This window comes from Tachysurus fulvidraco, chromosome 2 (genome assembly GCF_022655615.1).
Source record: "Tachysurus fulvidraco isolate hzauxx_2018 chromosome 2, HZAU_PFXX_2.0, whole genome shotgun sequence".
In the NCBI taxonomy this organism is placed as follows: Eukaryota; Metazoa; Chordata; class Actinopteri; order Siluriformes; family Bagridae; genus Tachysurus; species Tachysurus fulvidraco.
Window position 1 is genome coordinate 29,960,680 of NC_062519.1, and position 50,736 is coordinate 30,011,415.

General features: G+C 34.7%; 3 protein-coding genes across 4 annotated transcripts; all 3 read left to right on the forward strand.

Annotated features, from left to right (window-relative positions):
- The first annotated feature begins 7,927 nt into the window (after positions 1–7,927).
- Positions 7,928–22,646, forward strand: adgrl4 (adhesion G protein-coupled receptor L4). The gene is made up of 16 exons (XM_027160211.2): positions 7,928–8,144; positions 8,259–8,390; positions 10,846–10,995; positions 12,234–12,383; positions 12,682–12,752; positions 14,909–15,076; positions 15,263–15,446; positions 16,122–16,232; positions 16,348–16,547; positions 16,837–17,016; positions 18,426–18,629; positions 19,403–19,623; positions 19,817–19,883; positions 20,231–20,322; positions 20,429–20,597; positions 20,709–22,646. Exons 1-16 carry the CDS (start codon positions 8,099–8,101, stop codon positions 20,769–20,771), a joined length of 2,208 nt encoding a protein of 735 aa, XP_027016012.2. The 5' UTR covers positions 7,928–8,098; the 3' UTR covers positions 20,772–22,646.
- Positions 22,647–23,151: 505 nt separating this feature from the next.
- Positions 23,152–34,026, forward strand: vtg3 (vitellogenin 3, phosvitinless). Of its 2 annotated transcripts, none has more exons than XM_027160207.2 (27): positions 23,152–23,288; positions 23,498–23,518; positions 25,309–25,460; positions 25,753–26,004; positions 26,092–26,253; positions 26,355–26,503; positions 26,709–26,859; positions 26,935–27,092; positions 27,458–27,623; positions 27,721–27,846; positions 27,936–28,154; positions 28,691–28,908; positions 29,004–29,101; positions 29,705–29,829; positions 29,928–30,026; positions 30,128–30,247; positions 30,386–30,575; positions 30,672–30,759; positions 30,846–31,031; positions 31,142–31,274; positions 31,360–31,528; positions 31,623–31,732; positions 31,819–31,863; positions 32,010–32,219; positions 32,768–32,907; positions 33,077–33,215; positions 33,482–34,026. In XM_027160207.2, the coding sequence occupies exons 1-27, from the start codon at positions 23,249–23,251 to the stop codon at positions 33,557–33,559; spliced, it is 3,744 nt and encodes a 1,247-aa protein (XP_027016008.1). In that variant the 5' UTR covers positions 23,152–23,248; the 3' UTR covers positions 33,560–34,026. The 2 variants fall into 2 exon arrangements, with proteins under 2 accessions (XP_027016008.1, XP_047666175.1); XM_047810219.1 differs by having other exon boundaries at positions 31,142–31,253.
- Positions 34,027–40,756: 6,730 nt separating this feature from the next.
- Positions 40,757–48,923, forward strand: mpv17l2 (MPV17 mitochondrial inner membrane protein like 2). Its single transcript, XM_027160201.2, has 5 exons — positions 40,757–41,125; positions 43,236–43,397; positions 44,758–44,834; positions 44,956–45,084; positions 46,305–48,923. Exons 1-5 carry the CDS (start codon positions 40,939–40,941, stop codon positions 46,386–46,388), a joined length of 639 nt encoding a protein of 212 aa, XP_027016002.1. The 5' UTR covers positions 40,757–40,938; the 3' UTR covers positions 46,389–48,923.
- The last annotated feature ends 1,813 nt before the right edge of the window (positions 48,924–50,736 follow it).

Below are 50,736 nucleotides of genomic sequence, written 5' to 3' on the forward strand. Positions count from 1 at the left end.
AAATGAGGCATTTTATGAGAGAGGACACATCATATTAAATGTTTTTAGCCAGGCAGAAAAAAACAGTACTAAAATAAGAAATTGTTTTCTATTGTACAAATTGATTTAATTTTCAGCATTGGCATCTGCAAAACTGGTGACCTGACCTATAAAAGGGCAGCGGAAAATGGAATTACAGAAGCACCTCCAAATTCAAAGATTAGGAATTGTGCATGTAGGTGGATCTGATACTGACGACTAATGGGTTCACCTTTAGGGGCACAAAAACAAATTACGGTAAAGGTCAAATGATGCCATGTTGGTGGTTTTTTATAACCAAGATAAGGGCCTTGCTTTGCAAACCTGACCATCCTGCAAGCAATCTGTCTATCTAATAGGTTGGAAAAACTGGAATTTTGCTAGGATGCTTATGGTGCAAGTGGAAAAAAAGGCAAAATATGGCAGTGTTATGCATTCTTCACAATTTGTGACTGTCAGTGCAAGTGATAATATGGTAAGTAGTGGCATTGTTTAGAATATAATACATTACCAAGAGGTGTGATTATTCAATCAAATAAAATTCTTTCATTTCCTTCGCTACACAGTGACATTTTTGTAAATGACATAAAATTAGATTTCATTCATACATTTCATTAGTCCCATTATTAGACATAGTACCAGAAATGTGTTTTCTGCATTTGTTTGCCATATAAGTTTATGATGCTCTTTTGGAGACAGAAACAGATTTTCATTGTAACTTTGAACAAATGTTTTAAACTCATGGCATCTTAAGTATGTAACCTAGTGAGCCAGCATTAATGTATTCAATGTTAGAGATTTAAGCACTTATGTATATCGCTCTGGATAAGGGCGTCTGCCAAATGCTGTAAATGTAAATGTAAATTTAAAAACAAACAAACAAACAAACAAAAAGTACAAGAAGAAGAAGAAAAAAGAAAATAGTCTGAAATCCAAGAAGATAAAATTTCTGATATCAGGAATTTAGAAGTTAGAGTAATGATCAACTCAGAGATGTACTATCACTTTAACCAGCATGTACTGTATATGGAAATGTTATCTCATCTGTCCTGATATTTTTACAGTAAAATAGTAAAAACAGGCCATCGTTAGAAATATGAATATGGGAGTGAGTAACAATCAGCATGGGGGTAAGTCCTAAAAATAGCTATATTAAAATAGCTAATTGCCTCATTGGTAAATCGTTGATGAGAAAAATTCCAGTCTGATTCTAGTACCACTATCTCTATGATAATCAGCAGAGTTAGCTAAAGGACTAAAGGACTTTTAGTTACACAAACTCACTTTGGGTCTTATTCTGAGTTGGCAATATCTAAAGTTCAAAAGCTTTATCAATATTTACTTTGGGCTTCACTGCTTTCCGAGATCGGGTGATCCAGGAGCTCATGTATATTTCCTAGCACTTGGAGCACAGAACATAGTTGTTGTTTTTTTTTTTTATTGTGCTGTCAAATGTAATAGCCTGTAACCTAAAGGCAAGAGACCTTTAATAAGTAACAAATAAAAAGAATAGTACTATAATAATGGTATATACTGTACATGAAAATCTGGGAAAATTCGCATACAAATAAAAATTTGTGTGTGTTTCTAACCTTCTTATTTGGTAGTTTTTAAAATAGCACTTGATCCACTGCAAGCTTTTATGTTGCATGATAAACTAGAAGTACAGCGTAGGCAGGAATTATTGTCTTATGTCCGTTGGTGGTGCTATTCTTCTTGGTTAAACAGAAGTAATCTAATTTGTAGTGTGTAATGCTTCACCTTTACATCACAGTCATGGAAAAAATTTAAAACATTTTTTTCAAAAATAAATAAATAGATAGATAGATAGATAGATAGATAGATAGATAGATAGATAGATAGATAGATAGATAGATAGATAGATAGATAGATAGATAGATAGATAGATAGATAGATAGATAGATAGATAAATAAATAAAAGTTATTCTGTTTATAAGTTATAAAAGTTTATTATTATAAATAAATTATTCACACTCATGGAAATATGACCTAACTTAATGATCATTTAAACCATGCTAACACTTTGCATATGCACAGCAGCATAATAAAAAATAATATAAATAGTCATGCATATCAGTGATAGACATAATTATCTGAATACATTTTTATTTGAGGTGTACAGTTAGAGTGCAAGGTGAGATTAAGATGAACAAAGCTCATCTTAAAAGCTATGTACTGTATAATGGTTATAAATAATTAAGCGAAAAACAAAAAACATTGCCAAGCAATAAAAAAAAGCTAATTAGACACACATGCAATATTTTATGAAATAAATAAAACTCAAACGCAACATAAAAGACAACAGATTGAGCTCTTGTTTGTTATCTGGACTAAGCAATCAGATCCGAATCACTTCTTCTATGTTACATCTATGTTTATTGATTCAGCAGACGCATTTTTTTCCAAAATGGCTTGGATGTGAGAAATAAGACCGTACATAGAGACATTAAAGGAAATGACAAGCGCTCAAAGCTGAAGATGCAAGAACAGACAGAAAAACAAAAAAGAAATTCCCTCACAAAGAAACACAGAGGTACATAAACAAACACTGCATCTTAAGAAATTCCTCGTATTCAGGAGTGCTACAAACACTAGTCATGAAGTAATCACTCACACTAATGATACAAATCAAAGATATATATAAAGTACACAACTGGGTCAGTAATTAACAGGTTACAGCAATGAAGAGAAGATATATGGATCAATACTATTATACCGTCGACTCATATGGAAAAAGGCGACTTCTCAGTTATGCATTCTTAATGAGCAAAGAATCATTTTTATCAGTGTTTCTGCTTGTTGTTAAAGTGGTTAATGTAAAGTTTTAATATGCTTATGATCAGCTCTTTCTCAAAATAGAAAAATAACAAAAGGGAAAAAGTTCACTATTGCTTTTAATGACAAAATTCTGGCAAATTTGGTCAGCAAATAAAATGATTTTTAATAAAAACTAAATAATTGGTGATTTTTCAAAAAACAGTAGGGGATGCATTCATCCATTCAGCATACGTCTTTGGAGCAAGGAAGGAAACTAGAATACCAGGAGGATATCCGTGAAGCACAGATTAACAGGCATACTCTGTGCCCACAGTGTGAAAGTGGGAACCAAACCCCTGTGGATGTTAGACAACCATACCAACCACTAAGCCAATGTACCTCCACTTGTTCCTGGGAAGGGCCACAGTAGATCAGGAGTGCTTAGCATATCCAGACCACCTTAGTAAATGTTTTAGGAGGTTGGAGGAAACCAAAGATTCAATTCAATTCAATTCAGGTTTATTTGTATGGCGCTTTTTACAATAGACATTGTCTCAAAGCAGCTTTACAGAACATAAACATAGAGCAGAAGGTAGACATAATTAATGATAAAGGAAATAACGAATAATAAAAGAAATAAGAATTAACAGAATAAAAATTCTAGGTTATTATTAGATGTATATAGTTCACAATGTGTATGTATTTATTCCCTATGAGCAAGTCTGAGGTGACTCAGGCAGCAGTGGCAAGGAAAAACTCCCTTAAATTGGTAAAGGAAGAAACCTTGAGAGGAACCGGACTCAAGGGGGAACCCATCCTCATATGGGTGACACTGGGGGTGTGATTGTAATATACAGTCATTTAAATGTTGTATTGGTGTAAGGTTCAAGGACTTCGGATCTCCTTAGTATCACAGAGTCTAACTGGAGATGTCTCAGGATTCTTAGAGTCGGCCTCGGCTCAGTGGACGTCCAAAGGCTTCGTCCCACAGAGGACGTTGGGACGTTTGGAGATTCAGAGGAAACCCAAATCAAAAATAAGCTCAGGATGGGATATGTATATAAAAGTCAACAGTGTTATCCACTACACCACTGTACTGCTCACATTTTCATCTTGTTTTATATAAAGTGGCTGTTATATTTGTATGTAATAGATGAAGAAGTGCAGGCTGAAGAAAGCAAGCAAATGTCCTTCATTAACTGTGCAAGCACAGTACTCTACACTTCTGCAAGAGGTAAGAAAAGTAAACAACCGAAATGATTGTTGTGATAAAAAAGATTTTTATTCTATGATATTTTTATTCTATGAGAGTGTTGTGTACATGTGTTGCACGTGTATTGCAAATTATCAGTGTCTTTTAGCAATACCATGTGAGGGGAGGAAATCTCCAAACACCACTGCTATTCCCAGTCAATCTTTACACATTGTAATGAAATTCACTTTAGATTCAGTAAGAAAATATAACATCTTAAGGGCTTTAATATATCCTGACACTGCTCACATCTCTCCTGAGAATGTTGACTCTTAGAGGAAGAGGGTGTAATTACTGCGGGCATGCAGTGTGATACACTTTCAGGAAGTCTGGTGTTCAAGTGTTCCCGTCTTATTGTTCTAAGGCCTGAGGAAGCTTGCCCCTCCCAGGCTTTCATTTTGCTCCCAGAAGCCACGCAGGAATAAGCTGTGTGTTAAGAAGCTTCACAGCAGTGTATGTCATATTTATTTGTCTACCAGGCATTTACCCAACACAACAGCTCTATTACACTTTCAATATATTTCTCCCCCTTGAGTCAATTTACCTCTGTTTTCATCTCATATATTTAAAAACAATTTATTCCCTGACTATACCAAACTGTCAAACTCCCCTTCAGACTTAAAATAATAAAATAATTTTACAGAGTTGAGATTTGCAGCATATATAACTAAACTGAATGGGTCTTTTGGGATGTGCCTTTACACATTGTGTTACATCTATAATGTCTTTATATTACCTTTGTTTGAACTTTGAGATCTTCATCATATCACTTTCACTGCATCATATTCTCAGAGCGATTTTGCTTTCAAGTATAAAAATACACCACACATTGTAAAGAATTTATGCTCACGTGTTAAAATCAGAGGTCTTAAAACACATAATGTGGCATTTTCAGAAAACAGAAAAGAGTTATATTAAATTTTTGAATTATATACACTCAACAACTACTTAATTATTGTACACCGTCTCATTATTATACTTTTCAGTCATGTGACAGTTCAATCAAAAAAGTATTTATATACAGATTCAAGAGCTTTGGTTCATGTTTTCATCAAACCAGAATGGGGAAAATGTGATCTCGGTTATTTTTGACAGTGGCATGGATGCTGGTGCCAGATGGACTGAGTTTAGTGTTTCAGAACAGTCTAACACATAATGCAGCAAAAAAATAAATACCCATAAGCAGCATATCTACAGGCATAAACTCTATGTTAATGTGAGAGATCAAAGGAGAATGGCCACACTGATTGGAGCTGACAGGAAGGCTGCAGTAACTCTTTACATCCACGGTGAGCAGAAAAGTGTCTCAAAGCATCAGTCACATTTACACTTGAGGCAGATTGACTACAACATTAGATGCCATCTTTTTCAGATTCTACTCATGTCAGCTAAAACAGTTAAAGTTAAAGGTATTACATGTTTTAATATTAATGAAATTTCTAATTCTTTTTTTAAAACATAAGATAACATGGCTTCACGGTAAGAAAGAAGGCCATCTTTATAAAACTATTCAAACCAAGCACTAGATAAACAATGTTTTTTTCCACATTGTTGAGGAGAATTGCATCATGGTCTATGTATCAAGCCTCTTACCGGAGGTTGGCCTTCTTCTGCTCTGTGTCTTTTATATCTGTCAGAAACATGGACCATGTATTCCCTCGTATCCTTAGAAATACAGCCCTATCATTTATTGCTCTAACATTTACACTGTGTTGATTGACACATCCAGTAATTCAAATCTTTTGCATGGAACCAGCCTGGTCCATTTTTACAAACAATCAAGCTTCAACACCATGTAGGTTATGAGTAAAAAAAATAAAAATTAAATAAATCCCCAGCATTGTGAATGAACAAGGCAATTCAGATCACAATAGTTCAGTTTATTATTTTATGGAGGTAGTAACTATAGTAGTTATAGTAGTTATAGATTAGAGTGGAAACAGAGGTTAAAATGAGCCACAGATCACCCCTTTTATGAGATGTCTTATCAAACTACTGCTCATGCATCATATCACAGCTGAATTCACTTGAAGGACAGCACTAACTGCTCCCTTCTGTACACATTAACCAACAAGCACATGTATATCTGGTGTCACTCGGCTTCACAGTGTGCAGTGGCAGGTCAGTGGTTAAGATGTTGACCTAATGTTCAGAAGGTTGTGAGTACAAATCCCAGCCCGGCCAAGCTGCCACTTTGAGCAAGGTTCTTAACCCTCAGCTGGATAAATGTAAGTTGCTCTGGATTAAGGACATCTGCCAAATGCTGTAAATGTAACAGTAAAGTGAGGCGGGTTCTCAGTTTCACTCAGACAGCATATGCTTTTCTGGAGTTGTGGATGTCTATGGCAAGTAAGATTCTTACTTGCAATCTCACAATAATATACCTTTTTTAATAGTAGTATATTAAACTCTTTTAAATGACAGCACTGGTGTATTCTTAAGTCTGTAATATAGATATATTTTTTAGCTGATAATACAATAGGACCAGCTGCAAGAAAATCACTAAAATGTGGAGAACAGGGGTATTAAGTTCAGGTTAGTTAATGTGTGGCTAAAGCAAATTCTCTGTAAATGTTAGTTATCTTGATGTAATAATATCCACAGAAATGCTAAGTTTATTTTCTTGCCTTTGTTTTTGCTACCTGATACCTACTTTCTATTTTTCTAAACCCTACATTCAGCAACCTCTATTATTTTACCAGTCTCAGTCATGGCCTCTGTTTTTTTCACCTGTGTCACTCCTGTGCTCTTTGGCTTTAGTTACAGCCTCAACTTGTTCCTTGGCTTGTCCCAGTCTTAGCCTCAATTCCTGCACTAACTGCAGTTTCTTTTCCTTCACCTGTGGTTGTCCTATTCTCTTTTTCACCTGTAGTCTTTGCCTGTTTTATGTCACAGGTCCTAAATGTATCCTTTCATTTTTCATCTGTCCAAGTTGTAGCCTGAATTTCTGCAGTTTTCCTGGGCCTTGCCTCACTTCCTTCACCTGCCCTGGTCCTAGGCTTACTTACTTCCCTCGTCCAGGTTCTATCCTTTATGACTTCACCTGTTCAAGTAATAGCTTCTCTTTGTCCAGGTTGAAGCCATTCTTCCTTCACCTGCCCCAGTCAATGCCCTTTTTTTCTTTATCTGCATCAGTTACATCCTGTATTACAATATCAGCTTTAATCGTCTTTATCAGCTCTTGACCTGCTCTGTCCCTTTAGCATTTGTCAGTGTGCAACTCAAGCACCTGATTCTTCCTTAGAGTCAATTACAGACATTCAGCTATCTGAATGCATATCCTACAAAAATTTCCAAGTGTTTATCTCAGGCACTCTGCCAACCTTATGGTCAATTTTAGCTGCTGATCATGTGCTAGACTCTGCACTATGCTCTTTTGCTCTTCCTGCTCTGGCCCAGGTTCAGTTCCTGCCCATTATTAATGTCCTGCCCCGGATCTCACTATGTCCCATTCTCATTAGGCTTCAATCTCAGCAGTGCATATTACACAAAATAACACAGGAGTATTAGAAAGAATTCTGGACCTGCCTCTTGTTTGTTTGATGTATTTTTTACATTGTTTGTGTTATATTTTGATTTTGGTCTTTTTCCACTTCCTGTCTTCCTGCTGCACCAGCTCCACCCTGACCATTACCCCCAACTCTCTTTTGTTATTTTCCTTGATAGGTTTGTTTCTATATCGATCTCCTTCATTTGGTTTCTTGCAAGTCTTGCATGAATAAAAGCTGGAATTCAAATTAACTTTATTGTAGTCTACCTAGTTCCCAGTTTTTCTAGTTTCCTCAGTCTAGGTCCAAGTACATTTGTCTCTGGGTTTAAACTTGAAATTAATTAACCCAATTCTTTTTAAATCCCCAATAAATTTTTAATTCAATTCCAGGCTTGTACTGAATTACAGCAGTGTCCCTTTACCATGTCTGCGGGAGCTGATTAAGGACTGAGACAGGAAGGGCCAGGATTGGAGAAACAGGAAACTGATGAAAGGAAATGATGCATGTCACACAGTCACACTGTGCCTTTGGTAAAACGTGATCCAGGCTCAAGGAACAAATGGAGTTTATCCTCAACAGATCGATGAAACTCTTACTTTTAGCAGGTAGGACATCTTTTATAAAAATTATTCTAAGTAAATTAATGTTCAACTCTCATGACATATATCTACAATCAATTGCCAATCAATTCTGTTTGTTTGGGTTTTTTCCCTAAAAAGCCTGGGTTTCAAGTGTGCTGGGTCCATGCAAAGCTTCAGAAATTTGCAAATCATGTCACCAGAACGCAACTTGTGACAGCAAACAGTGTTTGTGCAGGCAAGGTTTTTTTGGAAATGGAATGAAGTGCGTAGGTGAGTGATTTCTTTTGTTTCATGTATGACTGCAGTATATTTTACCCTGTCCGTGGGATAAATTGGAAAAAAGTACATTTCAAGATGTGAATAAATGATTTTAAACTGATATGAAAATATAATTTAAAAAAATTATTTAAAAAAAATATAGCTGAGCAAAATGCTGGTCTAAGCTGGTTTAAACTGGTAGAATAATGGAGCTTGCTGTCATTCATTGAAGTTTTTGTTCCTGGAATTCAATGTTTTGAAGCTGTGAATAATAAATAAATTGGTTTGCGAGCGTCAGGATTACCGCACAGAACATTGCTTTGTAATCTTTGATTTGTTTTTATTATTTTAATATACTATGTTTATTATTAATGTGTAATTGGATGTTTGTTTCATTTTTACTTAGCAGCTTTTCGACAGTGGGTAAAAAATTTTTGTCAAAAATTTGCTGATGCAAATTTAATATAAAATAATGAACCATTATTCCAAGAGAGCATAAAACGACAGCTATATCTGTAAAACTGAGGACATCAGCCATATGTCTGTTTTTTTATAAAAACATAACTAGGAAATCACAATTTTTAGCAAGATTTTAGCTAAATCAGTGACCACTTTGAGCAGATTCACTGATTTCACCACTCCAATCATTAAACGGGCTCCTTACCCAACATTATCTTCGCAAGCGGCCAAATAGAGTTTTAAAAAATCATTGCTTTGGTTAAAATTACTTATGATTTCTAAGCATTAGTCAAAGAATGTTTGCCACTATTTCCTCCAGCTTGCTCATTAGAGATAAATTTGCTTAAGCAAATGAGAAAGAAATATCTGGAGTATAACTAAACTCAAAAGTGAACTCATTTTCATCTGGGTGACACTAGATTCTAAACTATTTAACCCATTATATTCTATAGCTGTGTACTATATACACGTACAATTTTGTAAACAGTATATATAACATGAAGTCTTTTTTATTGAAGTTGTCAACTGATGAAGGAGGCCTGAGAGCAAAACCTCTGTATCAACTGTAGTCCTAAACCATCATAGCAAAAGATGTGGGGAGGGGAGAGAGTGAGAGATAGGGGAGAGAGAGAGAGAGAGACAGAGAGAGAGAGAAAGAGAGAGAGAGAGAGAGAGAGAGAGAGAGAGAGAGAGAGAGAGAGAGAGAGAGAGAGAGAGAGAGAGAGAAAGAGAGAGAGTAAGAGTGGGAGGCAGAGAGAGAAGGAAAACAGACTATTATGTACTGTATGCTTAGTGTCACGTAATGGTTAAGGACAATGTACATTGTGTACGAAGTGAAAGAAGGTCTAGCTACAGTATGACATGTAACTAAAAGGGATCTCCAGAAAATAACAGAGACATGAGGGCACCCTGACACATAAATCAAGCAGCCACTACACCATCAACAACCTGAGTGAAAGTGCAAGCTTTTTCTCCAACTGATCAAAATGCATCCAAACATGAAAGTTCACCGAAACACTTTCTGCCCTTAAGCCCCGTTTGTCTAAGGACAAACTATTCACAAAAGGTCTTTTTTTCACAAAAGTGTTTTTTTTTTTGTAAGTGTTGTTTGATTTTGCTGGAACTGTTTTATTATTATTATTATTATTATTATTATTATTATTATTATGATTATTATTATTATTATTATTATTATTATTATTATTATTATTATTATTATTATTATTATTATTATTATTATTTCCACCAATGTGTTTTTGTGCTTTTATTGCAGATAACTACACACGGAATTCTTTTTTTAAGCTTCCTCCAGTGAAAACTGTACAGTACCACAAAACACATTCAGTTCCATTTATATTACATATTTGCATGACCTCAAGAATCAGGCTCTCAGATGTGTAAAGAAAAGAAACTGAAAAATAAACATTTCAGATTCATATTTAGCACCAGAACAAAATCTGTGAAATCTGTGAATTGTGAAAAGACAAAAACATCGACTCAATTTTAAACTGCCCATGGTTTGTTTTATGCAGTTTTATATTTATCTGTACTCTTTTCTAATTTAACAGAACAAAATAAATTTTAGAGCAATTTTATATTTCCGCCATTTTACAGCATCCCAACAAAATTTATGTAATTGTTTAAATAATTTTTGAATTCTTAAAGACTTCCTGTTAACTCAGACTGGTCATTCTCCTTCACAAAGTACAGTATGTCGCCTGCAGACCCTCTGCTCACATGGCAGGTTTTGTTTTTCACATTATTTTGAGTAAACTCTAGTGAATTCTGTGTGTGGAAAATTCAGCAATTTCTAAAATACCAAACCAGCAATAATGACACCATGGTTAAAGTCACAGAGCTCACACTTTTTCCACATTCTGATGTTTGATTTGAACTTTGTGCCAACTGTATGTGTCTATATTTTTACATAGTGCTGCAAGAGAGGCAGAGAGAGAGATATGGAGTTGATAATTCACATACATTTCATATTTTTCTTTACTCTCCTTAGATTATAATGAGTGTGTAAACCTCACTAACATCTGTGGGGATAATGCCAACTGCACAAACACAATAGGAAGCTATTACTGTATCTGTGTGCCTGGATACAAGTCAACAGGAAGCCACCAATTTCAGCCTAATGACGGAACATATTGTAAAGGTGAGACATCACATACATATTGAATGACTAATTTTGGAGGCTAGTTAGAAGCTAAACTTAATTGTTAAGAAAAAAGTTTCCAAAAAGTCAGTTTAAGAAGCTCATCCTTAAAACACAACTGTAAATTTTAAACATGAAATCATGTGATATTAGTTTTTACTGTTATAACACTGTCTTAGCAGCTCATAGTTGGTGACTTAGGTTCAAAAGTTACGTCAATAGAATTACCCAAGGAATGTTCCTCAAAGCTGGTTTATATTTTCACTTACATTGACTTTCTAAGCAATTTTAGTTCCTTTTCCATTTCATTTATTATGACCACTGTGTAATTCACACCTCTGAGGTTGCCAGATTATTCTCAAGAAGGATCCTCCAAGACAGGGTTCATAATAGTGTCTAAACAGCCCTTAAAAACACATTCAGGATCTAAACAATCAGAAAGAAAAACAAATTCTTTGGTCTCAAATATATATATTTTTAATCAGTATGTGAGTCTTTTTCTCTTTTATTATTGTTTCATGTTTTTAATCAAGAAACAATATAAAATATAAAAAAGACTGACATGATGAGTAAAAAGAATTATATTTGAGAACAAAGAATTTGTTTTTCTTTCTGATTGTTTAGATCTTGAATGTGTTTTTAATAGCATTTTAATAGTTGTTAGCATTCAATATGAACATTTAATCAGGGCCTATTATATTGCCAATATATTGATGTATGAATGGTCCTAAGTATAATTAATCACTGCAATTTTTCTTTAATACATTTTTTTGTACAATTTGGTTTATTTATAAAATAAGCATTTTATTATATTTACTATCTGTAGTTCTTACTAGTCTATTTACAGCCCAAAATATACATTTCAGAGTGAAATATATTGTTTACAATAAACCATCAGACACTAGTGCTGGATTTAATTAATATATTTAATTTATTCCTCACTGGTGCCAGTGTTGTGCAAGAAAAATGGGCTTGGGTCCAAGATCCGAATCCTGTATTACTGAGACACACCTTTGTTTTACTCAAACTCCACCCTGCCATGTTTGATTCTCATGCAACTGTTTGAGAAGTGCATAAGGATACGACTGAGGTCTGAATAACAATGTGCAAAATCTGATAATGTAATATTTCAGAATACACTCGTCACCATGTGCACATAATGTAACTCTGAATAAGGCTGTTTGTTTCATGAGGCTGTTTGTGTTTGATCTAACATTGTTTGCTCCTGTGTCTTGTAGATATTGATGAGTGCATGGATAGTGCTATTTGTGGGCCTTTCTCCAAATGTCATAACACAAATGGCTCTTTCTACTGCACATGCCCAAGATATTATACAACATCATCAGGAAGTAACTGGTTTCTGCCAAATATCAGCACAGAGTGCATAGGTGACTTCAGCATGCATGTTACTGTTTTGTGAATATCGTATTTGCTCTTTGCATGTTCTCCCCCTGGGGTTTCCTCCTAATGTCCAGTCCTCATGTCTCAATATTGTCCATAATGTGTAAATGGGTGTGTAAGTATGTGTGTTTGTGTGTGATTACATCTTGTGATGGCTTGGAACCTTGTCTGGATGGATGGATGGATGGATGGATGGATGGATGGATGGATGGATGGATGGATAGATAAATTTATGAATATTTGCTATTCTAAAATGAACATATGAAATTGTGTTTAATTTTTCAGAGGGCCCAAATAAAGACTGTCATCAGGACACAGGATGTATAACAATGACTGTTAAAACCACAATTGAAAGTGTAAGTATGACCTTCAATGAAGTATTTAAAACTTTTCCTCATAATGTTTTATAAAGCCTAAAGTAAGGCAATATCTAAAATATACTGTAACAATATGGATTTAACAGCATGGATAAAATAGAATAATATAAAAAAATGCATGACATAAAATACTATATATAAATATTTAGTATATAAAAATATGATAAAGCATTTTTTTTAAATATTGCAAATAAATATTGAAAAAATGAAGAATAAAAAATCAATATACTGAGTATATAAAAGTGGTTATCACGTTCGCCTCACACCTCCAGGGTTGGGGGTTCGATTCCCGCCTCCGCCTTGTGTGTGTGGAGTTTGTATGTTCTCCCTGTGCCTCGGAGGTTTCCTCCACGTACTCCGGTTTCCTCCCCGGTCCAAAGACATGTATGGTAGGTTGATTGGCATCTCTGGAACATTGTCCGTAGTGTGTGAGAGAGTGTGAGTGAATGAGAGTGTGTGTGTGTGTGCCCTGCGATGGGTTGGCACTCCGTCCAGGGTGTATCCTGCCCTGATGCCCGAAGATGCCTGAGATAGGCACAGGCTCTCCATGACCCGAGAAGTTCAAATAAGCGGTAGAAAATGAATAAATAAATAAATAAATAAATAAATAAATAAATAAATAAATAAATAAATAAATTTTAACGCAGCATAAATACTGGCAATGGAACAATATAATGTTAAGCAACGATAGATGAAATGTCTAATAACAGAGATGCCGTTTTTCTTTTAGGTTTTTGTTTTTATGGATTGATAAACAACTAGAATATTTTATAAACAATAGATATGAATTTTTCTGGACACATTTTCCTTAGACCTTGGTGGTCACGTTGTGTTCAGGAAATAGCTGTTCATGAAACAGTACAGTCATTAAGATCACATGCTTTCTGGGAAACAAGGCTTGTTTTTCCAGGCAGAAGTGAAGTAATGAGGATTTATTTATAAGCAGCTGTATGATCGTGAATCCAGTGCTATCCCTCCGGATGTCCTGAATAGCCCATGTATGAGGTAGAACGGTGCTCTCTGGTGGAGCAATTGAGATGATGCCAGCAAAGTAGTTCAGTTAAATCTTGGTTAAGTCTAATCTAATTTATGTTTTGTTGCTTTGTTTTTCCTACCATCATTTCCCCTCTACTTGGAATAATCAATCGTTCCAGTGTATGAGTGACAATACAAAAGTTCTTCATAACAACTTGCATTTGTCCTGAATAATGAGAGGGGAAAACATATTATTTGATATGCTAATGTGAAGCTATCTTTTCTGAAACTAATATCCATATGATTACCTCAGTCAACATCCCACAGAGTTTATGTAATTCATCATATATTACAAACTAGTGGAGTCCATGCTAGCTCAAATGTGCTGACATTAAAACAAAAGGGAGAATAACAATTACTAAGAAATTCAGAGATCTAGAGATATTTCAAACTCAGTCAACTATATTAAATTTTCAAATGATGGAATAATATAAGAACTTTTGAAAAATAGAAGCATTTTAACTAGTGGTCTTATACCTCCCTGTGTGTCTGTATGTGTGTGTCTGTATATACATATACTGTATTAATCTTTTTTACAGATATAGGCCAAACTTGAAAATGCTATATTATTTTATTGCAGCTCCTTTCTTTTTATATATACTGCAAGGTTATTGCTGGAGCTATCCAGTTTCCTTATAATGGCATAGTGTTAAATACTGTTACTAGAGAATGTGTCTGACCCCAGACACGTTCTGTGAATTGATGTATTTAAATATTAGAGGTCAGACAATGAAAGCTAGACATGCTTTTGAACACGTACATACACAACTGGGAGAATAGAATGACCTTCACTTCAGAATTCACGTCATCCCCACTTACTACAGTATTCTGCTTTGCTTACCCAATCTGTTCAGGCTTTCAGGAGGAAAAGAACTCTATGTGGTTCACTTTGCAATTTAAGGGGAGTCCCACAACAATATAGTAATGAAATCCAACATTTGCCCTTGCTCTTATTGCACATTACTTTGTGTGATTAGACATCAGAGGCAGTCAGTGAAGCACAAATTTGCAGTTGCTGTAATTTAGAGTAAATGCTGTCACTGATGGTTAATCACACTGTTGAATGGTGTTTAAAGCCTCTTAATCTCTCATCTTTGTAGATCATTAACCTGCCAGATCCACAGCAGCAAATGGAGGACATAAAAAAGCAAACATCAGGTGACCTTGCTCCAGTCACAATAATCTCTTACATTGATGCCATGGAAGCATCTGCAATACAGTTTACAAATGAGTCTCAGAAAGGCAGTGTTATAAATTCCATGATCAGGGTAATTTCTACATGCACTACACATTTGAGTATATTAGTACTCAAAATGTACTAAAATAAATATTTGACACTCTATACAGTCCTTATTAAAACCAATAACAGTATGTGTGTATTAATTATATTAAATATTAAAAGTCTGTCTTAAATTAGCCTAAAACATGAGCATTTTATGTGTATACTTTTGTAGAATTTGGTACAAAGTGTCAACAATCTGGTGGAAAAAGAGGAAGAGGAGACATGGAACAGAATGAGAAAAGAAACCAAAGACCACTACATAACTAAGTTACTACATACGGTGGAGCAGGGTGCAATGGCTCTTTCTAAAGCATATAAACATTCAGCTAAAGTGGAAATCAAAACAGCTGATGTAGGTAAGGCAAACAGCAGTACATTTTGGCCTAAAAATTCTCTTCCTACTTCCACTGGGATCTCTTCCTACTTGCACTGGGATGAAACCATATTGACTATAAAAGAAAGAAAGAAAGAAAGAAAGAAAGAAAGAAAGAAAGAAAGAAAGAAAGAAAGAAAGAAAGAAAGAAAGAAAGAAAGAAAGAAAGAAAGAAAGAAAGAAAGAAAGAAAGAAAGAAAGAAAGAAAGAAAGAAAGAAAGAGTATTATCAAAGCTAGCTAGCTAAACACATAGTTGTGCTAATGTTGGCAGCTATGAAGTTAGGTTAGCAATGGGTCACAGCTTTTTAGCTTCTGTAACTTGCTAAATTTGCTAACTGCATGTTACAGCTTATTGTCTCATAAGTGCTTGGTTTTCATCAGATAAACTATTAGCATTCCTTGTGTAAACCATTTAGTCAAATTTGGGGCTAACTATTATACTGTGAAAGTAGCCATGGTCACTAGCACTAATTAGCCCTAATGCTCCCACATAGAGGTTACAACATGAAGAATAGCTGAAGACTAAATTAGATCAGAATATATACATTTTTATTTATACATTCACACAAAACACCTTTACAAAAAAGTATCAAATCATCTGCCAAGCAACTGTTTGCTTCTTATTTGTTCAACATTTGTTCATTTCTCTATTTATAGAACTGAAACTCTACAAATTTGACCCCCAGAAAAAAAACAACTCCAGCATCTCAGCATCTATAAGTGGAGATTCCATTTCACTCAGTCCCAAACATATGAAAGCAGCTAGTGGTAAGAATGCACAATTTCATCTTGCTTTTTTTCTTTAAATAAGGCTATTGCTAATTCCAGTGTTAATCATACATATAAGAGATGTGAGTATGTGGTATGGTATTTTGTGCATTAGGGAGTGTCTCTGTTATATTCCTGCACTACGACAGCATTGGGCCTCTGATGAAGCCCACCTCTGACCCCGGGGTGAATGACTACAGCCGATATGCTGAAGCTGGGGAAATTATAGTAAATTCTCCTGTAATAGCTGCTGCCATAAGTCCAGCAAAAGCTTTCCCATTAGATCAGGTGACCTTCACTCTGAAACACAATGAGGTATTAAACTATGTTCAGTATGAAGCATGTAAGCAATAATATGCCTATATAAACTGTGTACATACATACTCTATTAAAATTACATGGTATCACCATAAGACTTGTATATGTACACATCTATAAGACATTGACTATTTGTATAATATGATCTAAGGTATTAGAGTAATATACAGTATGAGGCATAGCACTAATATATATGACTTGCAATGTACTCAAGTCTTGCAAATGTTACTCTTACATACTATTTTCTGCCTTTTTTTTTTTTTACTTATTTCATCTTCTCATTAAGCCTATAGACCCTGAAATTGATGAGAGCAAATGTGCTTTCTGGGACTATTCACCGAGCAGAATGAAAGGTCACTGGTCCATCGAGGGCTGCAAGCGCTCTCGTGTCAACAAGACCCACACAACCTGCTCCTGTAATCACCTGACACACTTTGCCATCCTCATGTCCTCTGGCCGTGCCAATGTGAGTTTGTCAATTCTCAACAAATAAAGTCATGCTGGAGTGTGATGAAATCCCTTTAATATTAATATATCTGTGCAAATAAAACGTATTTAAGTAAATCCAGAGACAACTATTATCACATAGTATGTGAAACAACAGATGTTCTTTGTCACAAATATATTGTGACAAATAAAATCTGTTATTTGAATAAGATCATTTATTATTGAATCATTTAATTTAATATTTAATTTTACACCTTTTTAATTTTTTTTTATTATTTGTCATAAAGAGGTTAGGAGAAGTTGGGGCAGAGCTCATCCATACAGCATATCAGCCACTGAACAATTGTTATGAAATTTTAATAAAGTCCTCATTAACATTTCCATTCAATAAATACTCCATTTAATTTCTAATTGCTTCTTTTGGGTAATATTTTCATATTCTTTTGGGCCCTTTAGGTCACATAGCTTGGTTAGATATTATGGCACCTGGTGGTCAAAATAAAAATTACAACAAGTGCTAAGAGATTCACTGGGGAAGGAATAACTCCCCCCCTATTTGTTTGAGTGAGGAAGGATCAGTGGACAGGATGGTTAATTAGTATAATACCTTTTTGTCATTTGTTATGCACACTCTGAAAACAGTGATGGAAACCACACTAGCTGTATAAAACGTAGTAGAATTTGTTTGTTTGTTTGTTTGTTTGTTTAAAAAATATTTGAGCTCAATCTAAGATAAAATAAAACACTGTAACTTTTAATACATGTTTGAATTCTTTCCTAGACTAAAAAATATGCGATTAGCGATGATTAATTCACATTGGTAATTGCTTTTCTTTGAATATCCCAGCTTAGGACGTTGAGGTTGGAGCACAGGGCCAACCATTATAGAGCACAAATGGAGCAGAGAGGATTAAGAACCTTGCTTAAGGGCCCAACAGTGGCAGCCTGACAACATTGAGGCTTGAATCCCCAAACGTTTGGCTAAAATCACACAGCCCTAACCGATTTGAGCTAACATTAGCTGTTAAAATGTCAATTATCAGCAACCAGTAACTATCATAATTGCACCGGTTGCTTATAAAACTATAAGGTCTGATTTCAATAAAGCCCTTACTGAAACATTTAAAGTTTGATATTTGACTAGTTTGAAGTACATATTAACCTGATTTAAGTGTAACCTGACAGTTTTGATCAACTAAAGGTATTGATAGGCTATACAGTCAAATGTGCTAGTCTCTAAACTTTAATTTGAGTTGAGTTTGAGCCATTGAATTGTCATCCTGCCCCAAGAAAATCTGTAGTCAAGCAAATGAAATGCAACTGACATTAATTATAGTTTTAGAGTAAAGAATATCTATTCAACCAACCATTTTCACAAACATAATACATACAGTTTCTTTCATTCCAATAACTGCTATGTCTCCTCAGCTCGCTGCACACTACAACGTACTGACCCGCATCACTCAGCTGGGAATGGTGATCTCCATAATCTGCTTGTTCATGTGCATCTTCACTTTCTGGTTCTTCAGTGAGCTTCAGAGCACCAGGACAACCATCCACAAGAACCTATGTTGTAGCCTTTTCATGGCTGAGTTCATCTTTCTGATTGGGATCAATATGTATGCACACAAGGTGAGCTCACAGAATATTGTTGCTTTATGTCTGTAAATTTATAACAGTTAAGACTAAATATATAATGTGAAGGATTGGTTTCAAAAGAGAAAAAATGTTGTTCAGATTTCCTGCAATCCCTTATATTGCTTTTTTATATTACTTTGTGCACGGTATATGTCTTGCACAATAAAAAAATGCATATGCGATATATAACTAATTACACCATGATGCTTTCAATTTATTAAAACCCCTCAATACCACTCACCTATTGGTGTGATGTTATAACCGTGTGCACGATGGCCATGATGAAAGAATATGAACCTATAGACAGACAGACAGACAGACAGACAGACAGACAGACAGACAGACAGACAGACAGACAGACAGACAGACAGACAGACAGACAGATAGATAGATAGATAGATAGATAGATAGATAGATAGATAGATAGATAGATAGATAGATAGATAGATAGATAGATAGATAGATAGATAGATAGATAGATAGATACTTTATTAATCCCAGAGGAAATTCAAGTGTATTTGTATGAAATGAGGAAATGTTTGTAAAGGTTTCAAATTGTCTTTGGACTGTTATATTATAGGTTAATCCACATTGTTTCAAAAGTGACACTTTGTAAAGCAAATGATATTTCCTGATACGCTTAAAATAATATAATATATATCAAGTCTTCATTATGAAAACATTAAATAAATATTAATACTATATGTGTATTAAGTATTAATCATTATAATTGTATAGAAATAATAATCGTTTCTTCCATGTTTCAGTTGTTTTGTTCAGTTGTTGCTGGGTTGCTGCATTATTTCTTTCTGGCTGCCTTTGCATGGATGTGCATCGAGGGTATACACCTCTACCTGATAGTTGTCGGTGTCATCTACAACAAAGGCTTCCTACATCGCAATTTTTACATATTCGGTTATGGCAGTCCAGCAGTGGTTGTCATAATCTCTGTAACTCTTGGCTACAAATACTATGGTACAAATTCTGTGTAAGTATTCTGCCTTAAACGAGAAACTGAAATTTCATGTCAATTGCCATAACATTTCAATAGCATAAAATTGAATCCATACATTCACAGTATAATTTTTATACAGGAATATTTTATGAGATGTATGTGTAACACAGTATGTATAACAAAAAGGCAAAAAAATAAAATAAAATCTTCTTTTGCTTTTCAACAGATGTTGGCTAAGCACAGAAAGAAATTTCATCTGGAGTTTCATTGGACCTGCATGTTTAATAATTCTGGTGAGTCTTTACTAAACAATTAAATATCTAGCCAAGGGAGCAAACTTGGTTGTTTTGTCTGAGTGAGAGACTGGCATACTCTCTCTACCATGTCACAGTGACCCTCACAGGCATCTATAAGCTCATGTACATGAAAGTGAGCAGGTACTGTAGCAAGTGTGCTGTGCTGATTTATGCCAGAATGAGCAGTATTAAAATAAAATAACAAAATAAAGGAAAATAAAATATATAAATACTTGACTGTTTTTTATGTGTAGGAATTATATCAGATGGTTAAACTTAAGTTAAAGTTTGTCAAAAAAATGTATTTTACGGCATTCACCCACAGACTTTTTTACTATTTCTAGGTGAATCTGTTGGCTTTTGCTGTAATCATCTGTAAAGTCTATCGTCATACAGCAGTGAAGAAACCTGAGATCAGTCACTTTGAAAATATCAGGTGAAATATATTATTTCGGTAAATATTTGTGAGAGTTTGAAATTGACATTTCTTTAAATAACTAGGAATGGTAAATGTGTCACAAAATTAATTTTCTCAAACACAGGTCTTGTGCGAGAGGAGCTCTTGCTCTCTTATTTGTACTTGGAGCTACATGGACATTTGGTGTGGTGCACATCCTCAATGAGACCACTCTCACAGCCTATCTCTTCACGTTTGCTAATGCCTTTCAAGGGATGTTTATTTTTATCTTCCTCTGTGTTTTGTCTAGAAAGGTAATGTTTATGTAATTCTATTCCATGCAAATTCTTTTTGGTTCATTGTCCAATTTTATCCTCATGCTTGAAATAACAATCTTTTAAATATCGTCTTTCTTTTTTTAATAGGTTCAAGAAGAATACTACCGAATGTTCAAGAATGTGCCATGTTGTTTTGAATGCCTGAGATAAGGAAACCAGTCAATTTTTGCCAACCACCAACAAGGAAGAAAGCTTAAAAAAAATAAACTCATAAGTATTTGAGGATACTAAACAGTACTTTTTTTTGCCTACAAAAAAAATCTATTTTTTATATTACTATGTAGCAAATGTGATAACCGAGGTCATCTATCATATTTGAAATGAAACTTAAAATAGTTGCCTGGCAGCCCAGAAAAACCCATAAGATTACACTGTGATTGGATTCTGACAGAAATAGTCTGCCTGTAAAAATCAACTTTACATTTTTAAGATGGCTATATTTGTGCAAATATATTTTGGCTTTATTTGTGCAAAGACTCAGTTGGATAAGGAGCCAGTCTTATAAATTAAAGAAAAAACAGTCTGCATGATTATGTCTAAAACACAATACTACTACACAGCAAAAAGGGTTTTTCTAAGAGTTTATAATAATTTCCTTTTACTTGTAGTAGAGTTATATGCAAATATACTTCCAATTAAAATCTGTAGTTCAGAATTAAATATAGTATAAAATTTCAACATTTGAAGGATTTTCCCAGGATGCCACATATTTATTATACACTGTGTACATTTAAAACAAACATATTTGAATAAAGCCTAAAATTGACTGGTCTCAAATAACAGCAAAATTATTCCACTTAATATGTACAAAACCTTTTATATGCAGCAACTAATTCATCTATTCAGTTATTTAGTACACAGAGGTTTGTTTACATTGTATTTAATGTTGCTTAAACTAAAGTTGTGTTTCTGCTTGAAAAAGACTTCTTTTCTGTATGTACTATATAAATTCTTAATGAGATATTTTGTTAAGTCTATTCCTGATGTGTGTGTGTGTGTGTGTGTGTGTGTGTGTGTGTGTGTGTGTGTGTGTGTGTGTGTGTGTGTGTGTGTGTGTGTGTGTGTGTGTGTGTGTGTGTGTGTGTGTGTGTGTGTGTGTGTGTGTGTATGTGATTTATATATGTTTTAGTTTTGCCACTGAGTAAATGCTTTTTGGTGCCTGGTTTTGATTTTTTTTTGTTTTTTTTTTTAACAAATGTTTATGCATTATACTATCACCACAGACCAAACAACAAGTTCAAAAATAACAATTTTCTAATATGACACTAAAGGATGCTAATACAGCTATTGTCTATAGCTACAAGTGAAATCTATAGTCTCTTTTATTTTTATAGCACATTTAAAGAAAGAAGTGGCATTTCAAGATTAAAACCACAGATGACTCAGATGTCGGTGCTAATATTAACTGTGCTGTGATTAAGTTATTGACCATTTTGAGTTTGATCTAGATTATTCCAATAAAATTAATTAAACAAATTTTCCCATCTTTAAACATTTCTCCATTCACCTTCACTTATTCCAATCCCTTGTTTTAATTTTCCAGTTATAGAATATATATAATAAAATTATGTCAACAGAATGCTAGAATGTTTTCACAACTGCCAGTGTATGGACTAAGTAAACTCCTGTATATAACACTAAAGATAACAAAGCATTCCTACAATATTACTGATAATTTAACACTTGTTTATTTTAAATACTTTGGGAAATGTTCATGAAGCCAATGATTTTATTATATGTTTATAATAATTTTAATAATGGCCAAAAGCTAGATGACTGAGAAACATCAGTGTTGGTGTTGCTTATGACTGAAATGTTGAGTTCAAATCACAGCCAGAAAGTCACTACTGAGCTCTTAAAACAACTCTGATAACTGTTTGGCATTATGCTTGTAATTAGCCTCACTTATAAATGACTTTGAAAGCATCACAGCATCTGTTTCATGAATAAATGTACATTTCAAAGCTACAATACATGTTTATCTGTCTGATATATCTAAAATAAAGTCAAAGTATTATGCTTTAACAGTGTGAGACACTACATTGCATATGTATTTGTGGCTATTTATATGTATTATACACATATTTATACAGAGCAAAGTGTTTAGGTTTGAGAAAGAGAGTTTGTTTAGGTTTGAGAGAGAGGGAGAGAGAGAGAGAGAGAGAGAGAGAGAGAGAGAGAGAGAGAGAGAGAGAGAGAGAGAGAGAGAGAGAGAGAGAGAGAGAGAGAGAGAGAGAGTCTGATTTAAAGTCAAAGGTCTCTGTTTTTCAGTACTGTATTTGCAGAACTTAGTGACATTGTCAGCGGTCATTGTGGACTCACACCTTTGTCCTTTTTCAACAAACCCAGGAAATTGGTGTACAGCCATGTCACCAACAGTACATCTCCCAACAACAAGCTACACTATGTTATCCTTTCTTCTTAAACTGTGTTTTGTCTTCAAATTTATTTTTAAGGTTTAAAATTTTAACCTGTACATCTGCATACATTAATATAGGTAACATCAAGGAGAATTTTAGCAGGTCATATCATCTTAAATCAAGCAGATAAAAAAGGGAGGAGAGGGAGGATTTTCAGCCATATATAAGCTTCTGCCTAATCAGGTGATTTCACTTTTGGCACTCAGCATGCGGTGGATTCTCTTCTGTCTCTTTGTGGCTTTGGCTGGTAAGTATCTTATAAACATAAACATTTATGCTGTAAATAGTATCACTGTAAATTGCTGATAATTCATGCCATTTTGTCACGTATTTGAACAAGAATATTTATGTTTGAGTGCACTAGCAATGCTTTAGCTGCTTGTGGTCTATTTTTCTACACCGTGAGGATTTACTTAAAACAGACATTAAATCAGACTTATTTTTTTGTTCTGCCAGCAAGCGAGAGCATGAACTATGGTAAGTAACAATATTCACCATCATTTTAAAAATTTAAGTAAATATAAATTTAAGTAAATTTAAATTTAAATTTACATTTAGTATATCTAAAATATATATAAAGTATATTTAAAATAGATGATTGTTTTTGGCACATTGCATTTCAATGCAATGGCATTTCATTAAAACATACTATAATAATAATAATAATAATAATAATAATAATAATAATAATAATAATAATAATAATAATAATAATAATAATTATTATTATGATTGTTATTATTGTTATTGTTATTATTCAATAATTATTATTGAATAATAACAATAACAATAATAACAATAATAATAATTATTGTTATTATTGTTATTGTTATTATTAATAATAATTATTGAATTATTATTATTATTATTATTATTATTATTATTATTATTATTATTATTATTATTATTATTATTATTATTATTATTATGTTTTTGGTTGTGGGGGTGGTGTTGGTGGTGATGTTGATGTTGATAGCATGTATCATATATACAGAATCTCTGACATGGTGAAAGGTGAATTCTGAACCACTGTGTGTGGGCCATGTCTACAAAACAATGTGTTTGACATGGCCAGTTTGTCAAGACACTTTTGAAGAACTTATCCACACCTTTGACCACACCTACCTAGAAAGTTGTGCTGTGATTGGTCAGTGATTGATAAAATAGCCTCTAAAATAAGTACACATAGCCGGTTCATACTGACCAAATATTGGTTTATGGGAGACCAGGAAATATTGTAACCATTTTGTTTTTTTAAAAATCAGATCAAACTAAAATGTGTCCGTTGCATGATTATACAATTGACATCTCATTAAATGTAAATGTAAAAGTAAATGCACATAATGTATCCACAAAGAGAGAATTGTTGTGATTGTTATGAAATGTAACATGTCAGAGGCACTTAAAAACAAAATTCAAAACTGTGTAAGGAAATCGCATTTCCTATTAGAGCCTTCACATTTGTTATCCAAGAAAATACAAAGGAATAAGTGGTTCATTGGTTAGCTTTAGTTACTCACATGGGCTTGGTTGTGATTGTGAAGGTTAACAAGTTTCTTTCTTGCAGGCCCAGATGAGTTACTCCATTGCAGTGGAAATTTGATTGCTATGCACGATTACTCAGTATTTGACCTTGATTTATGAGGACTGAATGGAGGTCTTGTATAACTACTTGGATCCATGTCACTATGTGAACCCTTGTGTAACAAAAAGGACTTAGATGAGTCATTAGGGTCCATTTGCAAGAATAACAAGGCAGGTTAATACACAAAGAATAATCCAGATAACAATGGATAAGAACCTACTTAAGGTAACAAGAATATTTGAGGAAGATTTTTTGACTATGGTCTTAAATTACATCCATAATGTTTCCAAATCTTACAATAGCAGTGTAGCAGATCATATGAGGATGAGGTTCCCCTTTGAGTCTGGTTCCTCTCAAGGTTTCTCCCTTTACCATTCAAGGGAGTTTTTCCTCACCACTGCTGCCTGAGTCACCTCAGACTTGCTCATTGAGGATAAATACAATTACATTTAAATATATCTAATATTAATCTTAAATGTTGTATTTCATTAGTCTTTATAATATTCTTTATAATAACATTGTGTTCTATGTTTATGTTCTGTAAAGCCACTTTGAGACAATGTCAATTGTAAAAAGTGCTATAGAAATAGATTTGCATTGAATTGAATAAAAAACTGCTGTAAAATAATCCATTTCACTTATTGCTTATTCTGCATCTTCATTCTACTTGCAATCATTTCAGAGCCCACCTTGGACCCCCAAAAGACATATGAATATAAATATGAAGGAGTGGTGAATATTGGGCAAGATACACCAGGCCTGGCTGAGTCTGGAGTAAAACTACAGTGCAACTTTAAAATCATTGGAGTATCAATACAAACATTTTTATTTCAGGTATGCTTAGTGTCATAATAATGTAATAATTTCCATGTAATATGTAAAATTATATCCATTTTACTATTAATCTATCAATAATTGATAGATTAATATTGATCAAACTATCGATAATTAACATGATTAGCATAATTAGTATTAGTAATGCAATATTATGCATGTAAACAAAAATAATATCATTATAAGCAGTAAATAAGAATTTCATAATAATTAACTTTCAGTAAAATTTCTCTGCTAATGTTATTGTGGTTAACATTTGTGAGCAATTCCTGTTACTCAATTAATAATATAGATCACCAAAGTATCATTTGAGGAGTTTAATGGAATCCCAGGAGAGGACTCTTTTAAAGTCTCACCACATCTTACTAAACATTTGGCAACAGTACTCACCAAACCCTTCACTTTTGAATACTCAAAAGGACAAGTCATTGACATTAAAACAGCACCTGACGTCTCCAACACGATTGTGAACATAGTGCGAGGTATTCTAAAGTTCCTGCATGTTACAGTCAAAACCACCCAGCAGATCTATGAGCTTGATGAGGTATGAAACCTTCATGTCATCAGCGTCATGTTATTTGACAAGTTAATCAATACCACACAAGTTTCTTTTGTTATTATTTCTTCTCAGGTGGGAATTCATGGTATCTGTCACAGTGCTTATGTTATTGAAGAGAATGCAGCAGATAATGAATTATACGTTACCCAAAGCATTGACATTAAAAACTGCCATCAAAAAGCAGAAATATATCAAGGAATGGCACTGGCCCAAGAAAGTAAAATGAGCAGAGAGGTGTGTATTAGTTTCCATAAAATGCAGCAAAAAATAAAGTGTATACTATGAAGTAGTACAAAGAACTCATACATGTCTTCTTCATTTATGTTGAATTACAGAGAGGTGAAAATGTGGTTGCTACTGTGAAATATGCATATACAATAAAGTCTGTGGGAAGTGGTGGTCTCATTACAAAGGCATCTGCACAAGAAAGGCACTACTTCTCTCCATTCAATGTGAAGGGTGGCAATTCTAAACTGAAAGCCATGTAAGTTTTATCCATGTGTTTCTTGAGGATTTGGCAAACCTGACCTGCCTTGTTTCCTCCCCACTGTAGTCTCAGATTCTGCCCATCAGCCTTAGTCTTGACATGCTGTGAATACTGTACAACCTGAGATGCTTTTCTGGTTACCACTGTTGTAAAAAGCTAATACTAATATGTAACATCTGCAAACTGTGTGTTTCATGTACAGCTGGAACATTGAGTTACTCAAACAGTCTGCCATTGCTGGTAAACCTGTGACAGGTCAGGTGAAAAGCAGAGGAAATCTGATTTACAAGGCAGAGAAAGGTCTGGGGCCAATGCCAATTCTGATGATCAGTCTAACTGACCCAGCCCCTAGGGTTAGTGTTGCAAATCAGACATATAGTTCAAGTGTAAACCTTTACAGTTGCTTTGACTAATTTTAATCCCTACAGATTGCAGACTTGGTCAAAAGTTTGGCTCAGGCTCATATCTACCAAGTGGATGCTGATAAAAGTGCTGATGTTCTTGAGCTTATTCAGTTGCTTCGTGCAACTAGTCATGAAGATCTGGAGCTTTTGTGGAAACAGCTCTCAGTAAATGATGAGCACAGGTATTTATTTGCTTTACTTGTAGACCAGTTGTGTCAAATGGAATGGATTAATAACACATCAAAAACTCCCCTTAAATGTGTTCTTTTATTGGCATTTATCTATGAGGTGCATTTTGAATACAAAACAAATTTTAAAAATATAAAATATGTATCACCTATAGATCAGATAATTTTAATGATTATGATTTTAATGTATAAATAAAATTCTCTATTAATTTGGCAGGTTGGATTAGAACCTTTAATGAACCAGACTCAGCCTAGAAGCCATATGTTTAACACATTTGCTGTAGAAGAAGAACCAGAGATTTATTTTTGTTTGAAAGCTCCTTATGTTTTCCTGATATCCTTACGATGGTTATTATTAGGAGATGGTTTCTGGATACAGTTGTTGAGGTGCCAGATGGGAGAATACTCAAATTTCTAAAGAACAGATTCAATGCTGGAGACATTTCTGCAAATGAGGCTGGACAGGCAGTTCTTGTGGCATTCAACCATCTATCTGCTGAATCTGACTTAGTAGAAATGGCAAAGGTACAGTAATGACTGGGTAGTGTTGGGTCACATCAGACATATAATACTAATAAAATTGTGTTCAATGACCTTCCTCATGTCAACATTTCCCCTATAGGAATTTTTGACCATCCCGTTTAGTAAGTCTCATGTAATGCTATGGAACACTGTGATCCTTTCATACAGTTCTCTGGTATACAGGCTGTGTGACAGTGTGAATCCCTGCCCAGTTCTCGCAGTGCAGGTTTGACATTAACCACTCTATAAAGCCACTTCTTATCAGATTGTCTGCTGGTGTGTGCTAATTATGTTAGCTGTCTTCTCATTTTGCAGCCGCTGCTCGATATGGCCACTAATGGACTCACTAAAGGCATTGATGAAGACATGGTGATTGCTCTGAAGGCCTTGGGAAATGCTGGGCATCCATTAAGTCTTAAGACCATAATGAAGTTCCTTCCTGGATTCTCTTTCAAAGCTGATAGCCTCCCCACTAGGGTTCAGAGTGTGGCTGTGCAGACCCTCAGACACCTCGCCATCAGAGATCCACATAATGTAAGAATCACCAGCCGTACTTTTTAGGTCCAAATTCATTACTCCCCCCTGGGCTCTGGAAGTAGTAGCTCTGAAGTTTTGCTTGGAAACTGAGAGATGCTGAATCTTAATTTTCCATCATGCAAAATGTATAAGTCATCATACCCTTGTAGCTGTGACAAAGGAGAAAATGGTTACTGAAGATGAATGAATGTATGAATGAATTAATGAATTAATGAATGAATGATTGCACATTCCCCACTGTATACTGCTAAACTTGCTGAGCTTTCATACAAGGAATATTAACTGCACTGTTCTCTGATTGGAGAGGTTGGAATTATTCTCTCTCCTGTCAATCAGAGCACTAGATTTTTCATTCAAATGTTTTAAATGTATACTGTCTTCTTACCATGTTTCTAACAGTATTAATTATAAAACTGCTCATATCTGAAGTATCTTACTGTCATATACTTGAGAACTTCTTTGTTTTACCTCCAAGAATGAGTTCTGAACAGCAGCCATGATGAAAAGCTTACATTTCATATTCTGTTATTCAGGTCCAGGATATTGTCCTCACCATATTTGCACAAAAAACTGTTGCAGATGAAATCAGAATGTTAGCATCTGTCATCCTACTGGAGACAAAGCCATCTCTAGCTCTGATCTCCGTACTGACTGAGCTTCTGCTCCACGAGACAGACCTCCAAGTTGCAAGCTTTGTTTACTCACAACTCAGAGGCATAGCAAGGTCACGCCTCCCCGATGATCATTACCTGTAAGAGCACTATACTTTTTATTTAGTTTATTACTATGGTTAATATAATTGGTGTTCAAATTCTATATTAAATTTTTATACCGTTTCTCACATAGCTCAACTGTTTGTAACATCGCAGTAAAAATACTTTCTCAGAAGCTTGGCAGGCTGAGTTATCGATTAAGTAATGCACTACATTATGACTGGTTCAGAGGTAAGTTGGAGTAAAAGTTTGTATGGCATTATTGGCAGTTTCACATACTTTTACATTCACAGTCCCTAATTTAAACATGATTATCTACAGCAGGTCTATATTTTATTATACCACATCACTGTTGAATTCTCAGATCTGATCTGGTTCCATCCATTGTTTATATAATATTAGAGATGGAGTTTTTTTTGTTTTTTAAATACAAAAATACAATTTGGTTAGACGATGTCCACTCAGGTTATTTGGCTTATTAGTTGTTGTTTTTTAAAGGAAATTGTATTGTAGCATAGTATTGAATGCTTATTCCAACTTTGATTGACTGAAGTAAAAAGTTGGCACATGAATAATATCTCACCTTAAAACCAAACCATTAAAAAGTATGGTGTCACTTAATAAATATAGTAAATAACTTCAGGATTTTCTGTTATAGGAAAAATCTATTCATAAAAATCAATCAACCATTTTTCATAATCAATACTGGCTTCATATCAGACACTGGCCACACTGTTGTTGATTATTTTTTGTAACAACCTTTTTTCGGTCATGTTTTAAATTTTGCTTATCAAATCTTGTTTCTATATGACTGTGTTGTGTTTTCATCATTAGATGACCTTTTGACGGGCACATCAAGAGTGCTGTATTTGCTAAAAAATGGTACAAGTGTCTTGCCCACAGAAATCATTTCAAATGGAAAGCTTTACTTCATTGGAAGAGTATTTCAAACGCTTGATGTAATTAAGTTCCACATTTTGGCATCATTTAACAATGACTCATTCTCTTTCACATTGTAAAGGTTGTGACTAATGAATTTCTATCCATAAATTCACAGCTTGGTGTTCGTGCAGAAGGTCTCAATGAGTTATTTAAAGACAGACCTGGTATTTTCAAAGATTTTGGAGTTACTGATTTTGCAGCTATTATGAAAATTGTGAGTAAATTAGTTTGCATCCTTTTTTTTTATATTTGGCTGTGTTGTTTCTCACTGATGTTTCAGACAAAACTGAATCATTTGCCCATTACCTTTTAAAGCTTTCAGATTGGCAGTCACTCCCTAAAAATAAACCCCTTTTATCAGTATTTTTGAGATTATTTGGTCAAGAGGTCTCGTTTTTTGACTTAAATCAAGATTTTGTTCAAAAGGTCCTAAAGGTAAGTGATAAACATTTTTTATTTTTCATATTAGACTCTTCATATTGAATGAAATAAAACATTTGTTTGCAGTATTGTATTTCTTATGTACGTTTATTGTTGTTATTGAGAATTTAAATAAAATTCTTATTTCCCAAGTCTGTGAGTCTTACTGCAAATAACGACAATATAATCTGGCCTCTTATTCAACAACTACAAAAAGGAATATCATGGCACTGGACAAAATCATTCCTTATGTTTGAAACCAGATTTGTTCAACCAACTTGTCTTGGCCTACCAGTTGAAATCAGCAAATATTATTCTACATTACCAGCTATTACTGTAAATGGTAATACTGTTCTTATTCTGGTTTATCTAGATTATTTTATATTATAAAAGAAAACATCCAACTAAGACACAGACTGCAATATTTTTATCATTTCAGCAAAAGCTAACATTGACCCACCTCCAAAGGAAAGTTTACAGGAGCTGTTAAATACTGATGTTTTTGTGGAAACAGATGGATTTGCTGGGTATTTTTTTAAACATTTTCTTAAACAATGATTTGATTTGTAGGTCTTAATTCACAAATAAATAATGACTTCATATTTTATTTCAGAGTGGCAATGGATTATTTTGTTTTCCATGGGATCAATACAGATCTCTTTCAGTCTGGTGTCCAGCTGACTGGCAAGACAACCATGTCTTTACCTTGGAGAGCTAGCTTTAAAAAGAACTTTAAGGAGAAAAATTATGAAGTCACTTTTCCTCCATGCAAAAAAACAACAGAGTTCTTCAAACTCAAGTATGTTTTACTCCAGAGTAAAACAGTGATTTGCACTAGTAGTGCTGGGATTTGAATTCTCAACCATGTCATAAATCCTTAAATACTGCAGCTTTTTCTTCTCTCTACAGATTCAACATATATGCAGTGTCAAGAAATATTGAAGATCCATCGCTGGCTAAAATGACTCCTATGATACCAGAGCGCAGAGATCCAGAGCAACGTTTCACTGAGAAAGACTCAGAAAGTTCCAAAGATTATCAAGTACCATGTATATTACAAAACCACTTAGTCAAAAGAGACATTTTCCTAATATCCAGTAAATCTGTAACGTGTTTCTGTGGACCAGGTAGGACCACTGGAGATCTTCCAACCAAAACTGAAGTACTGTGCAGAATTAAGCTCTTATGGAGCTGCAGTGTGCACTGATCTAGAAGCTACACGGGTCCAAAACCTTAAAGACCTCCCTCTTTACTACTTCTTAGGAAACACTGAATTTGCATGTCAACTCCAACCAGGTATGTTCTATCACACACTGGATCTTTTAAACTGCATTAAACACTTTGTGTGGTTTTAGCTAACACAGCATTTCCCTAATACATATTTTAAAAGTCAACCCTGATAAGCCTGTAGAAAAGATCTTAATCCAGATCAGTGCTGGGACTCATAAACACATTTCACACTACAGTCCAGGGATGAATGTCAATCAGGAAAAATCCAAGGTATTGTAAAAATGTTCTATTTTATTTTTTTTACTGGCACACTAGCACTATTAGGACTATTAAGAGATCTATTTCTTTGCATTTAGGAAACAAAAAAATATACCTTGATACATAGATTAAAAAAAATTAAGGTAAGTTTCTAAACCATATCACTTAATAATAATAATAATAATAATAATAATAATAATAATAATAATAATAATAATAATAATAATAATAATAATAATAATAATAATAACCTCAACTGCAGTTGGTAATGTATGTTTTTATACTGTAGGGTATTGATGTCACTCCTGATCCTGTGATCATTGTGAAAGTGCTGGCTCTCAATACTAATGTGAACCCACTGGGTTATGAGGCCATGGTGTATTATGCACCAGACACAAAGAAGGATGAAATCGAAATCATTATATCTGAGGCTGCTGAAGAGGCCAACTGGAAAATATGTGTTGATGCTGATATTGACAAGATTCAATCAGGAGCTATGGTAATAAAACGGGAAGCGAATTATTAGATATGAAGAAGAAAAATGTCAAAGGGGAGCTTCATAGAAGAAATAATAATAATAACAACAACAACAAGAAATTACATAGTGTAACCATATATGAGATTTTCACAATGCCACATTAAATCCAGAGGATCATAGCAAAGGAAAACAATATTCATTTCTGTCTGTTTATTTATGTTTATTTTTCTCTGTATATGTAAAATCAATTTATTTATTTATTTATTTATTTTAATGCTATTTTTGGTAGTTTAAAATGCTAGAATTTTACTTGTGTGTAATTAGGAAGATGCATGTATACAAGAAGAATTTCAGTGCAGGTAAATTGTGTTTTGGAAAAAAAATATATAGTTTTTTTTTTAATAAAATTAACTTCATATGATAAAATAACTGTCTAGTTGTCAGTCCCATGTAGAGGGAAATGTTTGGATTTTTAAATATAATGGTGAATGCATTTATAGTATACAAATGCAACAGCAATTCACTCTCTGTAATAGTTTTGTCTTATTAATCTCTTATATATTTTTTAGACCCGCTTCAAATGGGGAGCTGAGTGTCAGTCATATGAAGTAGCAGTAAAGGTTTCTGTCAAAGAAGAATCAAAGCCCACTATCATTGCAGAAATGAACTGGGGAAATGTTCCAGCATTTCTCCAAACATTTGGCCAAAGGTAAGGCTTTCACTTGGAGTATTACAGTATATCTCTGTAAAATTCTTTGCTATTATACCACAGGATTTAGTGCAAAGGCTACTAAATTGTTGCAATTATGAGGCTTATAAATATAACTGTAATTATAACTGCTTATGCACATTACATGTTTTCAATGAATTCTTTATAGCGTTCAGCAGTACTTCCCAGGTGCATCCTATGCCTGGGGGTTCAGTCAGAAACATGAGAAAAATACTGAACGTGAAGTTTCAGCTACACTTCTGCCTTTGGCTCAAGGAGGATTTGATCTTGAAGTCAAAATTCCAGAGGTAAAGACATAAACAATGTTTCTCATTCTAAGTTTGACATACTGCTTTCAGAAAGAATTTTTTCCTACAATAATTCCATAATTATTTCTATTATTATGCAGTTATGTGTCTGGTACATTTGATTTATGTCTCACTTGATAAAAATTTTTCCTCACATTATTTAAAAGCATACATCAATAGAAATACAAATAAAGAAATCTTTGAGGAAACATTCATTTGAAATATTTGTATAAACACAACTAAAAGTTAACCTTTCTCTCCAACAGCTAACTGTGTATCGACAGGGAATCTCCTATTTATTTGATTGTGTAGGAATTAAAAGTGAAGCAATATGTCCTGCATAGCCACTGCTTTAACTTTACAATGGATAGCACACCACACTGACTGTGTCTTCCAACAAAGTCAGAAGAGATACAACATTAACATCTATTATTTGCTAAATCGTTGTTAATTAATACAGTCGTTTCATTTGAAATGTTAGAATTTGAATAATTTTGATGTAATTTATAAGATGTCTAATTTCTGTTCAAATAATGTTCCTGTTTAAATTGGTTGTTTTTCCCTCAACGTAAAATTAATATATTAATGGGTTAAAATAGTGCATCCCTCTTTTTTGTGTATGATCATTCAAAGATTCAATACATTTACATTACAGACTTTTCTTGAACATTTCTTTGCAGTGTGCTGAAACATTTCGTAACAATCCTCTACATCATGCTTTAAAATTTTATCTTCATTAATTCTATCACAAATATGCTCCTGTATGCTCAGTGTGGAGAATTTAATGATGAAATAAATATGTGTGAACAAATCACTTAGTGGGTTTCTTACTGATGCTTAACAACCTGAACACTTCTTGCATTTATCTTATTTATCTTATTTATCATTTATCTTATTACCAATCGAAAATATTGTTCTTTACCACTAATGTGTTTCCATGACAGTAGCCTCACACACAAACACCCGTTTTTAGAGCCTAAACAACAGGGCCTCTATTCATGTAAGTTCTTTGTGCAAAGAGTTAATTCTAGTGACGAAATTCTATGAAGATTTTAGAAATGTGGGTGTTTTTACTTAAAATGTGGGCACAATGACATTTCTGCACTGTCATTTGTAACATACAGATGTTAGCATACCTAATATGATCGGTCACGAACGTAATCCCTACACGATATAGCCTCAGCTATCTTAAAATAGAGACAAAGTGAAGGTTTATAATAGACAATATTATAAAAATGCCAATTTTTTTTATATTTTATAACAAATCACAGTCTTCAAAAGAATGTCATACCTAGCAATGGGGTCAGCCCTGGCTTCTCTCTAAGATAAACGTTTATGTATTTTCCTTTCTCAGAGTTGCTCAGAGATTGGTCCTGAATTACTCTTAAGCTAAGGATCCTAGTGAGACATTTTTAAGCTTAATTAGGAGCTTTCTGAGATCATTCTTTCCATCAATATGAGCCAAAGTTTATAGCTTTTGCAGGGTCATGCATCCTATTACTGCATGTACCCATGATGGAGGTGGAGCCAGAAGGGATTTTGACTTTGAAGGTTACTTGACATGACAGTTCTAAGTGATTATAGGTGGTTAACAGCAAAATTGATTATGTCAGTCACAATGTTTAGTAGGATAATTAAAATTGTAATGATTTTCATAAAAAAGTCAAGTCAAACTTTTTATAGAGCACAAGTTGACCCAAGGTTTGTAGTTAGAAACATAGTATCCAAAGACGTACAAGGTAAATATGGCTATTAATAAGTGGCACCTTTAATAGATGTTCTTATAGGCTTTGCCACTAGATGGAGACAGACCTTGACCACGAAAATGAGCTAGATTAAACGAACATAAAAGTCAATGACATAAAAATACTTATATCCTATGATACAAATCACTAAAACATGCGTGTGTGTATTTACAGTATTTATACTGAAGTACACTGCATTTACTTCCTGGATTAAATATACAAAGTAGAAAATACTGGTCAAATCTACAGAAATGTAAAAATAAACATGTGCATTAATGAATTTGAGTTCAGCAACCCGTAGATTTGGAAAATAAATATGTAATTTAAATTTATTTTATTTAGTTAGTTTTTTTAAAAATTGAATTCTAAATTCTAAGATTATGATGCTCTTGTAACATTAAAATTAACCGTATTTAATTTGTTTGTCGCTCAAAATATGTGTCATAACTGCCGACTTGCGAAATCCGCCGGCGCGAAATTGAAAATTCCATTCAATTCAGATCAAGCTTTTCAACCCCAGGTAGGCAAACATGGATACATGCAAGAAAAGAAAAGTTTCTGAAGAAAACAGAACATGTGGACAGATTCATTTGGTTTTACTGCTGACGAAAGTGGCTTCCCAGTAGTGCCTAATATGTGGTGAAAAATTCGCAAAAAACTCAAATGTTGCTAGGCATTTCCACAATAAACACACAGCCTTTGCTGAAAAATATCCGGATGGTGATGAGAGAAAAAAAAAAGCCGTTTCGGAACTGTTGCGAAGGTTGATCTGAGCAAAAATTATTTCAAGAAGTGGATGCAGTCTGGAAGTTCAACTACATATGCTATGTTTGATTGCTAGTATGTTTGATTGCATATGCTACCGTCTGATTCGACCAAATTTTTGCCTTGAGGTACGAGCATCCGAGCCGCCGCCGCCAAAACAAAGATCCCCTACAACCACGTGTGCTCTGTTTCCCCCACGTCAGCTTCCCGCATCTCACTCGGTTAAAGCCGCCTTTCCACTGCACACGACAAATGACAGCCGATAAACCGGAAATCATTCATTTCCTATGGAGAGTTTAAAAGGGGCTGCGTGAGGTGCCGACCATCTGCGGATCCGTAATTTTCAAAACAAGTGAAGAAAAAAGTGATGAAGAAAATTAAGCAAAATTAATGTAAAGAAAACAGAAATTGTAGCAATTAAGTTCGGTTAAATTAAGAGAAATCAAGCATCGCGTTAGTTTTGGCAGGCCACGTCGTCAAGCGTGCATCAGCTGTCCACGACGCACACCAATCCGGTTACGACATCCATATTACCCGACCATCTACATTAAATTCCCATTCATTGAGCCGCTTTCTAGCGCTTCGCTGCTGCTGCGATTTAAACTCCCTTCTCCAACCCCGACTACACCATGCCAGAACCTGTGTTCATTGTATCAGTTTACATCATAAATCTCCATATATTTTTCTCTCTCTCCCTCTCTCTCTAATTATTTAATTATTTATTTATCCGTTTATTCATTTATTTTCCAAAAAAAAAAAACACTCTACGCATATCATCTAATAAATTCTCATTTGACAAAGTGGTCCTGACAGAATTTCAGTTAAGTTCGTTAATTTTAGTGAAGTTTAGTGAAGTTCCATTTAAGTGTAAAGTAGCATTATGAGTGTACAGTAGCGTGTAAGTGAACGAAAGTGAAAGTGAAATTCCTCCTATCTCCTCCGCCTGTTTACTCCTCCCTCAACCTCCGTGCGCATCTTCCGTAAAGTAAAAACAGGTTATTTTTTTTAACATACTCTTTTATTACTGTATGTTTTTATACAATATTTGTCATTTATAAATACAGGTACTGTACATTTTTCATATTCAAAACACATAAACAAAACAACTGGAGTGGAATTTTGCGAGATGGAACGGATTAATGGGATTTCAATTAATTTAAATGGTGAAAATTGCTTTGAGATACGAGCAAGGTCACGGAACGAATTAAACTCGTATCTCGAGGTTACTGCATTTGAATCTCAAACTAAATCCATTTAAGCTGTTTACTAATTATAATAAAAGTTATGCTTATTATGACATCTACTGATATCAATTTCACCTGATTTCTGAGTATTAATACCCGCCGATAAATCTGGGATAGGATTGTTTCCTGAACTGTACTATATTCTGTCCACTGTGGATGCAATGGAGACTGTTTACATGGTGCACGCGCGATGAGAGGGGCTTTTGGGGGATAAGCACGGCACCATTTTGTTTGTTTTAGAGAAACTCTAGCGTTATCATAGGCGGAGGAGGAGAAGGGGGGGGGGGACCCTGGGTACGGTGGCCAAATAAGAAAAGCTACGATAGGAGCGTTTCTTTGTAAGTAACGTTGTGTAATCACAACCAGCCGTGACAGCATGTACTGTAGTATGTAATTACACACTGGTGCTTGCTTTATACTTTAACTGACTAAAAATCTGAGTTGTTTTCTCTTTACACCTAGCAGTCGAAGTTGGCTAACGGGTCGAAACGCTAGATTCGCTGTTCGGTATAGTTTAATTCTCATGCATAATATTAGTAATATGGTTCCATCAGTACAAATACACACAGCACTCGCTTTTCTGAAGCTAAATATATCTGCAGTGTAAACTGAAGCTTAATAAGTCCTTAGCTCTGTCTTTGTTCTTATGTAGCACCATGGTATTGGAGAAATGTTAAAAAAATAAAGAATTAAAAAATAAGTATGCATACTTAAAAAATAAGTTTGCATAGTATGCATACTCAAAAAGTAAGTATGCATAGTGATGGCCTCACTCATTTTATTAAAATAATCATAATAGCCCATTAGACTAAACCGCATACCCTTCTCACCAAAGCAAACTTTCAAGTTCTATGTTTGTCTGAACAATGCCGAAAAGCCTGCAGTTTTGTAATATGAATAACAAGTGAGATAATGACACAATATAGTTTTTCAGATTTTTTTAAATAAAAACTACACATATTTAATCAGAACATCCGTGAATTTATCAGACTATTTTTAAAAGCAATTATTAAAAATGTATTATATATCAAATGCATATCGGCCAATAAGCTACATTATTAGTTAACCTGCTCTTAACACGATACATTAATACCAATTAGGTTGTCCATCAGATGCTTTGACTATTAAAGGAACATTTTACCATTTTGCCATTTTAACTGAGGTATCAAACTAAATTTAAACTCCATGCCATTGCTATAAAGGTCCATTAGATGTCACCATGGCTCCATCCTAGAAAAAAGCTAACAAAACCTTCTTTAGTGGAATAAAGCCTACACAGAAAGCTATTAGCAGAATGAGCTTGATAGTAAGGGTACAACCGGGCCAAAATGTGTCTGAATACATTATTAAAACTATTACATCCCAGTAAAGAGTGAAACAGGCAACACAGTGAGGATTATGTACTGTGACTTTTCTCAGTTGCATTTGACACCATTTGGCACGTTTTTTGATGTTGCAGAAGAAAGTCTGGCTGATGTAGATGGATGAATCCATCGTAACCTGACTGGCAGACCATTTTGTGTCAGGTTCTGTTTGTTTTGACCGCTAGATTTTGATATAGCCTGTGGAGCTTTAGTGGTTAGGCATTGATGTTGGAAGAAAGGGCTTTGCATGATAATCCTAACCTTAGCAAACTATGTCTTTATTGGATCTCACTTGGATAGATGCCACTCTCATTTACATCTACATTTATTATATTCGGTTCCCTTAACTAAATAAACTTTATCTCATTTATAAAACTGAACAGAACTGAACAAAATCTATACCCACTGAGCTACCATTTCCAATGTTGAAACAGGTTTGGGCATCTTAGGTATAGTAAAGGAAAATCTTCATGATGAAGCATAGAGAGATTTGAACGTCTAGACATTAGTATGTTTCTCAACTTTGTTGTGGAAGAACCACATAAGGAAATGACTGGTAAGTGTCCACAAACCTTTGGCTTTATAGTGTATGAAGGCTACAAAATTCACAGTTGGTTTTTTTTCAACCATGGAGGGTGAAACTGCTTCTCTTAGATTAGGTCATGATGTGTAACAGTTAAGATACAAGGGGGGAAAAAATCAAACTTAATCTTCAAGAAGCATTTACAATAAGATGCATGCTATAGTTCAAAAGGGATTTCTCACAGATGCACAGCTTAACAGCCAAAAAATTCAAATGGCATTTTATACGATAAAATGCATTTTATGAAGTTTGAAAGATCTTGAAGAAAGACAGTGTTTTTTGGGTAGAAAATATTTCCAAATGATATTGGACCTCTGTCACGTACCTGGACCCTACATTCGCACAGCAAACAGCAGAGATGTGTTTATTTTCCACAGTGTGTGCATGTGTGAGAGAGCCATAATGTTTAGCAACAGCATGAGAAGAGACATTTGAAATGAGGTTTGCTAAATGCTACGAATCAGAATCAGCTTTATTGCCAGGCATGTTTTCATATGCGAGGATTTGTTTTAGTGACAGAAGCTCCACAGTGTAACAGAATGACATATACAGTATAGACGAAATTGTATGTACACATTTACAGGTGTGAAATGTGCAGTTGAAATATACATATACAAATATAGGCAATTTGTATGTACAAATTTGCAAGTGTGAGTAAAATGTGCAATTGAAGTAAACAATATATACAATTTGTATGTCCAAATGTGCAATTGCGAAATGTGCAATTGAAGTAAACAATATATAAAATTTGTATGTACAGATGTGCAAGTATCAAATGTGCAATCGAAGTATACTTAGTACAAAAGTGCAAGTGTGAAATGTGCCATTAGGTGTTGTGTGTTCCATGGTGTTAATTGTTCATCAGATGAATTGCTTGAGGGAAGAAACTGTTCCTATGTCTGGTCATTCTAGTGTTCAGGGCTCTGTAGTGTCGACCAGATGGCAACAGTTCAAAGAGGGAGAGTGCTGCATTCGAGGGTTCCAGAGTGATTGACTTTGTCCTTTTGCTCACTCTGGAGAAGTACAGGTCTTGAAGAGTGGGTAGAATTGTGCCAATGATTTACTCAGCAATCCAGACTACCCTCTGTAGTCTTCTGGGGTCAAATTTGGTGGCTTAGCTCAACCAAACAGTCACTGAGGTGCAGAGGATGGATTCAATGATTGCAGTGTAGAACTGTTTTAGCAGATCCTATGGCAGGTTGAACTTCTTCAACTGACGAAGGAAGTACAACCTCTGCTGGGCCTTTTTCACAATGGAGTCTATGTGAATGTCCTACTTCAGGTCCTGGGAGATTGTGGTTCCCAGGAATCTGAATGACTCCTCTGCTGTGACAATGCTGTCCATGATGGTAAGTGGGGGAAGAGCAGGGGGGTAAAAGTATTTTTAATCCTGTCACAATTTTCTGAATTTGTCAATTTATATATATTTATTTAAATCAGTCTCTTAAGGTAAAGGACACCAATACAACCATTAACGTAAAGAAAAGCGTTTTGGAGATACTTTGATTTGTTTGTTGTACTTGGTCACTTTTTAATGACTCATCCTGTACTAGTCTTGGGGTCGCCGTGATTAAATGCTTCATGACGAACGTTGACAATAAGGCTTTTATTTTGAAATCAGAAAAAAATGGAAAATTGATTTCTTCTCGGCAAAATGAACCGTTAATTCACAAACGTCAATGTTTATTATGTTGGGGTAGTATATTTATGTGTAAAAAAAAACTGAGTTTAGTTACTTTAAGATGATCACGAAAATCTTTAATGACCACACAGGTATGATCATGTTTCTTTTTCCCATAATACGCGTTTAGAACAACTTTTATTTTGAAATCGTGATCAAAGTTCATGAACGACTACTGTTTCCTGTCTGAAATGAACCATTCATTAACGTTAACTAATATCACGACAAGGTGCGGTTAGGTGTGTTTCTATTTTGTTTTGTGTTTACATTAGTTAGACAGGTGATTGTCTGTTGTGGTTTTGATGTTTTACACTTCTTGAGCCACAACAGGTTAGTTAGTCATGATACCTCAGAGTAAAGAATTCCTCGTGCGTATCTCCTTCTACTGGAAGCCGCTTTTTACAGGGAAATACTTGATTGTGACCAACATTATTAGTAGTGGAGGAATGCTTGCTCTTGGGGACTGCATTCAGCAGAGCAGAGAGAAGAGACAGACACCGACTAAGAGCCGGGACTGGAAGCGCACAGGTATAAACTGATATAATATGTAATATAGTGTCATATCATATTTACACCTTATTTCATCATCGCTTTCTGTTCACTTTACTGCGTGTTAGAAAACGACGGTTTAACAGATTTTGCACTGTTATAATCCGGAAATGTTTGTGTTGCTAAGAGTTTTGCTAACTCATTATAGAAAAAGTCACTGGAAGACACGTGATCACGTCAACGGCTTACTTGCATATTTGTTTATTTATTCGTCGTGTTTATTTGCATATAGAAAATGTATCAAAAATTCTGAAGTAGAATAGAATATGACACCGGGCTTGTTTGCTAGTTGTTGTTTTTTTTGTTGTTTTTTTTGGGGTTTTTTTGTTTGTTTGTTTGTTTTTTTTAATAGCATCTCCTGTATAAATTGTTCCTTACAGAATGAAGTCTGTCCACTTTGGTCACGGCACCAGACACTATAGCTGTACACCAAATGACATAATACACACTATGCACTTTGTATTCTACTGTCTAGAGCGGGCATCACCAAATGGCGGACCGCGGTCCGGATCCGGACCGAGTGACGGGTCTGCCCGGACCCGTTAAAATTCTAGTATTATCATATTAAGCATTTCCTTATTATAATCTAATATTATAAGATTATATAAACTCTTGGATATTAATAAAAAGATAAATCTTTCGTTCATGCGCAGTTAATCTAGTTATTACGACAGGAGCGTCATCAAAAGCCAAGCCAAAAACAATTGTTTCTGTTCCATACTCCAGAGCAGAAGGTGGCAGTAATGCACCTAATTACGCTGGCAGGACAATTAAGATTCAAACTGCTGGCAGGACAGTTACATGTCCATTTCTCTCACTAGGAACGGAAGATGGAAAGGGAGTAAGGAGAGGTGGAAAGGAGAGAGGAAAAAGGGAGCTGCTCAAAGCTCTGCACTTTTCTTTTATTCAGTCAATTCTGCCCTGTTCTATTTTACTTGAAATGTTCTTTTGCCTGAGGTTCCTGTGTTATTAATGTAGTTAATGTTTAAAAAAGGGGCAGCTCAAAAGTCTTTTGTTTAATTTTTTTCTTAAAGATTAAAAGCACTTTTATTTTATTCAGAAGATTCTGAATGTTTTACATTACATGAAATATAGGCCCTAAGTTCAGGCTGCACAAAGCTGTGTTTGCACTTTTTATTTATTTTATTCAGAAGAAATTCAGCGTCTGTTGTCTGTTACTTGACATGTAGTAAAGACAACTACAGGATTGTTTTCCATTCAAGTGCCATACAAGTTCAGACTGAAAACACTTGAAATTTAACAATAAATTATATAGAAATGTATGTGTGTTATTGATTTTATTAACATGAGGGTACACTATTTTAAGTCACAATATAAGATTCGGACCTTTGCTGGGAAGAAATTTTAGTAACTGGACCTCTTAGAAATTTAATTGAATGCCCCTGGTCTAGAGTATGAATTTTAAAAGGCTAGTATTGTCTCAGAATGAAACAAACGGAACTGGAAGTATATAAAAGAAAAATTATCGTACTACGTCGCGTCACCGCCTGGTAGCCCCACCCCTTTTCTTATGTAAATAAATCAGTAGTGATCAGTGATTGGTCGATAGTTCTCAACTGGTATTGCAGTGACCAATGGCTGCTTAAGAAATGTGGTAGATTTTTTTTGGTAGGCCTTTTTTTTTTAAATAAAATAAATAAAATCATTAAACATGTTTAAAATGTAACAGCAGTGTCTCTAAGTATACACTGGTGCTGTTTTCAGAGTAAATGTTGACTAAATAATGTATTGATTTTCATATTTAGTCAAATGTCATTGTCTTTTGCATAGCAAAACACATTTACATGAAGAAAGAACATTTTTGCAACTGATAAATAAATCCAGAAAGTGTTCATTCCTCTGTCCTGAATACTTTCTTGTGGCATAAAATATAGTCTAATAATAAAACATCCAAGAAACTCTTTATTTAAATGTTTAATAATACAATCAATATTTAATAATAAACTTATTAACATTTTTTTTATTTAACAATAAGATGCAGTTGCTTCAGTAATGTGCTCAGTTTTAAATGATTTTGTTTGTATAGCTCTGGTTCAGTCTTTTGTTTAAGCCTTTTTCTGTTTTCCAGGGCGTATGTTTGCAGTTGGATGTACAATGGGACCATTTATGCACTACTGGTATCAGTGGTTGGACAGGATATATCCAGGAAAAATTGTAAAGGCCGTTGCCAAGAAAGTCCTGATAGACCAGCTTGTTGCCTCGCCACTTTTTGGAGCGTGGTACTTCATAGGTATGGAGTTTATGTAAAATCCTGCCATAATGCATGATCTAAATGTACTTTTGTATAACATATTCGTTCTGTAAACTGCTTTCATTCTCAGTTCATGTGTCAGTCAGGATGTACTGATTGGGTAATGTGTGAGGGGGAAAAAAACATCCCAAATATCAGCATTCAATACGGTGTGTTAGTATCAGAATCATGCTTCCAGTACACAGAGACAAGAGGATGAGATTACCAAGAATATACACATATGTAAAAAAAAAAATATTTTTGAAAAATCATCTCCTGAAGTCCACAATCATATCCACTGTTTTGAGCGTATTAAGCACCAAGTTGTTGTGACTGCACCAGACAGCCAGCTCTTTAACCTCCTGTCTCCATCTTTTATAAGGCTGATGAATGTAGTGTCATTCACAAATTTCAGGAGCTTGACAGAGGGGTCATTAGTGGTGCAGTCATTGGTGAACAGGGAGAAAAGCAGTGGGGAGAGAACACAACCTTGAGGGCCACCATTGTTGGTGGAGCGGCTGTTTGACATGAATTTCCCCAGAATTTTTCTCACTAGCTTGTGCCTATCTGTCAGAAAGCTCGTGAGCTACTGACAGATAGAATTACTGTAGGAACAGATAGCTGAGTTAGTTTCTTCTGGGGGAGAGCTGGAATGATGGTGTTGAAGGCCAAACAGAAATCTACAAACAAGTCCCAGATTTATCCAGGTGTTGCAGGATGTAATGCAGTCCCAAGTTTACTGACCTGTATGAATGATAATAAACAGTGGACATGAAATGAGAGCAATCTGGATGTACATTTAATTTATGGTACCAAGTTAAGAAAACCAGAATGCAAACTGTTTAAGAGGAAGCATTGCAGCTTCTTTCTGCAATATAAGTAACCGGATCTTTAATAGAGTGTATAGGGCCTCATGGTTATGTTTTATGAGCACCATTATATCCTAAATGTATCAGTACCAGGAGTTTGTTGCTAGCAGCATATAACAGCAACCAATATAACTAGAATATATACAACTAACAATATAACTAACAATATAGCAAGTGGTAAAAGTTCAAAAAGGCAAATGTGGCATCAAGGAACATTTTATTCTCTAGTCAAGTCATGTGACAATAAAAATGACTTGACTAGAGAATAAAATGTTCCTTGATGCCATGTTTGCCTAATATAATGTAGGTATCAGTATCCATATAAGTGTTAATACACTTTCTTACCAAAAAAAAATGGTCAAATTGCATCCAACATGTTATAGTATTGTGGTTTGCTTTGTATTTTTATATACATTTACATTACATTTCCAACATTTGGCAGACGCCCTTATCCAGAGCGACTTCATTTTATCTCTGTGTGTATGTTTCAGGTATGGGTGTGATGGAGGGTCATGGCTGGCGCAAAGGTTGCAATGAGTTTAAAGGGAAATTCTGGGAGTTCTATAAGGTATGATTTGACTGACCATCATCATTTGAGCAAAGATAAAGTTGTATGTAAATAAATAAAGCGTCAACTTATAATTGACGACAGAGACACACGTCACACCATCGTATTATTCCTTCATTAGGCAGACTGGTGTGTTTGGCCGACAGCACAGATGATCAACTTCTACTTCTTGCCAGCCAAATTTCGGGTGTTGTATGTAAACACAATTACACTCGGATGGGACACCTACCTCTCATATCTCAAGCACAGGGTAAGGTTTTGAAGGCCAAGGTTATTAAATTATTTTACTGTTTTTGTATTTTTATACATGCTTGGTGATTGTTGTTGTTGGACATATAAGCAATATCACACAAAAGAGTGTTAATTACACTGAATACCAACACAGCTGAGATTCGGCCATAGGTAACACTGTACTTTATTGCTTTTATGCAATGGTTTTGTATACACGACAAATGAAAAGCATGACCCCTGTTTTGAAATATTGAAAGGGTATGGCTTCAAAACAGTACAGTATTTTCCGCACCATAAGGCGCACCGGATTATAAGGCGCAGTCTCAATTACGGGGTCTATTTCTGTACTTAACCCATACATAAGGTGCACCATGTTATAAGGCGCATGCTAAAATATACGGTATACAAAAAAGGTAACAGAAACAAAACAGTGAGTTTAGTTGAACTTTATTCTACTATTTAACAATACACACACTTTTTTTTTAATCAATCTTCTCCCAAAAATCCATCAAAGTCCTTATCTACTGTGTCTTCTTAACTTGGCGCAGTTCATTTTCTTGCTTCCTCCACTTCCGAACCATAGATACATGATGTTGAATTCTTTCAGCTGCTCTATTCCCATTTACAACCATGTAACTGATAGGTGTAGTTTGAATTGTGCCTCGTAAGCATCTGATTTTTATTGGCGGATGGCAAACCAACTTAAGGTGCATTTACCACCACCTACTGGACTGGAGTGTGGGGCGCATAATGGTTAGGAAGAAACAAATGTTGTTTTGCAACATACCGGTAGTATACCTACTAGAGGCGTGGCGGAGGTAAGCGTACGTACTGTACGTATTACGTAATGTCCTCTGATTGGTTTATCGCTGCCAGCGTACGTACTGTATGTAGTACGTCCCTGTGTCAGCGGGAAACGGTCCGACAGTCAATCAAGAGGAGCGCTTACCAAAGTCGCACAACATTTTTACAGATTTTTGGAACTCGGTGCACACCTAAGGCGCACCGGATTATTAGGCGCGCGGTCGATTTTTGAGAAAATTTAAGGCTTTTAGGTGCACCTTATAGTGCGGAAAATACTGTACTTGAAAGTTAGTGTACTGACAAGTTAACAGTTTGTTAGCTGCACCTGTTGGATTTTTTGTCTTTGTCATGAGAGAGTTTTTCTTTGGTCATCATTTGGTTAATATTATTTATCTGATTTTTTTGTCCTGATTTATTTTTTATTATTTTTAACAGGATAGCCAACATGTTGATGAATTGGTGCCAGAGGACTCCTCATTGTCTCCTCCTTCAGCGACAGCCCTGGATGATAAACTGTAGTCCCAAACAAATTCCAGCTTTAATGTCAGATTTTAAATATTAGTATATTTGTATGAGTAATTCTTTTAGTACATAGACATATAACTGCCTTAATTACTCACATCAGTTATTCAAATCAAGGTGATCCGCTGGTATCAGGTAATCTCTGGACCTGTTCACATTCTTACTAATGAAGGGAATGTGTCTTACTCTTTGTCAGTGGGTGGAGTTCCATTTGCTCTCAGGCTGCAGTTCTTTAGTTCTTCATGGCATGGATTCCACAAGATAAAAAATTAAATATAAATAACCAATAAAATAGAAAGTATAAAATTGAAAAAGAAAGAATGAGACATAGATTATATAACTGGTGCAAGTTTTTTGTTACACTTTTATGCTGTGACTCTCCTGTTCCACACCGCAAAGGTGTTCCACTGGATTCAGCTTCAGGGACTGGGAAAACTTCAGCTGCAAACTCTGGTGACTTTTGTGTGCCAATACAAGAAGAGTCAATTGTGTTCATGAAAGGATGTACATGGTCAGCAACAGTACTGTGGGATTTAAATGACTGTCATTATGGGTCCAATGTGTTTCAAGGAAACATTCCCAACTACATTACACCACCAGCAGCCTAGCGTAAACAGAACGCAGGCCACCTGGATTCATGCTGTTGACACCAAATTCTGACCTTAACATCTGCTGCTTCAGAAATAATGACAAGATGAAGATTTTTCTTTTTTTTTATCTGTCCAGTTTCAGTGAGACTGCAGCTGACCCTGATGTGGTTTTCTGCTGTTGTGGCCCAGCTATGCTAAGCGTTGACATACTGTGCATTCTGAACTACTTTTCTGTTCTTCATGGTGGTAAAGTGTTTAGTTGAGCTACCATGATGTTTACTTCAAATCTAGCCAGGTGGACCTGAAGCTACTCCATTTAAAAAGCCATTTCTCATAACTCATTTACCAACTTTACTCATAACTAGCTAAAATAACAAATTTTTACTCATAAATAAGCAGTTATGTATTTTTATGTCTAAATTCTAACTTCTAAAATTTAGAAACAAACTTGATACCCAGTGAACTGCAGCTGAAGTTTTAGAGACTTTTAATCACTTACTCGTAACACTCCACCACTTCCACTTGTTTCAGTGAATTGATCCTCCACTGCATTTCTGATTACTTAGACATTTATTACAAATGAAAAAAAAACAGTTGCAAGATTTGTTTGTGTTATACAACTTTTTGAAGATTTGTGTGAAATGATATTTTGTCTGTTTTCTTTTACCTTAATTTCTTTCAGGCTTACTAATTTACAAGTACCTCTGCTGCTGAGAGGACTTGCACTCACTATTCCCTTTATTAAGAACACATTTATACCTCCACTTCCTGCCATTCCCCAATCAGGCAATCATGTGTCGGCGGCAAGACAAGAGCTACAGTTAATGTTCACATCATACATGTTGGTGAATAGGGAAGAATTGTTAGCACAGTTTGGCATGCTCTGAGATGCCGAGGGTGGTTGTTTAAGCTACTCTAGCCTTCTTGTTAGCTCAAGCCAATCTGGCCTCTCTCTCCCCTCAGAATTCTCTCAAAACTGTCAAGTTGATCATGGTTCTGTGTAAATTCTAGAGCCTGTTGTGTGTGAGAATCCCAGCAGATCAGCAATTATGGAAATATTCAAATCAGCCTGTCTGGCACCAATATCCATGCCATGGTCCACATGTCACATGTCCCGTCACACATTGACATGCTGTTAGTTGAACCGAATGTTAACTGAAGCTCTTGGTTTGATGATGGTGGTGGTGACTGCTGCTGCTGGCATATGATTGGCTGATTGAATCATTTGATGACATGAGTCAGCAGGTGTAAAGGTGCTAATAATAAAGATGACTGTTTCTAAATGCTTTGTGCACTTTCTCCTAGTAACAAAAAACAGTGGTGTACTGTAATAATAATAATAATTTTATTTTATTATTTTATCTTTTTTTTTTTTTGTATTTATTGGCTGGATGCTGATCCTGCTATTTATTATAATTGTTTCAGATATTTACTGGAAACATGCTGTGTATGTTCAACATGAAGACAGATATCTGTCCTGTACTTTTATGTACAAAGATATAGTAAAAGTAAAATAAATAATAGTAAAAAAATATTTTACTATTTAAATAGTAATGATCCTTTCTGCTCTGGTGTGTGTTAACTGTCAGTGTTTAAGTGATTTACAATTATAATATTTTTAATTCAATGTCATTCAAATTGCTTACGTGGTTTCTAGAAATGGTGTTAAAGGCAATTGTGTATTTTTCTGGATGTATTTAGAAATAATTTGCTCGAGAAAAATCTTCTATTTAAAACTGAAGAAGAAAAAATCTCCATTTGCAGCAAGTGAAATATGAGTGAATTGGTTTTTTTTTCTTTATTTTTCCCAATTTTCTGAGGGTTGAAGAGTTGTGTCTATCTATTTTTTTCAACACAGGTTAAAGTTGAGCTTTACCAGAAAATTTACAAATCTGTGTCACTGTAAATGTACTTGTAATAATAAAACTCACCATCAAAATTATTTTCCTTTATTTCTGGCTTTGAATTAGATTGGAATGTGTGACATGATTATTTTAGATAAACACCTAATCATTGTTTGTTATACTCCTTAAATCATTGTTTCTACTGGCGCTCAAACCCAGGATCTTCTGTGTGTAAACCAGATGTGAAAACCAATACACAATTGAGCCAAGCATAGAAAGGCTTATGTGGGATGTGTGGAGTAACAGATTTCATTTGGGCTTGAACCCAGGATCTTCTGCTCAATGGTAAAATTAAATGTACACACAAAACAGGATACTGTTTTTGTGTATTTGGGCTAGCTTTGACAGAACAAAATCTTCCATGTCCTAAATTCTTTGTAATGTATAGGCCACAGCGCAGTAAACATAGCTCAAAATAAACATTATACCAGTGTACTAATGGGGACATTTTCTGGTGTAATGGTTAACAAAATGGACAGTAACCAAATTCAAATCCCACTGGAGGCTACAGAGTGAAATTGGTGTATGACCTTACCCATGTTTGGGCAGGAGTCTGTTTGTACAAAATGATCTTGGATTTTGTGCTAACAATGACAGAAGGAAACTATCATACACATTTTAAAATCATTGTATTGTATAGGCTGCATAGCACAAAATAAACATAGTTGTGTTCTAAAGGGAAGCTTTGCTGGTGTAATTGTTAGCACAACGGGCTCTGAGACCAGAGTTCAAACAAAGCACTCTTTATTGGGCTAGCAGTGGAAGAACAAAACTATCTTGCATGATCTAAAATCACTGTAATATATAGGCCAAATAGCAAAAAAAAAAAAAATAAGCAGTGTGCTAAAGGGGATCTCTACCGGTGTATTGATTGGTACACTGGACTCTGATTCCAGAGACCTGAGCTCAAAGACCCTGAGTGAATTTGGTATATGAGCTTTCCTTCATTGAGTCTGTACTCTGCCATAAAAATCACCTTATGATTTTGGGCTAGTGACAGAACAATACCTGTTTTACCTGTTCTAAAATCATTGTAATATATAGGCCACAGCACTAAACATTGCTCAAATTGAACATAGTATAAGTGAACTAAATAGGTATTTTTTCCCAGAGACCCCCTGGAGACTACAGAGTGAAATTGCCATATGAGCTTGACTTTGTTGGGCCATACAAACCTCTTTTTGATTTTGGACTAGTAAGGACAGTAGCTTAAAATAAACATTATACCTGGGCAGTAAAGGGGTACTTTCATGGTGTAATGGTTAGCATAATGGACTGTGACTCCAGAGACCTGAGTTTAAATCCCACCGGTCACTAGATACTGAAATTGGTGTATGAGCTTGCCTTTGTTGGGCCAGGATTTTGGGGCTAGTAATAACAGAAAAAATCTTTCTAACAGGTTTTAAAAATCATTGTAATGTATACATAACATAGCTAAAAATAAACATTAAACCAATGTACTAAAGAGCTTTCATAGTGTAATGGTTAGCATCAGAGACCCAAGTTCAAAGTCCACTGGAGGCTACTGAGTTATTTCTCTTATTATTATTATTATTATTATTATTATTATTATTATTATTATTATTATTATTATTATTATTATACATATGTTATTTATATTTGCTTGGAATAATAATAATAATAATAATAATAATAATAATAATTGCAACTTATGATTATCATTATCATTATCATTATCATAATCCTTATTATAAATATGCTGTTAATATTTGATTTAATGTGAAGCTTGGAATAACAATATTATTATCATAAATATGCTGATTTTATTTTATTTTATGCTTGGAATCTTTAAAATTAAACATTTAAAGCTATCATGGCAACTACAGAAGT

Excerpts from the sequence above, each read along its gene's own strand:
- adgrl4 (XM_027160211.2), top strand. The coding sequence starts at position 8,099 with ATGGAGTTTATCCTCAACAGATCGATGAAACTCTTACTTTTAGCAG. Across the intron at positions 15,447-16,121 it reads AATCAAAACAGCTGATGTAG|AACTGAAACTCTACAAATTT; the intron begins GTAAGGCAAACA and ends CTCTATTTATAG. Across the intron at positions 20,323-20,428 it reads AGTCACTTTGAAAATATCAG|GTCTTGTGCGAGAGGAGCTC; the intron begins GTGAAATATATT and ends TCTCAAACACAG.
- vtg3 (XM_027160207.2), top strand. The coding sequence starts at position 23,249 with ATGCGGTGGATTCTCTTCTGTCTCTTTGTGGCTTTGGCTG. Across the intron at positions 30,248-30,385 it reads TTGTTCAAAAGGTCCTAAAG|TCTGTGAGTCTTACTGCAAA; the intron begins GTAAGTGATAAA and ends TTATTTCCCAAG. Across the intron at positions 33,216-33,481 it reads TTGAAGTCAAAATTCCAGAG|CTAACTGTGTATCGACAGGG; the intron begins GTAAAGACATAA and ends TCTCTCCAACAG.
- mpv17l2 (XM_027160201.2), top strand. The coding sequence starts at position 40,939 with ATGATACCTCAGAGTAAAGAATTCCTCGTGCGTATCTCCTTCTACTGG. Across the intron at positions 41,126-43,235 it reads CCGGGACTGGAAGCGCACAG|GGCGTATGTTTGCAGTTGGA; the intron begins GTATAAACTGAT and ends TCTGTTTTCCAG. Across the intron at positions 44,835-44,955 it reads AATTCTGGGAGTTCTATAAG|GCAGACTGGTGTGTTTGGCC; the intron begins GTATGATTTGAC and ends TTCCTTCATTAG.